The sequence below is a fragment of the Sipha flava genome, unplaced genomic scaffold, assembly GCF_003268045.1.
Source record: "Sipha flava isolate LNK unplaced genomic scaffold, YSA_version1 76_pilon_pilon, whole genome shotgun sequence".
NCBI classification, from domain to species: domain Eukaryota; kingdom Metazoa; phylum Arthropoda; class Insecta; order Hemiptera; family Aphididae; genus Sipha; species Sipha flava.
In genome coordinates this window covers 1,407,860-1,479,948 of record NW_020273616.1, presented here as the reverse complement: position 1 = coordinate 1,479,948, position 72,089 = coordinate 1,407,860, and the positions used below count along the sequence as shown (strand labels likewise).

At 29.0% G+C, this 72,089-nt stretch overlaps 3 protein-coding genes and 1 long non-coding RNA gene across 6 annotated transcripts; 2 read left to right on the top strand and 2 right to left on the bottom strand.

Annotated features, from left to right (window-relative positions):
• Window positions 1-13,764: 13,764 nt before the first annotated feature.
• LOC112692654 (telomerase-binding protein EST1A-like) lies at window positions 13,765-34,559 on the bottom strand. The gene is made up of 23 exons (XM_025567386.1): window positions 34,331-34,559; window positions 31,268-32,340; window positions 31,069-31,190; window positions 30,792-31,010; window positions 30,343-30,723; window positions 30,156-30,275; window positions 29,899-30,091; window positions 29,603-29,817; window positions 28,387-28,576; window positions 28,107-28,331; window positions 24,158-24,219; window positions 23,358-23,503; window positions 23,034-23,221; window positions 22,903-22,976; window positions 22,667-22,773; window positions 22,485-22,591; window positions 22,254-22,409; window positions 21,995-22,189; window positions 21,758-21,923; window positions 21,480-21,655; window positions 21,319-21,409; window positions 21,028-21,247; window positions 13,765-15,109 (listed from the first exon to the last, which is right to left on the bottom strand). Exons 1-22 carry the CDS (start codon window positions 34,368-34,370, stop codon window positions 21,111-21,113), a joined length of 4,383 nt encoding a protein of 1,460 aa, XP_025423171.1. The 5' UTR covers window positions 34,371-34,559; the 3' UTR covers window positions 13,765-15,109; window positions 21,028-21,110.
• Window positions 34,560-37,695: 3,136 nt separating this feature from the next.
• On the top strand, window positions 37,696-58,510 carry LOC112692744 (sialin-like). Of its 3 annotated transcripts, none has more exons than XM_025567519.1 (10): window positions 37,696-37,934; window positions 45,358-45,518; window positions 45,671-45,901; window positions 47,472-47,559; window positions 52,587-52,810; window positions 53,290-53,439; window positions 55,188-55,320; window positions 55,911-56,152; window positions 56,446-56,572; window positions 58,145-58,510. In XM_025567519.1, exons 1-10 carry the CDS (start codon window positions 37,892-37,894, stop codon window positions 58,228-58,230), a joined length of 1,485 nt encoding a protein of 494 aa, XP_025423304.1. In that variant the 5' UTR covers window positions 37,696-37,891; the 3' UTR covers window positions 58,231-58,510. The 3 variants fall into 3 exon arrangements, with proteins under 3 accessions (XP_025423304.1, XP_025423305.1, XP_025423306.1); XM_025567520.1 differs by having other exon boundaries at window positions 37,696-37,985; window positions 58,145-58,509; XM_025567521.1 differs by lacking the exon at window positions 37,696-37,934 and adding an exon at window positions 38,020-38,327 and having other exon boundaries at window positions 58,145-58,509.
• An 881-nt stretch (window positions 58,511-59,391) lies between these two features.
• On the bottom strand, window positions 59,392-64,994 carry LOC112692683 (FACT complex subunit Ssrp1). Its single transcript, XM_025567422.1, has 13 exons — window positions 64,828-64,994; window positions 63,989-64,174; window positions 63,710-63,925; window positions 63,292-63,470; window positions 62,981-63,220; window positions 62,751-62,879; window positions 61,903-62,194; window positions 61,666-61,841; window positions 61,487-61,607; window positions 60,945-61,139; window positions 60,403-60,651; window positions 59,774-59,863; window positions 59,392-59,709 (listed from the first exon to the last, which is right to left on the bottom strand). The coding sequence occupies exons 1-13, from the start codon at window positions 64,873-64,875 to the stop codon at window positions 59,590-59,592; spliced, it is 2,241 nt and encodes a 746-aa protein (XP_025423207.1). The 5' UTR covers window positions 64,876-64,994; the 3' UTR covers window positions 59,392-59,589.
• A 133-nt stretch (window positions 64,995-65,127) lies between these two features.
• Window positions 65,128-68,804, top strand: LOC112692686. The gene is made up of 4 exons (XR_003149427.1): window positions 65,128-65,491; window positions 66,653-66,947; window positions 67,022-67,246; window positions 67,475-68,804. It is a non-coding gene; the product is annotated as an uncharacterized LOC112692686 (long non-coding RNA).
• The last annotated feature ends 3,285 nt before the right edge of the window (window positions 68,805-72,089 follow it).

Sequence of the window (72,089 nt, the reverse complement as noted above, 5' to 3'; positions counted from 1 at the left end):
TTGTCATTACTATAACATCATTGTATTACTATTACCGTGTATACGCACAAAATATTGTTAAGAACTTACGTCCGTTTATATTTAAAAAATAAAATAAAATAAAAAATAAAAATCAGTGACTGAATGACTGAGTGGTATTCGATTTATATATAAATATATAGATTATCAGCTATCGAAAAGATCATAAAAATTGTCATAATTGACACTGTTATTGATGAGCTAATCTAACTGGTTTAATCACTGACCATCGAAATGTTGCTTACTCGCACATTAGGCTTTATAATATTGTGAATATTATTCACAATTTATTTTAAATATTTATTCAGAATAATCTATTTATCCGCAGGTTAAACTATTCAAAATAAAATATTAATCTTTATTCACAAAATAATCAATTGTTCGTACTTATAATTTTTATTCATCATTTTGATTTGTTTACGCCCAACTCTGAATAATAACTTCAATGCTCGTTATTTAGGCTTAATTCTGATTGCGAGCGAAAAAGCAAGCGAATCCTTTTTAATGTATTCAGTATTAACTGAGTAAATATTCCAAACTCAACGTAAAAAACCAAATTACGCCTATATATAAATAACTGTTCCGCATAATTTACGATGAATTATAGGCGTCCGATCGTCACCAGACTCGCCACTGCACTCTCAAAGGTTCATCGAACATCGGCGGTTCATCGTCCAGCCTGATTTTTAGCAATTCGTTATATACTTCAGGAGCAGGGCTTGAAATGTAAATGATGGCAGATAATTAATAATATCGGTTGTCCGTGCGCCACAAGACGAGCGTGTACGTGCACGGATTGGGCGTCAATAAACAACCACGGTCAGATATTTTAATGATACCGTAGGCGCGGACGCGTGTGATAAAGCCGCGGGTCGGCATTTTTCCCGCCTCGCGGTGGTCGATAGACAATTAATAACCCTGTTCGAAATCCGCGCATCCCAGGCCCCAGGGTATGTTTGGTGCGCGCACCGTTGCAAGTAGATGCACGCCTACCGCGGTCCATCAGATATAAATTACAATTATCCCAAGACCGGGCGTTAAAATCACTTCACGCCTGCCCGTAATATTACGATACTAATATGTGGCTTACACGGCTGCTATTTTTATCAATTATTATTGTTATTGTAATGCACGCGCGCGTTCGTCCGACCAACCGTATACGCGTAATAAATACCATAATAAATAAATAATAATAATAATAATAATAATGATAATAAATAATACCATAATACGTAATATAATGTACCTACGGTGTATACGTACAGCACGGGTTGCGGGTCCACAAACTTTTCGATATTGCCCGCGCGCGACTCGAAAAACCGTGAAAATAACGAATATTATTATTGTTACGACGCGTCCGTGTTATTTATGTCCTAGCGGTTTTTCATTCCGTTTATGTAATAAAATTGAATTTTCACTAGCGTGCACCGCCTGTCGAATATTATACATGAACCTTCGTCCGCGCTGCTGCAGCGACCAGCACCGGTGGTAGCACACATCTCGGTAAATTGTTATTAAATGTTCCGTTTATATGTTATAATCATGGCTCGTAAATTCATGCATTTGCATATCAATCTTGCAAAGTTGTATTTAATGCTAGATGACATAGAAATCTATTTTAAAGTACCACAGTTAAATATGTGAAATCTTATTTTGCATGTTTTTGCATTTTTGGCATATTTATGCATATTTCTATTTTATTGGACATATTATACAACATTCTATTAGAATCTATCAAAAATTTAAATGGAAAGTATATATAAAATTAAAAATAGAAATTTTATAATCATTTCTTTTTTTTATCTTCTTGATACTCGTACATTTAACGAATAAATTTGTTTTAAAACTTTCAGATTTAATATGAATTACTGACAAAGACATAGGTACATTATACGCAGTTCATGAAGTCTCAAGAATAGTTTTAAATAGTATTTAAAATCTATTTTTTTTTTTTTTTAATTATGACATAAAGAATAAAATATAGCTATAAAAAATGAATAGATAATTCATGTTGATTCAAAAATTATTTATGATTTTTTTAAAAAAGCATTTTTAAGTGCATAATTTTAGATATTTAGTGCATATAAATGCATATTTTTAACTTTTTAAGTCATATTTCAAAGCATTTTTTGACAATTTTAAGTGCATAAATGCATGCTTATTTAGGCATTTTTAGGGCATGAATTTGCGAACCCCGATTATAATATTATGGTGCAAGGAAACAGTAGAGACGACGAAACAATGCGAATGAGTACAGCTTTCCCGTCGCTTTTCGCCGGTTTCGACTGCAACAAGTGTGCGTGCAACGGGTACACTACATGAGAGCTTCGGCAAAACCGTTGGACGGTATCGACTGGAGTTTCGCGTTCGCGCGCCGAACGTGTTGTATGCCAAAATAACAACCAGTGAACGGCGGGGTCGTCGACATCATCCGTGGTAAATGGTTTTCCACATTTTCCTTCATTCCGTCGTACATCTACAGTGTTTCTTTGTTTGTCCCGAGCGCTTTGTTTTCCTCGTGCACACGCGCGTGCGATAACGAATTGTTAAACCGTCAATAATCCGTCTTTGGCGAGCGAGCGCAAAAAAATAAAAGAAAAATATGGACGTAAAATTATGTCGTGTTCGCCACGGAAGAAAACCGTCGAAAGTGGAAAAACTGTCAAAAACGCGCATGTTGCACCGACTGGCCGCCGATTACCGGTGAGGCACACGGACACGCACTTTCGACCTTCAACGCACGAGTTGCATTATTTTACGTGCACCGGCGACACATTTGTCTAAACGCGCACGAGAAACTCTTCGCTGCACGCGCGTCCAGTGTGCGTACGATTTTTGTAATTTTTTTGTGTTTTCACGTATGTATGTATTTAAACCCATACAACGTGAATGCCACGCTTAGCACAATTAGCGCCCGGTGCTAAGAATCATTTTTAGCACCCCCACCGCCCCTCTTACAAATTCTTTTAAATCTACAGACTATGAAGAGCACAAACGACGGGATTAGAAGCCCAAACCAGTGCAAACGAAGCACAAACGAATGGCATAATTTTGGTTTTGGATTTCTAAAGTGGGAGGAGGGGGGCAGTGACACGGAGCTAAAAATGAACTAGCAACATCACCGATCAGGACAATATTAATGATGTCGATTTAAGCGTCGAGACCATGACGTTGAACGTGTTAAATTGTATGAATTAAATAATATGGTTAACTTTAAATAATATTAATTAGTTTATGCAAAAGCTTTGGTGCCCGGTGCACACGGCCCTGGTGAATGCAGTGATTTTTCGTATTGTTATAATTTTAATATCCGGGTCTCAATGATGCACTCGGTACAATAGATGCAACTAATGCCCCCCCCCCCCGACTTAGCCATCTAAATATTTTATAACACATCTAGATTAAAAATAATAAATCTCAAAATTTTATATTTGAGATGGAAATAAAACTTAATCATCTATATTTATAACCTTAATGCACGATATAACTATTAAGTTTGACAATTCTTGTTATTCAGCGTATTATGGCTTTCGCTTTGCTTAAGAATATACAAACTCGCGTTTTTTCATTTCCTTATCTTCATCTTGCTAAATTTTGAACTGAATCTAAAGTAGTGACAAATTTTTTCGGGGGCATAAATTAGTAGATGGGGTGTTAGGGAATAGTCCCGGTGGATCTGTGTTATCTTGATACTTAGGTGTAGCCTCCCTCACAAATGTAAGATCTAGTTGCGCCTATGCTCGGTACCATGATGCACCGGAAGTGTTCAAATACGTTCATCGGAGTCGTTTAGTTCAAGGTTGTGCGTGAGAACTCACGTGTTTCAGAGGTCCCGGAAAACATTTAAATATTTTTCTAGCAAACGAAATATTTAGTATAACAGCTGCACGCTATCTGGTACACAAAATAATTTACTATATTTTATAAACATTTTCGTTTACTAAACAAGCTACGCTGGCAGGTTATTAGGATTTCAAAACATTAAACAATATATTACTTCGCTTAGGTATGCTTATCTTTTAATCTCATATTTTTCGAATTTTAAATGTTGTCTATTCCGGACGAATCGGAACGTACTTTTACTTCGCTGAATTACACACGAGGCGTGTACATATATTTTTCAACAATTATCTGTAGACAATTTCTGTATAAGGTTTAAAAATGTTTTTAGAGTTAGATTTTTTACCCTTTTGACCATCCACGAAACATCGCATATTGATAATATCAAATGGTTTTGAAATGTAACATATTTTATGATTATTACAATACAATTGGTTACGAGTATTTATCTATTTTATTTTAATTTTTTTTTTTTTTTTTTGTTACGTAGCAGCTACGCGTAAAGGAAACTGTACGTAGTATTTGGAGTGCAACAAATATTTTATTATATTTTATTATTTACACTACGAAATAACAGCCGGTAGATACGTGCACTTTTGTGTGGACCTGCAGCATGTGAGCGTAAACTCTATAACCGTACGTTTGTAATCAGAGTCTAAATCATTGGTATCATCTTGTTAACTAGGTTTTTAAACGACGTACATAATGCGTACTTACGGAGTTGGCGTTGGCGTCGAAAACGTTTACAAGTCTGAAGACATAAAAAAATAATAATAATATACGTTGTAATATTTACCGGCTCCGCGAACTATAATGTTCAGAACGATTCGTTCGGAAAATCTCGAAATATATCTGAAGACTAATGACGCACTGTATACATACGCTCGTCGTCGAGTTTTTATTTTTTATTTTTTACTCTATAGGTGCTATAAACAATATAATATATATTTTCGTTTGCGTTTCCTATGGAAGACGATCACACGAACAACACGGCTGTATACATACATAACGACATGGCTCAACTGTCAGAGCACTGTGCAGCGGAATCATCACATTGTATACATTTTTAATAAACAAAAACTCGTTTTCCGCATAAACATTTGGCATGTACAGTATTTTACGATCGAGCGTGTTTCCGCTCGTCCCATAATTTTAAGTATAAAATGTCTATATAAAAAAAAAAATAATAATAAGAAGAAGAAGAAGAAAACACAACTGCGAACACTCATAACTGCCATTTGCAGTACGGCATGTGATTTAACTGGATTTTTTCGGGTTTATACTGATGTAGGCTATTAAAAAAAAAATCGGCAAAATTATTTTTTATTCTATTTATACAACGCGTCATTATAGTCACCGCGAGACATTGTGCACGATCCGAAATGATACTGTAAAATCGACATTAAAAAAATATAAATGCACGTATTAATAATATGTATTTGTTGCATTCATATTTAATACATTTCGTATAAACTGTACAATAAGAAATACAAATATTATTTTGTGCAATGAGCAGAATTCGCTATCTGAAATATGAATAATTATGATTTCAACCTTGCAATAGGATTTGTTAATCGATAAAAAAGAATTTAAACATTAATAGATTTGACAGTAAAAGTGTTCAGTAAAATACTGAAGTACGATAAAACATAACTGTCACTAGCTTACCATAAAGGGCTGATAAATATATTGCTAAATATGTATTGCATCTAATAACGCCCCTAATCCCTCCCACCAAACGAGAACATTTTGTTTTATACTACCTGTACGAAAACAACATGTAGGCTACTACTAAAACACCGTGTAGGCGCATCTATATATATTTTATAATAACGGCCAAAGAAACAAGGTGGATTTGATTTAGATTTAATCTAAATTAATTAATCATTGATAATATTTTATATGGTTACCTATATATGTACCTATACATTGTTTGAATCAATGATATTTCTGTACGTGATAACTCCGCAGCCTACACGATTGATGCATGTATACATGCTCTTTTTTTTTAAAAAAAAAATAATCCTTCGTGCTGTAAGCTGTATTATAATTGTGTACAATTACACGTTTAAATTTTATTATATCTAAAAGATTGTAAGATATATTTAAAAAAGATCGTAAAAATTGTTGTTACATAAAAAACGTGCACGATCCAGACGTACAGGTTCGATTTTATTGTTTATATTTAATACACATATAATACATTAGTGTGCGTGTTTGTGCTGGTGCGTATACCTAAATATATACTAAATGTTGGAAGACTGATCAAGTTTTTCATAATTTTTTTTTTTTTTACAATCACATTTGGCTGTCATATGATTGTGCCAAATGTACAGTGATCGCAGGCTTTAATTTAAATTCTATAAATTTATGTTTATAAATAGTTTTAATAATGAGTATTGAAAATATATAATTTGTGGGTGTTTAAATACTATACTACTATACTATATGATATATTACTGCGTGTATCGAACATAATACTCTACTCCAGTGCTTCTCAACCTGGGGCCACGGCCCCCTAGGGGGCCCTGGTTATATAATTGGTGGGCCGTGAAATATTTATTAAATTTTAAGCTCTTGAAACCGAATTTAATGAAAAAGAACACTACATTTTGGTTAAGACGACAACAAGAGTATCCTATAATTTCGAAAGCAGCTTTACTTATATTAATACCTTTCACATTAACATATCTTTGTGAAACTACATTTTCACAACTTAAAACCATAAAAAACAAACATAGATCATGCATTTCACAACCGTCTTTAGGAGCAAACTTGCGTATTTCAGTTTCAAATATCACACCTGACATAGCATAAATATGCTATGCGAAAATATGGAAGCCCAACCATCACATTATTAATTATAACATTTTTTTTTTTATAATTAGTATTATTATTAACCTAGCATTTGTTTGAAACCAAATCAACATTATTATTAAATATTTTTGTATTGTTTTATAGTTATTATCAATTATTTTTGGTTTATACATGTTATAAGTTTTATACAATTATAAGATTACATTTAAAAAATATATTAAAAAACATTTATTTTCTTTCCATTTTAATAATTTATTTGTGTGAAATAGTGCATGTTAATTTAGTATATCATTAACAATAAATAATTAATGATTTTAATTGAGGGGGGCCTTGACAGTTTTACATTAAATTTAAAGGACCCTCAACAAAAAATGTTGAAAAGTACTACTCTACTCGATAAAATCTAATTGAAAAATTAAAGTTAGGTTCAAATGAGAATTAGTTGTTTTAGTTTTAGTTCGGCGGAGGAGCACAATCGCTCGAAAAGTTGGGCTAAAATATTGAAAGTTCACTGCAGTTACGATGTGATTAAGCATAATATGCGCGACTTATCGAAGGAGATCGTTATCGCGAAAGATCGAATTCGACGTGAACGGAGATATAAAATTGGCTTAGGCATTTGCTAGCGAATATTATTGATATAATGTTTCCACCACACAAAGATATTTTTACTCATCACGTTCTTCGTCCCATACCATGTTTGTCTGCGAAAACTGTTCAATGATTTAAACATAAAGTAAAACCCGTATAATTCAATATTGCGAACCCGAGTGATTTCCAGTGGACAAAATTGATTTTTTCGGACAGTCCGGTATCAAATTAACCCACACGGTGGATAGGGGGAGGGGTGAATAAATTATTTTTGAAGGACTCAGCCTCCGTAAGCTCTCCCCTCCTCGATCTCTGTCCACGGAATAACGACAAACGCCAAAACGTGGTAACAACACAACAATAATACCGTCGTACACGATTTTCACACGCGGACGGAACGAATTTCTCCCGTTCCGTCCGACATCTGCTGCTGCAGCGTGTACACCACAAAACCACATTCATGGTATCCCCCGTATCATCACCGGTCGTCGTTTTCCGCGCCGTATGCCTGCACACAAGGCGGATTACGGTTTTTTTAGAAATATTTTTAGACCGTAGTTTTTTCGACGCGCTCCCGCACGTAACGCACGGAACATGAAATCCCATTACGACGACCGGGCACGTAATATTATTATGATACTGTGCGCGATGGCTCTCCTCCGCGAACGGTACCTGTCCGTGACCCCAAGACACGCGTCCGTAGAGAGGAGAAGGAAAAAAAAATAATAATAACCAACGTACAACACTATTGCCTGCCACGTCCGCGATAGTAAAACTTATGTAACTTATCGTCCGAATCTCCCCCCCTCCACGTCCTCAACGTCGTCCAGCGGCGGCGGTCGTTCCGAAATCTCTCATCGGCTTCGCCGTAATTGTTCACCCCCGTTTCGTTGTACATGGCGTTATTGTTTTCCTTCGGGTTTTATTGCGCGTGGCCATTGGAACCTATTGCAATAGCTATACATGAACGGTGTAGCCGATCTAGGTAATCGTTTGCCGGAGTGTACGATCCAAACATGTTCCACGGCCCCACGCAGCAGATACGCCGTATAGTTTTGGAAAATTGTATCGGTAAAACGATCAAACGAAACGGCCAACCAAGGTAGGTATCATACGCCCGTGATCATGGGCGTACTTTCAGTCCGAAACTTGGGAGTGTTGAAATTATTCGTCACAAGGTAAACCTCCCTCCCCCAAACAACCTACTTGACATCAAATGTTTTGATTTCAAAACAAAATCATTCGACGCAACATTTAAGAAGCAACAAGATCCGATTTTCAATAAATAATCTTTCGTTATTTAAATTACAACCAACGTGTGGAATAAGAATATGAAATTACTCAGTGGCGTATTTACAAACAATTTTTTTTTTATAAATCAATATAAAAGGGTCAAAATTAAATTACTATCCTTATCTTCTCGTTGAAAAATATAATTGCATTGGTTATAAACTATATGATAAACAAGCTTCTTTCTTTTATTTGCCAATTCGTCAACAAATCCATCGGTAGTAGTATTTAAATCTGGACGAATCGATAACAAGGCAAGGCCATTAAGTCTTTTCTGAAACAAAATGCAATCTTCATCCTACTATCTCCACTATTGATAGACAGCAATTTTCTGCTAACTACAGGCTACAGCAATAGGCGTGTAGAGTATATAAATTGTTGCGACTTGCACGGTAAAAAACAACAATATTATTGTACCGGGGTTTTATTAGTTTTGTACAATTAATTAAATTTTTAAATTTTAAAATTGTTCCTTTATTAGAATTTACAAAATTATCAAACTTCAAAATTTAAGGTCTGGAAATCCTCTGAGGGGGAAACCATCAACATCCCCATAAATACGCCACTGAAATTACTTAACAACAAATTTTTGTTTTTATTAGATATTTTAAAAGTATATATTATTATGATATATTATATTGTATTATATTATATTATATTATATTGCTGCATTACTCGACCTCACCCGGGAGATATTTTACTGGTTTAGATTAGATTAATAACTATATCGATGTAAATTAAAATTTGAGGTCGAAAAAGAGCACAATCTTCGTGTGTTCTACTGATATTTATTTACAAATACCTCAATCGGTAATTATTAAAATCAACACATAAAACAAAACAATATATTTTTCCTGAGTAACCAAAAAGTGAAAAAAATCTCTAACACTCTAACCAATAACGGCCATGCGTGTGTGTACAGTAATGTAATATGCTATATTTTGCTGCTAATGTAATATATACACTGCATCAGGTCAAGGTGAATGCAATTAATGCAATAATGGACAACAAACAATTATAGTGTGTACGCAGACAGTATTTCGTCACGGTTGTATCGTACAAAAATAGTCGTCGCGAATTGTTGGAAATGTTTATTATTTATCTAAACGATCAATGCAATTGCTGCGTTGTAGGCCACTTGCTGGATTGGTAGATAATGCGTGTATGAAGATTGAAAACGGCGATAAATCAAATAAAAAATAAATACAATTTAATTAGATTTTTGTTTGGCAACGGGATTAACCTAAAACGTCTGTATAATAATATGTGTATATAATGCGCTAAGTAAAAACACAATTCATATGACGAATTCGAAAACAGATTTTGTTGTAATATAAAAACTAAAATATGTAAAAAAATAAAAACAACAAAATATGTACTTGATGAAATATTTTTGACATATGGAATTCAAAATTTTTTTTTTTTAATTTTTAGTATTACAGTATTAACTATTAAAACAATGCGACACTACATATGCTTTAAGATTTAAAAATGTAATTTGAACAATTGATGAATATGAACAAGTTGATCGTAAAATGTTTTTGTATTGACTGAACGACCGTTCCACGATGACTGAAATAATAAGAATATAATTCATATTAACTACATTAAACGGTGAAAGTTCAACACCATATATGGTATGGAAAAAAAAATCTAATATACATCATTATTCGTCCACCTAAACGAAAAATATTAAACTTGCTTTCATCACTAAGTATACAGACCTCAAAAAATAATTTCTTTTATCGATGTGTGCATTTGCAAAATCCAAATGTTTATTTTTACTAACTCGACTGATAAAAAGTTTTATCCTAGCTACACAACTTTTATATCCCGCATTTCTAATGACATAGCGTTTACATTATAGTCAGTAGCTCCGTTACCCCAGTACCACCAAATTGTATATACAACTCCAAAATTATCCTATCGATTGTTATTTCATTTGTACAGATTTGTAATCTTCATTTAAACATTTGTACACATCCCAAAACTCGGGAAAATCAATTTTTCCGGGGCGGTACCGGTGTAACCGTTACCTCAGTACCTCAGATTGGTCCAATCGACTACAAACAACATGATACATTCAATACGTACACAAATAAAACAATATCTAATAATGGTGATTAGATACGTGTGTAAAACTAGCTATTCTTATTATGTATGACGTATATAGTGTTTATGCTGGTGTGTAGGTCTAGGTATTTTAGATGGTGGAAAATTTTGATCGTATTTTACAAACTTCATCGGGAAGCCACAGGCTATGTCAATAGCAGCCTCCTGGAATTCTCAAATGCTGTCGGATAATACAGCTTGAATAGAGTTTAATACTATATTTAATAATATAAATAGTTTATGCTAAAAACTGAAATACATTTATAACTGGACTAAGAAAGTGTTGTCATTATACCGTTTCATCAAGAATTGAATGGTTGTAACGTGTATATATTTTTATTGTTTAATAAAATCAAAAGAATTTATAGTTTCTATAGTTTTTATATTTTCCCGAGTTTTAGGAGGTGTACAAATGTTCAAATGACGATTACAAATGTATACAAATGAAATAACAATCGTGTGTACCAGTCCGGAGTCGATAGGACCAATATAAGCCGATGGCGGTACTGGGGTAACGGTTACACCGGTATCGGCACGGAATAGTTGATTTTCCCGAGTTTTGGGAGGTGTACAAGTGTTCAAATGACGATTACAAATCTGTACAAATGAAATAACAATCGATAGGATAATTTTGGAGTTCTATTTACAATTTGGTGGTACTGGGGTAACGGACCTATAGTCAGTGTTATTCATACCAAACCATTTGGGTGCACTAATTTTTGATTTCGTCACGATTATCCTTAGAATGGTATTCTTTTAATGCGATTTTAGTTTTTGAGGATGATTCATGCGTTTTCGATCTTCCTAAGAACCAGTTTCATTGTATCCATTTATAATGCAAATGTTATATTGTACAGTAAAGCTCGATTTATTTATTGTTTGTCCAATATACCTGCATAGATTACCATGTCTCTTATTTGATTTTATTATTTACGAGGAACAATTGGTATCTCCATTGTTCAATGTATGTAAATTAAATAAAACGCGCGTAAGCCTATGACTATAGTCTATAGTTCTCTGATATGTAGAACTTCCGTGCGATTTTTATCCTATTTCAATGCTATTTTTATTTGTTATTCATAAACATCGATAAATGTACGAAGAATTTTTTTTGTATTTTCATACTTCATTTTTTTAACAACGAAATTTGATATATTTTTGAAAAAATTGAAATTATTAAAAATATGGAATTGTACAAATTTTGAATTATTATTTTATTCCATTGAAAAAATCTGACAACAGTGTATGGACTTGTTTGACCCATTATGTTTTCTAAATTATGATACTGACTATACCGAATATAATTAATACACATACCTTGTCTTGCTCCTGTTCTTAATTATTGTAAGTTATAAACCACTTCATTGACTAAATCGATTTACTACTTCATTCCATTGAATTTGAACGATTCATTATTTGTTTCCATTTTTATAAACAACAAATGATGCAACAACCAATGGGCAGAATCGTGAAGGATAAAAATAATTTAATGTGTTTATACAGTTATTACTTAAAAACAATTTTTTTTAAATACTTGTATTTGGGACATGTTCGGTGTTAGCGATCGATAGCAATCGGTCGATTGTGAAAATATAAGAACACGAACAGGTCATTTCATGTCGGATCATTGTACTTTTTAAAACTTTAGCCTGCCGAAAACTGCGACCGATGGGTTGTCAACCACCATGCAAAAGTGCGATAAATGTGATTATATTAAAAATTAATAAATAACTAAGTAAAAAAAAAATATTTTACAAATTATTGAAATCGTCGTACGTTCGTTTTGATTCAAATAACATTAGCCGTTCGGCCCGAAAGTGGCGTGATATTGTTTTTCTTATCGTTAGTGCACTGCGATCCAACAAGGAGATAGAGCGACAAATGTGACACTACTGTTGTAAACAAGTATCGATAAGTAATTATAGTCAACACTCACATTATATACTTATAAGTATATCCAATAGGATCGGAAGTGATTATGGTTACGCGGTTACACTGGTACTGCAAATTACAAGTGAAGTTATAATGTTCCGTTGGTTTTTTATTATTTTATAACGACAACATAATGATCAGCCATGGTGCAGGCAAAAGGATGCATGCACTATCTACGGCATTATTATATAACATGCTAATATAATTTGTACACATTTACCTAGAACGGAGTTTCCACTGTGTTTATTTTCGTTCATTAAATCGAACAACACGATTGGAGGTAACCAAGAAAATAACGTTTCAAGTGATCCTCAGAGAAAAAATAATAATAATAAGATGTACATACGTACTCAAAGGATACGCTTTTATTAATACAAATAGGAAATAGAAGGACCGAGCGAACTCTTCACATTTCAAGTTCGGTACACTTGGAGCAATCGAGGTGACAAAGTAGATTAATCTTCGAATGGCTTTTGAGCGCGACAACGAGTAAAAATAGGTTTAGGTAAAACATAACAATAAATTAAAAACCATACGAAGCGTGTTGCTTAGAATAAAGAGCTTTTTCTTTTATTACAGATAATTTAAAATGAACCACACGGCGAGTAACAACGGTCGCTGACAAATCGATACAATACAATATTTAACTCTTGTGAAAATAATAATATATACCTAGTATGTAAGTATACACGGTAAAACAAAAATGTCGGAAATAACCGAACGTACAAATTAATTAATGCATGTTTTTGTTTAAATAAAATATAATGTAAATGATTACCACTATCGATCAGAGTTCACCTGGACTATGACTGGTGCTTTAATTAACATAAACAGGCTCCGGTTCCTTGCGGGTGGCTCGTCGTAAACTATAAGTATATAACGTTACATTGTTTTATCATTATTATTACAATATTCAGTTCTTTTTTTCTGTTTTATGTTGCTTGTTTGTACAGAGCTATATAATCGATTCACTAAATTAATATTCCCAAGAGGAAAACAGTATTAATAATAAATTAACAACTATATAAAATAAACTAACTATATCGAAAGACTAAAAATAAAAATACATTATACATATATAATTTATGAATAAAAATATTTTTAAAATTTTACACGTCGAATTATATATAATATTCGTGTATTATAAACAAGACGGATAAAAAAGAAATATTACAAAAAAACCGTCAAATATCTAAAATAGTACAAATATACTTTAATTTTAATAAAATAAGAATACGAACCATGGTACAATGACTACAATTTAATAGTAATTATATGCTGTAAATATATATGTATATATAAATATATAGTCTCCTATTACGGCGCGGCGGGCGAGAGGTAAATAATGATATGCGTGCGCTAAAAAAAAGAAAAACTAAACTAAACCGAAAAAAATGAGGATGAAACGTATTACCGTACAATAATCGAGATATTATAAATTAACTACCGTTACTATTATACTTCGCTAATCATTCGGAGGTATTTCGCGTTTTGTGACGTTCACCGTGAGAAATGTAAATATTGCAAAATCAAAGTGAATTTCAGTGCTGCGTTGTGTACACCGTATTATAAATAATGAAGATATTACGTACACAATATGACTCTAAGCTAGATACTACAATACGTCGTATACATCGTAGAGAAGGTGGCGTGGTAATGTGTTTAACGATATATCCGTAACATTTATGAATTGTCGGAGGGTTAAGATATTTTTGGTGCTAGTTGTTGTTAGGAGTTCGACAGCATTTCGACTCAATTATTGTAGCGTGGTTGTTACTAATTTGAACTCTCGGTGAAACTACGAAAAACACTGAACATACAGCAAAGTTCGAGAGTTGATGAAACGATGAGTGAGTATGAGCTGACGGAATGAATTAAGACTCATTGTGATGGGTCGTCGTACGGGAAGAATCATACTCTCGTGCTTGCGATGTGCACGTGGTACAGGATACGAAATAATATTATTGCAATTGTCTACGACAGTTTAAGAAAACGAGCGAATCAAGAAACACGTTGAACGAGAAGTAAAACCGTAAACGATAAGATAAAATAATAAAACTAAGCTAAAACAAAATATTATCATTACATGCGGTCTTCAAGAAACGTCGAGACACAGAAACGCATAAACACAACACACGAGCGAAGCTCGCAGATTTCAAAATAATGATTTCATGCAAATTCTGTTCTGTATGACTTGTCGCCAGCGTTTTTTTTTCGTCGTGACCCTTGGTGTACAAATGTGTGTGTGAATCTTCTATTTTTTCTTCGTTTACGTTACAAATATATACACGTATACATACACAATATATATATATAAATAAATATAATATATATATATAAGGTACTTTATGTACACGGCAATCATTTACAGCATTAAAATATTTGAACATTATCATCACTTAGTCGGAAAATTAAAATTAAAAACGTTGATCAGACTGTATGTATTGTTAACGTTTGAAATGCGTGGAGTATCGCAAGATAGATAGTAGATAGAGAGTTAAGTAAGCACCTGTGAACAAAAACAAAAACACAAGTCGTTACTACACAGAACATTTTACAATAACGCAATAGCCAATAATGTTATATGTGTATGTACTATTACTGCATCAAACGTTAGTTTCATATCACCAACACGTACTAAAAATATATGAATTAGGTGTTGCTTTCTATTCGCTACACAGAACGATACATTCCGAATTTCGACGGAGAAAAATCCTTTGGATTTACACGATGTATTATACCCGTTTTATTATGGTAAGCAGAACACAAGGTGGTAGTACTGAAGAGGTAGTAACATAACCGGAAACGGTTTGTAAGCACTTACTACCGGCACGGTGCCCCGGTAAAAACATTTTGTGGTGCGTTTTGGTTAAATAAATTAAAATTTAATCGCTATATGATGAGTACATTTATGAACATACTTGGTGATACATAATTAACGTTTAAGCAGTTACAATGTAAACCGAACGAAACCAAAACAATTTTTTCGGGGTAGATGAATGGTTTAAATTAATCTGCCCCGGTAAGATGTAAAAAATGTTCAAACCGCCTCCGAGTAGTACCACAGAATATTACATGGCAATACATCGAATGACGATAATCCGTATTATATAATGAATTCGATAACATTATTCAGTGTGTTCTATTTATAATATTAGTGCATTATTATGCTTCGTTTCGGATTAAACTGGTAAAAATATGAACCCGTCGAGATGGCCCGGGTAAAACACGCCGAGTGCGTAGCTACCCGAGATTAATATACACTCGTATTGTAAACAGTAAGTATCCGGTGCATACACGATTATACAAATAAGTGACAACGCACGGGTGGTAAAAAGCGGTCGAAAATATCACTCGATAATTGTACATGTACGCCGTTGTCCGCATACCAGCTAATAACGTATACAGAGGCGAGATGAGGTTGACGAAAAAAACAAAATTATGTTCCCACGCTAACGTTTTCCCGTCTTATGTACGAGAAAAGTCCCGGATAAATCGTCAAATACAATATTAAAATAAATTTATAAATTTTTTTGGCCCAGTCCGTTATTTATACGCGCATAAAATAAAGGATTCTAACCACTGTCCTCGGAACAACGCAATTAGTACTGCGCGAATTCACGATATCGTGTCGTTATTATTGAAAATCCATAAAAGAAAAGAAAAAAAAACGGTTTTAAATTTTTTTTTTTTTTCTTTTAATATCACTATACTATCAACTAACACTAATACTATTGAATGCACTCATGTGTGTCATCAAGAGCGGAACAAACTCGTATTATAATATATTACATCGTGCTCGTGAGAGAAAACGATCAAACGAATTCCGCTTAATGGTTGATTCACGTAATTTACTACACTATACGAGTTGATAGAATTAATAAAATAGTTATTTAAAAACGAAAATCATTTGCGTATAAATATAGTATTATGTACAAGGTTTCGTTAAAAATTCGCACGAAATCGAAAGAAAAAAAAACACCGAAAATAAAATATTTAAATTTACATACATATTTAATCGGTTAAAACGAGAGAAAAAAAAGATAAACCCGCCACTATACAGCTACCGTTATGTTTTTATATTTTATTATCAGTCGTTCATTAAAAATGAACAACGACTACTAATAAACATTTATTTTTATTTTTATATCACCGCAGCCGTGCGTTCCCGAGTGTCCCACTCGATGTTACAGAATCACAGGAGTTGATATATCGTTTTATGCCACGAACACATTCTACTCGTATATAAATTGATATTAGTAACATTAATTCATTAAGTACTTTTTTTCGTTCCGATGATAACAGCGCGTATAACGGTATACAATATAATCGACGAGAATATTTTTTGCCGTCTGGCGTACCGCAGGTCCACAAGGATGATGCACCTAGCAGGGGATTGAAATCCGGATCTACTTGCAAGACATGGCACAATGATATTTTTTTATAATAATAATTTAACAAATGGCGTAACACGCGTCACACCACGCGATATGATATTACTAAGTGTACCAGGGACTGCTTTAGTTTTTTACATTTCAATTTTTACGATTATTCATTATTCGTTATTCTACATAATTATATTTAACTCGAATGTTTCGCACATGACTATAAAATACAACTTATAGAAATCGACGTGTTCCGTATTTATAATATTGATCGTAACAAGAAATTAAAATTGCAAGTTATTTTTCTCAACCGATTAAGAGATAAAATATAAAAATTAGATACATTTAATGGAACCCAATTCTATTAAACTGTACTATAATCAAAGTTTCCAAAAATATTAACAGCAACGGAGATATTTCCACCAGGATCTCACGGTGGGTCACCCTGCATCGTACAATATAACCGTACACATTTGTCACATGATTATAAACGTGTGCGATCGTATAAGGTTAACGTACAAGACGTACCAAAAACGCAGAAAAATAAGGGTTGGCGCTTCAGAGTTAAATTAAAATCAGTTTTATTTTGTACAAAATAAGAGCCAAAACATAATTAGCCATACGCGCCACGGAGGGTAATTACGGCACTATACGACTTGGAATTTTTTCGGTTCAATAGCGATTATTGCGTACACTTGGACAATGTGTTTTTTTTTTACATATATGTTTTTTATAAGTATATTTAATAATGTGTATTATAATAATAGGTAAAACGTCTTATTCGCGATCTTATTCGCATTATCCGATTGAACTACATACGATAAAATACGACACGCGACGCGCCCGAATTATAATAATACACGTGTGTGCGTGTGTGACTGCAACAACGAGAACGAGTGCGTGCACACAATGAGTACGTAATATTATGTGTGTTAATCAAAATCCGTATTGTTGTTGATCAGTGCATTTTTGGTCCCAATTACATTACGCTCGCACGGTAAAGATATATATGTTAAATGTATACAAATGACGCGTCCGTGGTTAGTTGTAATAACGAGACGCGATCTAATAACACGCGACAATGAGGTAGAGGCGGTGATTTTTTCAAACGAACCCATTATAATACAGGTTGAAAACAGATAACCGTGTTAACGCACGGCCGCGTGTTCAGCGAGAAATAATGGTCAAGGACTTGTTGTTGGTTCTTTCCCGGGATAGAGTCGCCGTTATACAATATGATATTATACAGACACGCGGTTCCGGGATTCGAGAGCAAACAGGCGTGCTAGGGTCGCAAATCTTCGATTGCCGATCGCGGTACAAAAAGTTGGTTCATCGAAAAATAACAAACAAACAATCAACAAAGGAATGTTAAAAATCATCCATTTACCTAGGGACAGACAACGTTTATGGAAAACATTTTTTTTTTTCAAACATTTATTCATCGCTTTTTCGAAACGAAAAAAAAACTGGTAAGATACCGCGATGTCAGTACATTTTAAACTATCCGTAATGATACTTCAAATCATAAAAATGTGATAAAAATCTTACGCATTTTTTAACAACCAACATCGAGTAAATTTGTCTCCCATTCCCGACCACTTGAGTTTTACTTTACGAGATTTTATGTATAAATTAGAATAAACAGACGAAAAAATGTTGACAGTAAAAAAGTAAAGCAAACGACAAAATCAGTACACTCGCTTCGTTTGAAATCAAAATCTGTTTTTGAAAATTACAGTTAAAATTCTAAATCATATCGTACAAATCATAATACGAAAAATATGAACGCAATGAAACGTAAATTTACGTTACATACTACATCATACTATTCACAATCACGGAATTGTAAACCAGTTACGTTTTATATTTGTTTTTTTTCTTTTTTTTTTTTTGTAGTGGTAGTATCTATGCTAACTACTGTATTTCATAACTCACGACGCACGCACGAAGCGACTGACTGTTGGATTGGTTTGAATAATACATTCTTACCGATCGAGAAGAACAACAAGAAAAAAAATGATAAAACAATCCACACGGCGTGCGGATGACCAGCAGCAATATTAAATCGTTTTAAAAGTATTACGCGCGCATGATTTCAAATTGAACACAAAAAAGTCAATAACACATACGTACACGTATTCGGATTTAGTGCCGCCGCCGGTATATTTACTTTTCGTGAAATTTTCATTAGGTATTAGGTATACATTAAAAAGTGAGTAACAAAATAATTTTCATTAATATGGGACATAATAATAATACCATTTAAAATGTAATATTATTATCAGTGGCGTAGATACAATTTTTTTTGGGAAGGGGGGGGGTGTTTAAGAGTAAATTTTTAAATGTTCTTAGTATATCTTAAAACGAGGTCATATATAATAATATTACATTCAAAATGGTATTATTATTATGTCCTGTATTTAATGAAAATTATTTTGTCACTCAATTTTTAATATATACCTAATCATAGTAAAATCAAAATATTTTACTATAATATGTAAATATTAATAAATAATAATCAAATATTATTAAGAAGAAATCTGTGGGGGGAAACCTCTTACACCCTCCCCGCAACTACGCCACTGATTATTACATAAGACCTCGTATTAAGATGTACTAATATTATGAATTGACTCTTAAACAAACCCCCCCCCCCCCCGGAAAAAATGTTATCTACGCCACTAGTCCTATGAAATTAACATACTTCGAAACTCGTAAATAATACCACATTCTGCATTAATAACATGTACCAGGACGATTGTGCCTACTAAATAAATAATAATAATCATAACGCAGGCACACTGTTTTTAACGCCAAGATATAAATTATCAACTGTTTGTTTTCATTCTTGTTTATTTTCTGAACAAATGTTATGGCATCAAGATCTGCACTTATTAGTGTGTAAAATATTTATTATAATAACCGAAGATTATTCGCACATACACATCGGTTGAACATTTAAATTTCTCCATTATGTGAGTTTTAAATATTTCTTTAAAATTATTAACAACTTTTAAATCCAGTTTAGAATAATATGTTTTATTGAATTTTTATAAAATAATTAATAATACATGTCAATATAATATATTGTAAAGCTATATGGTTTATTGTAAGATAGGCCATTTGATTAAACACTATAAATTTATTTATTATTTTTAGGTTTACTTGGTTTGAAAAAACAATCTTTATTTTTTTTTAACTAAACTGTACGGTTAAAAAAATATTGATTTACTGAAGAAATTACAGAACAATTTTAACTCAACCAACTTATTAACAAATTATTAAAAATATGTATCAATTATTTTGCCTTTTATTAAGTATTAATAACGAAAAATATATCTTGATTTTTCAATTAATCCAATCAACTCCCTAGTGGTATCAAAACGTCTTTTTACCAATATGATCATATTTAGCAGTACTCACTGTACTGACTCACTGAGATCACATTCAAATATTTTACAATAGGAAATTGTTAGAACAGATGTAGTCCAAAAAAAATGTTATAATTATATTCTTAAGTTAAAGTGTCAAATAATTTGATTAATAAAGAACAAATAAACCATAAAATAAATACTTATAGAATCAACAGAATTTTTAGTTAAAAATATAATACCAAATTCTTACAATGAGATGAATGATGAGTCAATAGTTTAACTATTTTAATTTATTTTCATATTCTACTTTTTATTACAAACTCATTTGAATGTTAAATTAAAATTATAATTATACACAAATATAGTACATTATACTTAATATATATGAATAATATTCACTTATTTTTTACTTAATTTAATGTATGTGGAAATTTCATTGAAATTAAACTAACTTAAAACTACCTATTGTTAGTTTTATTGAATAAAAAACATAATAGTATAACAAATGTATACATTTTAAACTAAAAAACTTTCAAAATACCTTGTTCTCTTTAATCTCATTATTTTAATTTTTCACTAACAATAATTGTTTAATTTCTTAAAATAAATATTTATAACATAAAATAATAATTAGATAAAATGGATGATTATTTATAAACACTCACCATAAGCAATGGTTTTATAAATGTCAGTTCAAGTCTTTATATTTAGGAACAAAATGGCATTCCTACTAATGTATTTGATTTGATTAACTACTGTTGAAGTTCAACCAGTTTATGAAATCCATTACTGCCCTGACAGGCATATCTGACGATAGAGCTTTTACTCTTAAATTACGATCTTCGGTCAGCAGTACAACATCTCGGTATATTTTTTTTGGTTCGCCTACAAAAATAAATTTTAGTAAAATAAAAAAACACTTTTTTTTAGTCAAATCATTGAAGTTACAAATTTACCTTCTGCTTGTGTACTGTCTACAGATGATTGTGAATTATTTTTACAAAGACTTAGACAAGTTGTTAATATTTTATCATCATTATTGCCAACCTAAAATAAACAATAATTAAAATAACAACATAGAAATTATTGTTAATTTTTAATAGTTATCAAAGCATACAAAATTAGTTTCTTCTTCAAAAAATATGGTAGATTTATAACTCGATCCTTTGGTTGTGACAAACTTAACAGCAGCAGTATCAATATTTTTTAATATTTTTAATGCTTGTTTAGCTGCCTCACACACTGAATCTCTGACCCATCCACCTTTGGCTAATCCCTCCAATTCAATCAATACTAAAAATAAAAATAAATTATGTATTAGTGTTTTATTTATTTTTTAATATACATACATAAAATAATAACTATATTTATATAACTTATTATATTTTAACTTACCAACAGTAGGAACCATTAGAGTACATATGTGTTCTTGGGCATGTGAGAATGAATACATTAATTTTTCTAGTTGTGGCAAATAGTCAATAAAACAGTTAGTGTCGGGTACTACGTAATGTGGTTTGATTTCAATCTCAACACAGTAAGAAGCTTGTTTCAGTATTTCCTATGAAATAATTGTAACTAGTATTAAAACAATTTACTTTAGTTTCTTTAGTATTTCAATAAATTTCATACCTGGACACGTTTTTGCCTTAATTCTTCATTACGTTGTTTTTGTTCCAATTCCTCTTTTCTACTCAGTAGCCTCTGTATTTCATTTGAAAGCGGCTTAGCATTAAATTCAGATATAGATTTATCTTCAGATTGTTTTGACTTAGAATCATTTTCTTCATCAATCCAACTCTCAAAACACATATCTTCGTCTTCGCTCTATCACATAATATAATGAATAAAACATTTAATATTACACTATATATTATATAATGAAACTTACATCATCTTTAGGACTGGCTGTTTCAACAACTGAAATGTATTCACTTGCTCCAGTATCTGTTTTATGCAATTTAAACACGGGTGGTTCAGTACCACACAAAAATTCTGTGCCAAAGAACAATATACAATTCACTCTGTGGGCTAATTCAGATAGATCCTAAAAATATACATATATTATAAAAATTGTTAAATACACTTTAAAAAATTAAAAAGTTAACAACAAAATATTTACTCTATCAGAAGTGGTCTTAATAAATATTGGTTTCAATTCATAACCAATTATCGGTGTGAATCCACTAAACATAGAATCTTCGGGCAGCTTAAGTTGTTGAGTTAAATCTATAAAGTATAAACCGTATATTATTTATAAGTTCTTAAAAAATAATGTTTAATAAAAGAAGATTGTGTTTTTACTTGGATCATTTTCATCAGGTTCATTCAAAAACAGTTTATAATGTTCTTGGAACTTTTCTAAGTTGTTTACTAGTGAAGCTAATCGATTCCAACAATCACCTGTCCCACTGAAAAAAACCCATAGTAAACATACAACTTACAAAAAATAAATAATAAAAATCACTATAATGTAAATCTATAATCAAGCTAAAATTAAATGTAATTCTTAAAAATGTAACAAAAACTAAAAATCTTACGAGAGTTTATAATCTGAACATGATGGTGGTGGATTCCACACTTTAGAATTGCACAACAACCAATCACACCAAATCTAAAATTACATTTTATATTAATTGTAGTAATTTTAATTTTAATTCAATTATTTTACCTTAATAGCAGGTAACAGAAAATCTATGTCACTACCGATCAAGTGCTTAGCTGAAGAACCATCATCTTTGGACAAAATGTCTTTTAAAAGTTGATTACACCTATCAACAATTAAACTGAACATTTGCAATGACATAACCAATGCACACTCGTGTACTGTAGACCAATACCCCTGTACTACATGTGTTTCTAAATTAAAATAATATATAGAATTATATGAATATAAAATGTAATATACATAACAAATATTAAATAGTAAATATACAATACCAATATATAATTTCATTAAGTAATATAACGTTTAAATTGTATTTAAATTAATTACCTTTTGGACGACTGTTTTCAATTGCAAACATGTTTAATGCTAAATATTGCAGAAACCTTGTGGTTATAATTGGTATTGGTGTATTTGATAATAATTTACGGAACTCTCTTAGCATTTGTAACGCGGTATCTTGAAAACTCTCCATACTAAAAAAACAATTTTAATTCATGGACTAGCAATAATACACATTTTATAATAAACAAATCAATGTATTTATATTTTTAAACAAACTTAAAAATATTTTCAAATTAGAATAATATGAGAAGTTAAAAAAAAGAATATCAATGAAATTAATTAACAATGAATGTTAAAAGTAATATTATAAGTACTAAATTTCATATTAAAATAACTCAATGTTTATAAATAAAATAAAAATGTTATTTTATTTAATTGCTTATACAATAAAAAAAGTTGTTTGAAAGTATTGTTAAGTTTAAGTAAATACTTTGGAAAAATTAATTCAATATTTGGTATTTTTACTTTGAATATATAATTTAAAATACCACACTTGCACAATTTAGTATTTAAAATTAAAAATGATAGCTTTTTTGTGAAAAAAAGACATGGCCATTAAACCAAATATATATATCTATATATATGTATATCAAATAACTGCTAAACTGTTGTATTTTATTAATTTAAACTTAAAATACAGATAACAGGGATGATGTTAAAAATCATACAAATACTGAAAAAACATAATTTATTATGGTTTAAGAAATAATAATTATAAAATTTATAATTATTATTTCTTTCTACTATTTAATAATAGTTGATTAATGTAAAAGATTGAACCTTACCCAACTTTAGTAAATAGTTTTCCGTGAACATGAAGAAAACTGACAATGAATCTTTTATTTACCTGGAATAAAATTGTAGAAAAAAATAAATATTTAAATGTAAAAATGAATTTATATCAATTGCGCCGAAAATCGCAAGTCAAGAAAGAAAAATTATGGGATGAAAAAAGGTCATCTATTGATCTACATCTATTGCGCCGGTATAAAAAGGGTATTATTTATAGGTATACATCTATTGCACAGATCGATATTCGAGTTAATACATTTTGCAATTACCTCATTGATACATATGTTATTTAAAATGCAACTTTTCCCCCATAAATTTGATCATTGTGTAACATATCAGGCGAAAGAACAACAAATACCTGTGAGGCATTTCACTTAGCGTTTGGGAAATATTTTTATTCACCCCACCTAAATATTTTTGTTTTTTATGAAGTTTTAAAAATAATATAACGCAACAATCATAATATGTGTTCTCTTAGTTATCACAAATAGACCAAACTCTAAATTTATGACAAAAAAATAAATAGTAAAATAGACAGTTAATTTTAATATTAAACCTAAAAACTTTTCAAAATGTGTAGGATTAGTGTAAATACCAAGTATGTAGAATGATAAGTTTGATTTTTGTTTTTAGACATTATGATTTTTACTTGAATTGTATTAGTTGTTATACCGGCGCAATAGATGTATACCTTTTAAATATACTCTTTTAAACAGGGGCAATAGATGTATACCTTTTTAATATACCCTTTTTATACCGGCGCAATAGATGTACACTATATAGGTAGTGTCCCAAAATTGGCGCAATTGACGAATACCAGTAAAAAGATCAGTGAATGTGAAATAAATAATCAATCAAATTATTCTATTACACAAGGAAGGATCTCTTTAACTTTCTGGTATATATCAGTAAATAATTATATATATATATATATATAAATTATACACTTCTAGAAAGGATCCCTTACCTGTTGAACCCCTGAGTTAAATGTTACATCAATTTATTTTAAACATACAAATATTATATAATGTAATTAGAATAAAAAAAAAAATAATTCAGCATGAATAATCACATAGAACATGTACGTTCCATTTTTTCTTAAGTTAAACTAATCTTCGATATTATTAAGGGATTTTAATCTAATTCATTTCAAATTTGATAAAATAATACAATCAAATTACTCTAGTACCAGCAATTTAAACTATATATTTAATATAAGTATAGTTAATTATTATTATTTTTAAAATATCATTATCTATCCATCATTCTCAGACACCATTATTAGATTATTACAGTGATTTTTAGACTTTAGATTATTCAACTGCACCATGTAAGCTCCTTAATAAAAACAAACAGCCCAAAATGGTACAACCAATTAACATAATTAATGGTCAAATAATAAGTAAAGACTCTACATCATATCTCAAAAAAACCTTCAACACATCCTTTCCTTTTAACTGGTTACTCTGGTCAACAATCAAGAGAAAAAATCAAAATTATTTTCCATATAATTTTCAAGAACCCAATATTTCTGATAATGATGTCACTAACCAAAGCGAATTTGAACACACAAACTCCAAAATAAAAAAATTAAAATCAATAGCCATCAATATATGTAAAAGGAACAATCAACTTTATTAATATTCTTGCAATCACCGATTTAATCGAACAAGAAGGCTCATGTCTGCAAATTAACTACAATGTATATAAAAATACAAATAGATACCCTTGATAAATATAGAACTCTCATACATTTTTAAACAAATGAAAAAATAGAATACCAGATATTGGATTTCTTATAAGAATACTTTAAATTACGAAGTTACCAGAATAAAGTTTGAAATATCTTGGAACTTAAGCAAGAACCTCGACGAACTTGAAGGGGCAATGTGTTATCTAGTGATGCTAAATTTTATGGAAAGAATAATCACCTATAGGGCTAGTAGGGAGGGTCATATGCCCGATATTGTTTTTCACTGTTAAACCTTAACTTCTCCTGATGAGAACGATATATTTGTTGTTTTTTTTTTTTTTAAAGAAATAAATTTAATTTATAGCAGATTTAAATCCTGCGTTTTTTTTTGAAACATACTATATACTATACTGTGAGGTTGTGAGTTTCCGTAATAATACCCTAGTTTTAACGGATTTATAGGAAAAAATAATAAGAGAATAATCTTTTGATGTACGCGTGAACCCACCATTAATGTTGTGGGAAAATAAAAAAAATCGAATAGATACGAGTATTCTTTACACTACACACTGTGATGATTACATTACAAATCAAAAGCTAATTACAATTTTATGTATTAGTGCATTTGTGCATTTTATAACACTATTATTTATACTTCGACGTTTACGATTAAAAAATTCTCTAGATATGATTTAATGAACAAATAATATAATTGATTTTTAACTCTGGCGTTATTGCAGTAGTACATCATAAATTATTATTATTATTAAATGTAATAACGGCACATCGCCATATTTATTCTAAATATGCATTATAATATACGAACAATTTATTTGTACGAAATGATACGGTCACATCGATACTAATAATAATAATAAGACAAAAATCTATTAAATCTGTCACCATACATAATAAATGAATTATGAATGCGAGTTATTGTTAATTGTTCGATAAACTGTTGTCCATATAAAAACGTAATCTTTATACCAAAAACCAAAAAAAGTTCTCAACCGCTCCCTATTTTAAATTTTAATACCACACCGTGATCTTCGATTGTTCTTCATTAGCTCTCGTGTGTTCCGAGAACATTACCGTTTGGTCTATACCAATTGTTGTCTAATCTAAATACTAGTAATTATCATTAGAACGTTTTATATACATAATATTTGTAATGAACAAAATACTCCGAGAAAAACGTTGATAACGCGAGCTGGCGAATTTCAAAACCTTGAAGGATGTGACTTTTGATTTTCACTTTGCCGATCTATGCAAATCACCAGAAATGTTTTGATATTTCGAATTTCCAGTGAACCATGGGAAGCCTATTTATCATTTTTTCTTATGATAAGAGTGACCGCGGTGCAAAAGATATTACGAAATAAATTACTGATCACCTATGGAACTCAATAGTAAACAATGCAAGTGCTGTACCCTTATACATTAGTGATTGGAAAAATCCGGATTTTTAAAGTTCGAAATCCGAAATCCGGATTTTACTGTAAACCCGGGTTTGCATTGAATCATTTTTTCGGATTTGAAAACATTGAAATAGTATAATCCAACAATTCACTCAGAGAAGTTTTAACTACTACTCATACTCTCATTGCTGTGTTAAATATGGTATGAACTATTCAACTAAAATTTGCATCAAATCACTTGACTCGCTAGTAAAATGTGCTCTCAGCAATGGTAGTCATACTTGCAAATGAAAAAATATGCTAGCCTACCAAATAACTCAAGACATAAAAATCAACAGCAATAACCACAAATAACCAATTTTAAAACTTCACAATCAATGGCATAAATCTCAGGAACTCTGTCAAATTAATCAAACACAGAAGTAATAGCTGCTACAAGTAACCACCACCAATACCTAATAAGCATTCAGCGTAGGAAATAATGAACTCAATTTTTTAAAGAATTTAAATGTATAACTAACCCACTCTCTCATCTCTCTAACTCTCTATCTAACTTTTCCATCTCTTACTTTATAAGAGTCAATCCAATGTTTTAAATATCAAACACAACATATTTATACACCAACAGCTTTTTCCCAATAGTATCCATTATTATAAATATATTTATACTCCCTTTCTTAAGTAATTATAATTACTAAGTTCATGTAAAAATTCCATTGATGGAAGGATTCTTCATAACATCAATCATATCATTTTTTTTATATTCCTCTTTCATCATATTCACTTATTATTTTACTAAAAATTTTAATCCAGAAAAAAAATTATAATTACCTCAGACTGAGAAAGTTTAGATAGTTCTTCTTCATCAATATCTTGAGAAGGTTCAGTGGTTGACGTTGTCCTATGAGAACGTTTATTACCATCAGGATGAATCCATATTTCCTTTCTTCTTTTACTGTATTTTTCTTTAGAAGACATAGAACTTTCTTTTTCCATAGCTTTTTCACGTTCACGTTTTTCCCTATCTTCTTGGCGCTTTCTATCAGTCATTTCATACTGTAACAAACATCTAGTTAGTTAATAATTAAATTAACTTAAAACATTGATTTACCTTTCTTCTATACTCTTCAAATAAAGACAATAAGCTATCTTTTGCTGATTGAAAGGGATTTGAAGCCATCAAACTTCTCATATAATAATAAACAGCATCGAGCTTTCGTTTTTCGTACACAGCTAGTAAAGCCAACTGATTGTAGGGTCTACCATTTTTTGGGTTTATTTGATTAGCTTTGGTATACCATCTATAAATTATAATAAAATTATTAGAACTATAATTATTATAATTATAAGTAGGACTAAGATTTGTATGCAATTAAAAATTGTATAATATGCATTTTGTATACCAAAATATGCAAAAATATGCAAAAACTAATTTTTATTATTAAACATAACTTGTTATTATTACATTAAATATTATTTTATACTAATGAAATTTATAAGTCATACTAATAAAATGAAATACTTCTGTACTGTCTCACAATATTAGTATTAGAAACTTGCATGGGCCAGGCCCTTAAAATTTAAATCCAGGCCGAGCCTGACTTTAATTAAATGAACCATGGACACAGCCAGTCTTTTAAATTTATAAAAACTATTACAGTCCTGGTTGGGTTTTTTAAGAATGTAAAAAACGTGTACAAAAATTCAGTTTTAGTGATAAAACATTCATAAGGGCCAAGCCGGGCTTTGAAAATTATCTTTAAGGCTTTAAGCACCTTTCACAGCCAAATGTTCATACATGTCATATTAATAATGTAATTCGAAAACATCGTGAACAATATGCACAGCTGTAAAACAGGCCTTATTCGTTGGCAGAAAATCCAAACCAGCCCGGAGCCTAACATTTTTGGTCCGTGCAGACCACTAATAAGTGTGTCGTTAAATAATGTGTGGATAATTATATTAGTCGTTCGACTAAGATAAGATTATATAACATATTATGTAATATATTTACAACAATATGAAAAATAAACGTTCATTAAATAAATACCATTTACAATTAATAATGTTATAAAAACTTGAATTTTCAGTTTAAAAATTAACAAAATTATTTTCGAAAATCAACAAATGTACAATTATATTTATTATGTTCAAAATAAATACAAAAAAAAAAAATAAAAATGATTTTATTTAATTGACAATAAGCCATATTATGGACATACTGAACACCAATCAACTTGGACTTAAGGAAATAAACATGCGAATGCTTATAAATCTTAGCCTTAATTATAAATATAGAGGATAATTGGGTTTAAATTTATACTTACTGTTTGGCAATAACATAATTGGTGCTATGATTTAAGACATCCTTGTATCTTGCCAAGTCTCCTAACGATATGTATAACTTTTGTGATGATATTAAAGCAAGACCAATGTTTCCAAGTTTTTTTGTAGACAGACATGTCAGTGAAACATAATCATCCAAGTTGAAATTATAATGCTTTTCCAGTAATTTTAAAAGATCAGTGAAATACTTCATACCCTATAAGTATTTAACAGAGTAGTTTTATTTTTAAACTAACTAAATTAACCAATGTTAAATATATTGTTTGGAATTACATACTTCTTCGATCAAATTCATAAGTAATGTAGTATGTTCCTTGACTAGTTCTGGTGAATCTTCAGTAATAATTTTTTTTAATTGTTCAATAATATTATGATATAGAATTTTCCAAAAATGAGTTTCTATATTTTCTCGCTGACAAAACTTCATATCAGATTTTAATAGCTCTTTCAATGAATCTTTTAAAAATTCCCTTTAAATATTCATGTGATAGTTGTTTAAATAATATAATTAAAACATTAGAAAATAATATATACCTGCATGAATTAATAATTGGCCAATTCTGAAGCATATTTGTATCAAAAATCAATTCTCCTATAATTGAATCAGCTCTCCTGATATCCAAAAGTAAAACTGGATGAAGTGATGAACGGTAACTAAAAAAATAAATACATATTTATGCTAATTCTAATGTATAGTAAGCATTATATAATAATATAGTACCTTTCTGAGTATGGATCATACCAAGCAGGCGGTGAATTACCAAAATGTGCGCCAGAATATTGTTGAGTACTTGTAGAATTTATATTGTTGATTGGAAAATGATCTTTGGCATAATGTGATTCTACATTAGTGGGAGTATAACCTGCTCTAGAATTTTTTTGTTTCGACGATATCACTATAGGTTTGTTAGGGTTATTAGGATTGAACAGTTGTTTGGCTGGATATGGAGATGGTGAAGCTGTTGCCACAACAGTTTTATTTAAATAACCACTGAGGCTAAGTGACATACTGTCAGTAGAATTAACATTTACATTAGGTGGTAATTTTATAATACCACCAATGTTTTCAGATTTACGAGAAGCTGATTTTTCACTGTTATGTCTAAATAAAAAAAACAAAAAAAAAAAACTCATAGATAAAAAAAGAGTGCTATTTCTTGAAAAACCAACCTGTGTCTACGATTTTGGGAACGATTTCTCGACCGATCATTACTACGATTTCTATTTGATTTAGATTTTTCTTTTCTCCAACTACCACCATTACTATTCAAGCTTTCAGAATTATCATTACTCTGATTACTCTGAGAATGCCAATTAGAATGAGTACTGCTAGATGGTTGGTCATGCAATGGTAATGTATTTATACAATTTCTATCCTTACTGACACTCCTAAGTGGAATTTGTTAGTAAAATTAAAAACTTTATACCTAACATTTTTATTACTTACTTTTTTCGCTTTTTATCCCTAGTAGAACGTTTTTCAGTATTTTCTAATCTCTCAACTTCTTTTTTTGTATCTTCAGCAACTTTAGACATATTTTCAGCTCGTTCCACTTCCTCAGCCCAATTCTATACATTTTTAACAAGTAAATTATTACATTCAAAATTATGCATTATCATAAATATTAAATATAAATTAAACTTACAATTGTACCACTAGGGAAAAAGACAGCACTTTCTAAAGACGGCTTTATAATACTGTCCTCAGAATTATCCCTAGAGTTAGATTCTGCTGATTTTGAATCCTGATGACTACTTTCTTTTTTAGTGGGCAGGTCAAAATCAACAACTTGTCTACTTGATTCAGTTGCACTATTAGCAGTAGATTGAACTCTTCTTATTTCAGTCTTTGGTGGATGTTGATTAGGGTTAGACCTATGAAATACTTGTTCTTGTCTAGGTGGTTCATTAAATCGACCTTTGCTACTTCTTGGAGGTAATGTTTGACTTCTTGATTGATACGAGCTTTGTTGTTTATTATGATCATTTTGAAATGGCAACACATTTTTTAGATATAATTCAACATCTTCCATAGTTATATTATTGTCATCACGGAATTTTTTTTGGAACCGAGGTGGCCAATTCTCATACCCTATTATATTAGGAGTTATTAATTTACTAACCGGTTTCTTTTCTTCGCGTTTTCGACTACCATGACCCGGTACTTTTTCTGGAATATTTTTTAAAAGTGATGTACTCTCAACAGGTGTTATAATTTTTTCTGGAACAGGTTTTTCTTCAATTCTTTTTGCTGTTTTAACATTCACAGTTTTTGGTGCTTTATGTGCTCTCCAATTGTCATCATCATCATCCTTAGAGTCATCAGGATTAACAAAATTCACTCTAGGTCGATCTGATCGTTTATCACAACTCCATTCATTTGGTGGCTCATAAAATGTTTGCGTTTTCTTTTGCTGTTTACGTCTTAGATTGAAAGTACTATAGTTATCAGCAGCAAAACCATTTACCTTAGATTGTCCTCTTGGAAAATTTTCTTTTTTCCTACTTGGATTTTCAAAATGTTTATTAGGTATAAAATCACTCTTTTTTGATGAATCAAGTTCACGACTGTATCCAGTAAATACGGACCGCTTTTCATCATCATCACCATCTTGACGAGAACTACCACTTCGTCTTAAGGGTCCACTGCCAGGCCGATAGATTTCTAATTCCCTTTGAAACTTGTCTTTCCTTCCAAATTTATTATTTGAATCATCACCTAGATTAACATAATAAAATTGAAAAATATAGTTTCATTTATAAGAACAAATATGAATTTTAATATGACAGTACAAATTCTTTTAGATAACCTAAATAAAATATTAAATTACATGTAACTATAAAAATATAAGAAAAATTTTCAATCTCATAAGAATATAAACATTCAATTAAATACTGAATAATTAGATTTAATTATAATACTTATAATATAAATACTTATTTTAAAATGTTCTGAGTTACTAACATAGATATTTTCAATATTAAAGAAAAGTGATTTTTTTAGTAGTTTTTAATTTTAATTAAAATTTATGATATAACTGTTCATTTAAGTTTTATATAATAATTTTAAACAGAAATTATAAAATAGGAAGTTTATTATATTATAACAATTATCTATAAATTAGTCTTAATAACAAATTAAAAAAAATATTTTAGTAAAAAAATATACAAAATGATATTATATTTAATAATTACTGCAAGATGAAAATAATAATAAGCAAACAAAGGTAAACTAAAAAAAAAAAAATAAATAAATAAATCAAGATTAATATTCAATAGAAAAACATGCATCCACTTATTATAAGCTACCTCAAAACAAATAAATGCAATCAAATATATTTTGTTGTAACATTGAAATATTAAAAAATTGTTTTAGATAATATTTGAGTACAGAAATTATAAGCAATAATTAATCAAAAATTTGGCAAAGTTACAATACAAATAATTATCACTCGATAATCAATTTACAGAAATCATTATATCTAAAATAAAAGAGAATGCATAATACATTTTAAGAAACTATAGTCAAATTAATTATAATTGATAGTACCAGGCAACAGATCTTAACAAAATCAGGAACGAACCAAATATAATTTGATTGTCAGTGTTTAACATTAAATTATATCTTTTTTGTTAAAAATAAAAAATCAGTTATACAAATTTGAACATAAAAACAATTAGTAATATCATTGATTATATAATATTATATAATAAATGATAACATTTACAAATAACAACTATATTGTAGACATTTTATTTTATCTTTTGTTGTAATTTATTTATAATAATTCTAAATAATAATAAAAAAAAAACATATCTACTAAACATTGAAAATTAATTTTAATAAATCAATATTTATACATATGTGATCATCAAATTTGGTAGAAAAATTAAAATTAAAGAATATTTTATAAAATTGTAAAAAATTTTATGATCTAATAAGTATTAAAATTAAATTATATTATACATAATAAAAATAATTTATAGTATAATAATTCAAATTAAACAATCAAAACCCATTCACAAACATTTATTATCTTTTTAATTATTAAAAATTGAATTATATTAATATTTGATCTAATTTAATTGTAAAGTCAACATAGTACTGAACCAAGATATGTTCTATTATAATCTACAACATAGATTTAACTAGTTTGAACAATTGAAAAAGCCAAATTTTAAATAAAATTCAAAGTAACTAAATTTAGTTTAACTTATTATCGGGTAATGTTAAAAAAACTCTTACCCAACCAAATCAACAGTTAGTAGTTTAAATTTAAATTGAAAACTATTGTTGATTAATTAAAGAAAACTCATGAACCTAAGTTTTGAAAATAAGTATGACTCATCGTAAAGTTTGGAAGAACAAATATTAAAGTTCAATTTGAGTAAAAAAAATTTAAAAATAAAAAACGAAAAACAATCGGCTAATAAGACACATGACACGAGTTGAACTGCAATTATTCCGGTTGACAGTGAGCAAAATAATGTTTTTTTCCCCGGTTGCATTCAAAAAACCAGAGAGCAAATAATACAAACACGTAACAGACAGTCTTGGTGGAGAGACGGCACGCGGTTTGCTTAAAGTAAAAGCCGACTTTGCGTGACCGACAGTTTCCTAAGACGGCGACGGCATACGACGTAGATTTGTCTGCACGCCAATAGATGAGTTTTTTGCAAGGCAAATGCGCCGCCAGTTTTCTACGTACCTATGGAAAGACGCGACAGATCTTCATCGAGATTCGCCATAATTAAATGGGATCACTTCATAACTTCTGCGTGACAAATCGTCGAGAAAAATGCGTCCGCGTGTGTCGATGGCAGAAAATACTAATTATTTATTGGCGAGCTGAGAAAATAAAGAAAAAAAAAAAGCGTAATGTAAAATTGTTGTCTACTCGTTGTTTGCGCATAAACAAAAACAAATGAACATGTCTTATCAAACGCGTAACGCAACTGTTATCAACAACCGTGGAAAAGCGTAACGGACACAGTGTGACCCAATAAGAAGACCGTTCGGTGGTCGTCGACTGACGTCACTGACGCCATCGCATTCGCGCCTTTTTTAAATATAACAATGATCTACTGGACTACCGTGATAAAACGTGAATGCTTTGTGAAAATATTCGTAATTGTAAAAACAGTTTTTTTCGCTTTAGTCAATGACGCTGAAATTTTAATAAATTTAGTCGGACCAAAAAATTTTTAAGACTTTCTGATTTTATTTGTTCTCCAATAAGTCCTCGGCATTTTACGAGTAATGTAATAAACATGCTTAGCTATATTATGATTTGTATTATTATTCATTTCGTCTATAAATTCTATTCTACTTGTATGTTATTATTGGTATATACGATTCTTAAGTATAATCCCTGGGGTTGGGGATCGGAATACCCTCTCGGTTGTCCATGGCTATCGTATGAGGCGACTAAAATGGACCTAGAAAAGACAGCAGCTCTTCTAGTATCAAGCATACACTAACTACAATATTTTTTTTACAAATGTCGACGTATATAATATAATGCGTAATTTCTTGTGGTTATTTTTGTAAATTTTAGGAAAAATGACAGTAAAACATAAATTCCATATTTCTATATATTTGTATACAAGTTACATTTTTATAAATATTAATGTTTTTTTTAAATTTTGTTCTAATTCACAACATTTTAATTTATTGATTTTTCTATATGTTCGCTTAGGTAGTGAACCAAACAATCCAACAATTCAAAATCTTACAACTTTTATTTAAAGACGCACGTATAATGTTTTGCGACGAATAAATAAGTTGTTTACATTTTAAAGTTGAAATCAATGTAATGTGACATATTCTCAGAAGTTCCTGTTTTGAACATTTTATATCAAATATTTTTATTTTGTGCTGGTACTCATTTCAAAATTAATACTATATTTTATTTTTATTTAATATTATACACTGTGTAATTAAATTATTTTTAAGATATTTATTTTTTTTTAATGGAAAATAAAAAATAACTTGCAATTTTTTTTATTTTTGTGTTTATAAATATGTGCATACTCAAAAATATTTATATATAGAAATCTGGAACTTACTTATAACCATTTAAATTAATATTAATGTATCAGGTTATTTTATATTATTATTTTTTTCATAAAGATTTTTTTATTATTTTTTTTTTTTTTAATTAAGCATGTAGTATACCAAGAACTTAGTTAAATAAGTATTATAATACTAATTATTTATATATTAATAAATTGATTTCATGTTATCATAACACTAAAATATATAAAGTAAAGATTAATAAAAATATACCTACTATTAGTACCAGGGCCCCCACACGGGGGGGGAGAGCTGATGGACCTTGAGTACAGGGGCCCGGCTATTTTAAGGGCCTACGGGCCCATTGAAATTTATTTGTTATTTTTGAAATTTTAGTAGAAATACTTATTTTACATTAAATAATATTATATATATATATATATATATATATATATATATATATTTGATTCTTTTGATAGTTCAAAATGCTGATTAACCAATGATTACCTAGAAATGAATGGATTGTCTTCGACAATCAATTTTGACGATGTCATTACTGAGTTCGCTGTGCTCAAAGCTCGCAAAATAAAATTTTAACTTAAAAAAAAATATATTAAAATATACTTGTTTTTTCTTTTTAATTTAAATAATATTGTAATAAAAAAATAAAATAGACATCAGTGGCGTACATTCAATCTTTCTCTTGGGGGGGGGGGGGGAACAAAAATAATCGTTATCTTTTTTTTTTCTTCCAAATTTAATATGTATTATATAACAGTATATTATAAATTAATAGAATTATTTCTATAATTCTACATTAGAATCAGTGGTGCATTTAGAATATATGAGCCCCAAACATCTTAATGTTTAAACAGTATATCATTTTAAACTGTATTGTTTTTGTTTAATTCCAATTTTTTTTTTACCTACGCGAGTAAATAGGTAAAAAATTATATTTTATTGGAAATACGTCCAACTTAAAAAGAACACTAACTAATGCTGATGATAAAAACTGAGTCCCTCAGAACTTTCTAAAACCACTCTAGGTGGTCTTATTATTAATTACCTTGAAAATGTATAAATAGTATAGGTCTAATACTTTGATAATTATTATGGTTGGCAATATATATATACGTATACATTTACATTTCAATACAATTTGGTTTTACAATGTTATCTAATCAATTAACAGTTATAATTTATAGTAGCTATTATCTACATGTTATAATGTAGAAACAATATTGAAGAATGAAGATGGTATTGAAAAAAAAAATATATGTTACAAAATGTGTAGACAGTTTTTTCGTTTATAAACATATGAGCTTTTTGTTTTTATTCCATTCGCACTGCCTGTAGTTTTGTTCAAATAACTATTAAAACATGTTTTAAGGATAATTCAAGAGTAGAATTACACAAAAATTGATTTAAAATTATGTTGTAAATACTAATGTTCAACTAAAAAACTATGGCAACGGAAATAATGTACTGCCATGGTCCAGTAGCCCATGAATTCAAAAATATTATACCCCAATATAAACACAAAGTACTCAAAGTTAATGTTGTGTCGCTCTCCATGCTGCGTACTGCGTACGTAGTATAGTAACAAAGTAATTATGGTGTTTTGTGCGTTATCTCATAGTTGTTCCACACGCACGTCGCATGCACACCGCACTTGTGTCACAACCTTTACTTAACGAAACTAATATATTATTATTATTTTATACGTATTTCGTGCGATTAAAACCAGTTTTTTAAACGAAAATAATTGCATTACTATTCGATTTTATCTGTTGAAAAATCCTTCAAGTTCATTGAAACAGACGTTCGACTGCCTATGGTTTTACGAGTGTATAACAATTGCGTTGAACACACCGCGCGGATCAAAGTCGACGGGAAGTCGCGAGAAGGCGCGACAGAACGTTCGCGCGCGTGAGCTTCGGACCAACAGCTGCGATGATGACGAGGTTGTGGCGCGGGTGCGCACCGTACACCACCACTACCGTACGTTTTTCAAGTCATAACGATAATAGTGACTACGATGATAACGCGCAACATATGGAACGTTAAAACTTAGTTCGTACGGGTACGTTACCGTGTATGGTCGCTCTTTCATTTCACGATCTCCGGTAACAGTCGCTCGTTCGTTCCGCGTGTTATTTCGACATCTATTAGCGTGAAGATACCATTATAGACGCCGCGCGTACGTCCGCCGATCGTTTTTCCCGCGAGCGCAAGCTCACCCCGGCCCGTCGTCATGCAATCCAAGACGCATCTTCTGAACGAGGCGTTCGCCGAACGTAAGTGCCCGTTGCCGTAACTCGTATGAATTGAACCGGGTGCGCGTTACAGTGAGTATAAGAATTCGTGATGGGAACGCCAGTGTAAGCTGAAGTTCGAGTCAGCAACGTCCTTGGCGGTTTACCCCATTTTGCGTTTGGTTATCTTGTGCAGTTTTCGTGTCAATTGACCAATTAACCGTGGCTTTCGAATGCATGTCTCTCCGTAGGCAGTAGTAATTTTCACTCCGTTGTTCGTGTAGTGTTCTACTCATCGATCATTTGTACCGTATGGAATCTAGATTTCAAAACGTCTGCAGCTGAATGAGTCGTAAACCCGATATGGGTACGAATATTAAGTGTCGACTGCATAGGGGCATACGTCGTACCCCGATCAAGCGCACCTGATTATCGGTAACCTAAAAATTCTTGTTCCATCTCATTTTTATAATAAAATCGCGAACGTTTCACCCTTCCATTATTTTTATCTGCATCGGCTGAATCTATGATTTTTATGTACTTTTGTCGGAATATTTGTAAGCAATATTAAAGGATTAAAGAAAAGTAGGACAAGAAGCTTTAAAGGAAAAATAAACGTTCAAGATGGAAAAATTATTATCGTTTTAAGGCGGCCACACACTACGGTTTTATTTGTCCGTGTACAGTGTACGGTGTAGATGGCACATTTTTAGTTCGTACACCGATGAACGACACACACTATCCATTTTGTATAGTTGTACGGTGTTCGAACAACACGGACCATATTTTAAAAATAAATACCGAAAACCGAAGTCGACCCCACACACTACATAATTTTTATTAGTTTAGATTTAGTTTTTTTACGTTGTCGACATATTTGTCTATTTAATCGTATATTATGGCTCCTGTTTCGCACACTGTAAATTTAGTTTTAGCAGCTACTGCCGTGGCATTAGTTCTTAAAATTAAAGGTAAAAACAAAAGAGAAAATGGACTTATTTTTTATTATACCATTAATTAATATAATTTCTGTATCTTTGATACGTATATTGATACGGCACTCGTGTTGTGCGCTCCCGTCGTTTGGTGTTTCGTTATTTTATTAATATAATACGACGGTTTTAGTTCGTACAGAGGATATGAACACACACCTTCAGTTTTCTTCATTTCGAACACCGAACACGGACAAAAATCAAACTCCTCAGTTTTTATTCCGTGTACGGTGTTTTTCGTCCGTTTTATTGTCCACACACTATCGGTGTACGTTGTTCGAACTACACCGTACACCGTACACGGACAAATAAAACCGTAGTGTGTGGCCGCCTTTATAGTATAATTTTAGGACGTGATGGTGGGTTTTCCTGTAGGTACCTTCGTACAATTTTTGGTTTTCACAGAAAGAATAATTTTTTCTATTTACAACTGTTATTACAAAATTATTGACATTAGGTATAATCCAGATTTGCAAAGATATGCTTTATATCTTTCACATAATTTCGTCCTTAGGATGATTATATTGATCTCTAATTTTAATAGCATTATATTGTCTTCTGCTACTTAGTATTATACATAATATGTTTATCAGTACAATTATAGAACATATGTGGTGATTTAGAAATTTTTAAATTTTATTATGGCTCTTGTATACTTCGTTATTTTATGTGTATTAGTTAGTTATGAATTGCAATCACCGCCAATTCGCTATTTCCGTAATAATTCTTGTAAGTGATAATACTACTATGATAATAATGATCGATTCTGCAACTAACATTTTAAATTGATTTTATACAATTTAAGACTTTACACGGGCAAAGTTCTTATTTATTTATTTAATTCATTTAACTTGAAATATTACTTTAATCAAAACTATTTCGTGTACTCATTAATCATTGACCATTGTACTTTTGTTTGTAAAATATAGTTTAACAATATTTACACACGCTGTATAATCTAAAGTGTAATTATTATTTTATTATTAGTAATTAGTTATTTATGCGTGTCAAAAACTATAATATATAAATATATAGGTACCTAATCATTTCATTTTATATATATATATATATATATATATATATTCCCAGTTACTAATTATTTACTAGATTTATTTTTGATTAATTCAGCTAAATGAGCCGCATGAAGCCAAAACAGTCTAACCCACAAAAATAAAATTCTGTTTTATGTGGTAAAACGTTTCGGATTGATATAATATTTGTAATCCACTATGGCTTATTCCACAAAAAAAAAAAAAATGATTCGCCAAATAGCAGCATGTAATAGTTTTTGACTCTGTGATTATCAGAGTGATTATGAAGTATAATTTCAGAACCATAAAAGCCCAACCCCTATGGCAGTGGATTTTGATGAAAGTGAGGAAGATTTAATCTAAATTTTAGTAAGATATACAGATAAAAGTTATTTTTATATTTTTATTTTGTTAGGTTTAGTAACAATCATATTGTTTATTAATATTATTCAATACTGAAAACTGTATTATGTAATTATAATATTATAAATGTTTAAATATCAAATTTTCATGTTAATCAAATTTATTAAAAGTAAAATATTATAAACAGAACTATTATTATACACTATTAAAAGTTGATTTTGTTTTTGTTTTTTAATACTTAGTAAAGTTTATTAACAATATTAATAATCATCCTATACTGAAAACTACTATTATGTTATTATAATGTTATTTTTTATTTATTTTATTAAGTTTAGTAACAATCTCACTGTTAATAATCATTCTATACTAAAAATTAACTACAATTTTATTTAAAAAAAATTACAAATAAACTAATACTAATAATTATTTACATAGTGATTTCATGTTGTGTGAATTAAAGTGAATAACAAATTTCCAATAAGTTGGCTTAACCCACATTAAAACTTCACCAACTTTAAATTGACTAGTACTTTATTGATGGTTTAAAAGGCAAGTATTTATACATATCAATAAGTTATTGTTATTTTCCTTGGAGTGGATTTAATAAAAATAAAAAATAAAATTTTAAAAATAGTCAAAACTTTAAATGTCCGTTCTGCGCAATCATACTTTTGTGCGTCAGGCTGTTTTGGCTCTATGCGCTTCATATATAAAATTATGCCCTACAAATTATATAAAAATATAATGATAAATGGCAATGCTGCATTCAAAATCGTATAGAATCATATTATTAAAAATTAAATACGATTTACAAAATGTTAGAATCATGTAGTTGCTATTAATTTATTTTAATAAGACTATTATATCAATGGTTGTGTGTAACCTTGTTTTATCGTGTAAAAACGATGAAATCTTAAAATTATAATTTTATAATTATACTGAATTAATCAAATTGGTGGCGAATATGAATCATGTTTTACCATCTGTACTGTGTATTGAATAATTGTCGACCAAATGTTTTAGAGTAATGAATATACTGGATGATACAGATTTGACTTTTTCTGTATTTTTTAATTTTGCATGTTTATTAGTATAATAAATTATTATACTTTTAACGGGTGCAACCGATGATAACTGTTGTTTGTTTTGCTGAAACTGTACTTAGATACCTATAGTGAAAAAACAACATTAAAATTTACCCGTCAAAAGTGTTCAACGTTTGCAAATTAGCACATGTTTTTTTACCGCAATTTGTCAATTCGTAATCAATAATTTAAAAATAATATTCTGATAACTTAATTTTTCTTGTTCATTAACAGTATTACAATGAGTTATTTTATAATAATTACTGCCTTAAATTTTGCCTTGTAATACTTTGTAAAACAATTTTACTGCATTCTTCGGCTTAATTTTTATTTTAATGTTAGCTTCGAAATATGTACTTGTGCATTTCTGACTGGTGATCACAAAAAACAAATATTACTCCTATTATTCAAATATTATCCAAATATTCCTATTTAAATTACGACATTACTAATACCACTGAGCCTAATTTTTTCCGTATGTTTAAACGCTTAGTAATTGGATAATTGTATACTATCGGTATTAGTGTCAACATGAAATAGTATCATGTTTAAACTTGTGTTAAAACGAATAGCCAATAGTTAAAGATTAAAATCCAAAAGAAAATTGTTTTCATATACCTAGGTTGAAATCAATTGATAGAATTCAAATAATTGTTATGAGTTAACAGTATAATCAGTGGCGTATTTATACTCGTATGCAGGCACACTATAGGCACGTGCTATAATGACAAATTTGAAGAATTTATTTTGTTATTAATTATTAATAAAAGTGTTTTAAATCTTAAGAAATTACATACTTATCTAATTAACATGTATTTTATAGTAGGTAATTAAATGATAACTCAGTTAATGTAATATATTGTAACTATTATTTTAGTTATTTAGAGCGGCAATTTTCCATAAGCATATAGATACACGGGAAACATGTAAACATACCCCTGAGTATAATCATTAATATTTTGTGTTTTTAGAATATTATATGATGACAACATCATTGTATGATGTAACTGCTTAGTATATGAATATAAAAAAAACTATTCGATATGTATTTGAAACGAGAATAAAAATACATAATAAACAATAATGCATCGACAGGATCGTGTGAGGGGGGGGGGGGTCAAAGGGGCAATTGCCCCCGGGCGCCGTAGTTTTGTAAAAGAAAGTGAGCGCCCTTATCTGCACTTAATATGCTACCAATGGCCCCGAAGAAAAATTTTTCCCTGGGGTACTGCAATGTTTGACACGGCTCTGAGTATCGACAACATAAAAAAGGTATGAACTAGTTTTGTATTTAACAAAAATAAATAAGTGTATATAAACATTCAATCCTGTTCATTAACTGTAGTTAATGAACAGGATTGAATATTTATAAACTCATGAGTTGGAGCATTGGCTTGATCTGTCATAATAAATGATAAAATTATTATATATCCATTTATGAATATTAATTAAATTTTTATTAATTAAAAATAAATAATGATGGATAATGGATAGTTCCATTTTCATTATGAATTTATATATATGTAATTGGGTATTTTTGGTAAAAATATTTTTCCTTTTATAGCACATTCTGACAAAATATCCTTCAATTTCATTTTTTGTAAGATAAGCCATTGCATAACTTTAGTGAATTCTAATGTCTTAATTATATAATTGAAAGCTAACCAACCTTTAATGATATTTTATATAGAAGCGTACTAGGTATATGGTATCAGATCAATTATTTTTCATTGCTAAAATGGGACGTTCGCCTAACCGTACGCTACTTTGATTTTTAATTTTTTTTGTATTTAAATTCGCATTGTGTATGATTTGTATGATTCGTCGATACAACTAATTTTATAATTGTAATATATCTATCCTTTTAATTTTAAGTTCCGCTGCCAATTTATATGAGTAATTTAGAAAATTCTCCCGCGTATATACCTCTCGCTAATAGTATTTGTAAAGTAGGAGAAAAGCTGTGACTTGACAAAATTGTAGAAAATTTTAGATTTGCATTTACCATTTACTTGATCAGATCATGTTAGTTCTAGATCAAATTTGCAATGTTCGTCTAAAATCTCGCCGAAAACGCGTAAAATTGAAATACAATATATGCCTTACCTCCATTTCTGTGACCAAAAATGAAAATTTGCGACGTGGTGACACTTGGGAGAATATTTAAAACAATTCTGTGACATAAAAAATACCAATATATTTAAAGGGATATACGATGTACTCATATTAGAGATATTATATGTAGATATTGGTGTGACAAAATTTTCTACACCGAAACATTGTGATTTTGCCTATATAAAATAGTGATGATAAAACGAAATGTGAATTTGATTTGTACTTAGTTTCTTTGACTTTAGGGTTACATATCTACATGCGGAAAATAAAAATTTAATTTAAACGGAAATTATATTACTGCAAGTACGAATTTTTTTTACAATGTAGAAAATATAAAATATAATTAAATGTAAGGTGTTTACTGTTACTTACTATAAAAACAATTTACATTTCAAAATAAATTCTTATAAATTGACTTGAATTAAATACAAAAACCGGTATCAGTATCAAAATTTTTGTGATTGATGTGATTTATATTTATGTTTATGGTATATTTTATTATATTGTTCAGTTAAGATTTTCGGTTGAGCGAAAATACCAGAATGAAAATTTAATAAGTTAAACATAATTGTTATAAAAATGTAATAAGTGCACATACTTTTTACTAATAAAATGTGTTAAACAGTTATTTTTTAGCTTACCACATTTTTATCGTATACTTCCGATTAATAAAATAAATATTTAACAATGTTTTTAATTAAGTCGCATTTCATTATTGTTATTTAAATTCTAAATAAAAAAAAAAGAGGTGTTAAACTGATAACTCTAAAAATAACGTATAAAACAAAGTTAAGCAAAACAAATCAGTCAGATATTGTTATTATAATATATGCAACCACACAATAAACCCTCGTGGCCAAATAGTATTTTATTAAACAAACCTAAACTAAAATGTTATTACTTCTAACACAATGCGCATTCATATCAATTGATTAAGTATGAAAAATATGAGATAAATTGTATTAAATAATCCATAATGATTGATTTTAGATTTGGTTCTTTGTAACATCAAATACTAGGTTTATGATGATTTACTTGGGACAAAAAAAAAATTAAATCACAATCATATAAGATAATATATAATAATAGTAAATTTTTTGTTATTCGTATTTTTAATAAATATAAATATTGTCATTGAATTGATTATAAAAATACCCGTATGCATAGTTTAGAATAAAAACTTAATTATCCACTACTTCTGATAAACAACTTGTTTACTTAATAACTCATCCATTTTCCCCTCGAAATTTACCGTACTGTTACATTATAGATACAAAAAATATTTGTAATCATTTAGCGAATGGTTATTGTTGTTATTATTACTATTATTGTCTTTTAATGTCAAAATGGAAATTTAATTGAAAATCCGATAAATATACGGGTGTGTCTTAAAACAATAATAACTTGATCACTTTTAGTAGGTCAAAAAATTATAATCAAATTACTAATTATTGAGCAATTATTTGCTGTATAATTTTTATTTTAACATTTATTATAATTGTTATTAAATGTAATATATTAAGTCGTATTTGTATAGTATATATTGTAAAGTAATATTTTTGGTTGTATAAAATTACGTCATACGTTAAAATAATGTACACACCTAATAGCTTATTGGTCGTATCTTTGTATGGTAATTTACCTTTGTGGTCATATATATGGAATATATTAAAGATCTGAATGTAATAATCACCCCCTCCATATCTAAATCTATGCAATAGTTGTACTTAAAGAGTATCAATATATAATTATTGTAGCTAAAGCTATGAATTCTATAGGTACATGAGTTTTGATTTCAATCATAAGATTTTAATATTATTATTAATTATTATAAATTATTTCTAATAATATTGTTATCATTATCATTATTGCATTTTAGGAGGAAAAATTCAGGGCGTTCGGTACTTGCAGAGTTTTCTGTTATTCCTATGCCTTTTCGCAGCTTACCTGCTACGGGTGAGCATATCCGTTGCAATCGTGGCTATGACACCGGACAAAAACTCTTCAGACTTCTTAGTCGAATTGCACTATCACATTCCTGTTAGTAATAGTAAATTGTGTTAAGATTTGACATAATCTATATTTACATTGTTATGGTTGGCCTTATATTTATCGTTCTACTCTTTTGTTGAATTCAGTTTAATTGTTATTCGTTTTTATTATGTTTTATGTGCAAACGTGGACTAAAATAGGTGTTCAATTGGACACAATACACGAAAAGTTTGATCCTGAGCGCATTCTTTTGGGGCTACCTCATCATGAACCTGCCCGCTGCCATGATTGGTCGTCGATACAATAATCAAATGCTATTGGCCATGAGCATGACATTGACCGTAGCTCTCAGTCTAATCACCCCGGCATTAGTGGTGGCTTTCGATTGGCCGGTGCTTGTGCTTATAAGGTTTTTACAGGGAATCACTCAAGTACGATAATCAATTATTTACGTAATTATTCTAAAATATAAAATTGTATAAGTAATTATAAATATTAAATACTGTTCTGATTAATTATTATAAAAAAATCTGAATTCGACCTAGGATATTTTTTATTATTTTATTATATAATAGATATAATACACTGAGATGGATATCAAATAACAGAATATGTTATTTAAAATTCGTGGTAATTTTTACGGATAAACTAATTTTATGAATAGTATACATACACAGTGTATATAAAAAAAAATAAAAAAAACAAGACTCGTGATCCACGAAACCTCTATATCTTGTATATACTATACTAATATCTAAACTATATAGATTGATTACTAGAGCTAGGATTTTAATGACCCAAAAAACCTAAAAAAAATTACATTAAAATAACCTAAAAATGACCCAAAAAAATTACATTAAAATAACTTAAAAATGACTTTAAAAAATGCCCAAAAGGTAAAAAATGATTTTAAAATATTATAAAAATGCATTACAATTATTAATTATTATTTATTAATTAATATTTCAACATTATTAAAATTATTAAAAAATAGCAACAAAAAAAAATAATGTTAATTTAGGATTTTCTTGGTATGAATACTAAAGTTTAAAGTTTGGACTTATCATGCAATGGCCAAATTTTCTGAATTAAACAACAAAAAATACTATATATTAAAAAATATATACGTATATTTTTTTTATTTTGAAAATTACGTTTGTGTTAAAGAAGTCGTTTGCTCGTTTCGTTTTTGACTAATACGTAAATGTTTATCGTGTGAAATATGTTGCTGAATTGTATATTTTTTATCTGCTGCAACTTTAACTTCATAGAATTTACAATATAACACCAAACCATCGGTAGAAAATACTTTGGCTTCAAATCCCGAAACATAAAGCCACATACGACTCGATTGCGATGATTTTTGTTTCGGTATATTTCGGTACAAGCACAATACGCAATCCCAAAAGACACTAACTAAATAGGTATTTAACAAAACTATACGTAGGTACACTTCACACCACTGTCATCTAATTTAACGATTAAGATAACTCGTGGTATCGAAGTTTAATGTTGTAATATATAAGTGGTTTTATTATCGATAGCGAGTATTAACACACTATCTCTATAATTAAAATTATTATTATTATATCATATTATTATTATTATCATATTCATGATATTATTTTTGTAACAAATTCAAAACTTTTATCGAGAACATCTAGTGTAAATGAAAATGTATAATAATATTACCTAGATTTCAAAAAAGTATAAAAAATGCTCGTAAAATTAAAAAATGACCTAAAAATTGTACAAAATGACACTAAATCCATAAAAGTGCAAAAAATGCAAAAAAAAAGCAAAATAAAAACTATATATTTGGACTCGTTTATGACCAAATCACATTTTGTACTTGAAAAGCTATGTCCTGTAAATCTTAAAAAAAAAAAACAAAATTCTATACTATCCTAGCCCTAATAATTACTATAACTCTATAACCTAAACGTACACATTATTTAATCTATACTGTTTATTATATTTATGTATATTATATATTTACAGGCGTTTACTATGCCAATGATACACGGTATTAGCGCCAAGTGGGCACCACCGAATGAACGCGGTCGTCTCGTGGGATTTGTATTAGGAGGTAGGTAACCATCTTTCGAAAACTTTCGCACGAGTCCTCTTAAGAAGTAAAAATCTATTTGAAAACTGTTTTTTTGGCAATTATTCTAATTATTCTCGATGATGATAATGATACATGTATCCTCAAAATTAAATTATATACATACTCAAAGACGCAAATTTGTAACTAACATTATACCATTGATAAATTTTTTGTGCGGTGCACTATTTAATGCGATTAACCGAGAAGTTAATTTAAAAAAATTTTATACATTGAATAATAGGTAACAATTTATGAATGTATAAGCTAGCATAAACGATTAATATTATTCTATTATTGTTATAAATACAAAAGAAGACTTATTTACAACCACATAACATTAATTATTGTTTTTTTCTCTGTACGTTTGTAGAAAGTAATTTATAACTTTTGAACCCTTTTTTTCTTCTGGGGGGAAGGTTGAAACCTGGAAGCCCTCCCCCACCCCGAAAATGCGCCACTGATCCAGGTGCTAAGCTTTTATTTATTTATTTATTTATTAATTTACGAATATTAAACATGTATTCATTTTTAATTTTTATTTATTTTTTTTTATATATTCTTGTGTAAAAATATATTTGTCTTGAATAATCTGTACATTTCGTTAAAACATTAAATGATACAAATTCAATAAATACCAGCTGCACTATGGGCAACAGGTACATAGTACTGTAAATTATTATTTATTCCAATCAACGCTATTTTATATAATCCTCTTTTAAGTAGTTTATATAGAATTTAATTAATTATATGTTAACCTGCTTTAGGATGATAATAATTTTAGTATCACAACACATTATTTTAATCCATTTAACATCTTGTATTCTTGATACACATATTGTTGAATTATATACAGCCCTTGAAAAATATTATATCTATACCTATAAAATATGCATTAAAATATAAGTATCATTAAGTAAAAATAATTTTAATCCAATGAGATTTTATATGTGATTATGAAATAATACCTTTGATTAAAACTTATGGTTTAATATTAATATTTTAATAGCATTTATTATTACAATTGTATTAATAAATATCAGTGAGGTATTTACCCATGAGTTGAGTGGGTTATTATATTTAAGTATTGAACTTATTTTTTCGATTTTGGCTGTTTAGGATTTTAACCGATTTGCAATAATATAGGTACATTTTTATAAAATGAAAAATATAGTTTGCTTGTATATTTATTTTAAGTTCATACTCCGTAATGTTCACAAATAATTATAATTTAGAGTGGAGCGAGAACATTTTTAATCGTAACAAAAAAATTTCTAAGTATGTCGCTGTTAAATATTATAAAAATATATTTACTGGAAAAGAGTATGTATGTATATTATTATACAGTAATCCCTCGTTATCCGCGAAGGTTACGTTCCAACAAACCTGCACGGATAACGAATCCGCGGATAACGAAACCATAAATCAATGTAAAAAATGAAGTTATGTTTAATTTTTTTTTAATTCCTACAACTAATTTATTTACTATCCATCGTATTGTTTCTTCATTTTTACGTATTTCTCAAACACTAGACTCATTTATATTGTACGTTCTAGCAAGTGGCGTTCAGTATCACCATTTTTTAATTTGTCCAAAATTTCAATTTTTTGAACGATTAATAAAAAAACATTTCTTCTCCTTTTATTGACCTTTTACATTGAGAAGCCATTTAAAAATATTTTCACTACTAAATTTATTAAACACTGCTGTACATGCGTCACGCACAAATATCACCTTACAAATGAGCAATTGACGATTATTAATCGTGCATGTGTAGGTAACTTTTTGTGGTTTATCTGCAATAAGTATAAGTATGTATAATGTATATGTGTTATACCTATAGTGATATAACATCAATTATCATCTACAATTATTGTCAAAAATAAATTTCTACAGTGTTCGTGTAATAACGGTAAAACGTTATCGCAATCGCAATCACATTAATAATATGTTATCGTGGACCCAACCGCGGAAAAAAAAATGCGGATAACGAGGGATTACTTTAATAGAATAACTTAAATATGTAAATATATGTTAATTACAATTTAGTATTTAGTCACATCGTTATAAAACAAATTTGAAGGTCACTCTAAGTCTTTTGATGATTTACCTCGAATATGTAAAATTTTAAAGTAATAAATTATATAAAATATTAAAATAACGTGGTTCATTATAATATTTCTGAAATGTTGTAAATAAAAATAATTATTTTAATAAATAAATAAATCTATCTTATTCTATCTAAAAACGTATTGATATTTTTTTTTATTGATCTTAATTACATCGGCTACTAAGCCATTAGTTATTAGTTAACATTTTATAATAATGTTATCTTTTCTGTTATAGCCAGGGTTTCGTTATATGTTGATATTGTTTTTTATTGTATTTTATTTGGTGTTTTGTCCCATCCAGTGACACCCATTTGAGGTGTAGAAACTTCTGGATATTTTTCTTTATACTAGCGCAGGTGATTGGGTTTAAAGTCGGGGTGTCAGTAGAGAGGGCTGCTCTAGATGCTTCTTGATCTGTTATTTCGTTATAATATATTCTACTGTGTCCGGGTATCCATGGATAGCCTATGTATGCGTCGGGACCGGGGTATTTTATTTTTACGTCTACTAAGAGCTGTTTTCATTTTTTTTAAGGGTATTGGATCATTTAAAATGATGAGGGCAGATTAGATTGATGGATATTATGATATGATAGATATTATGGGTATGTTTTCTATTGTTGTTGTATCGTCTAATCATTTTTACTTGTAAATGTTTTTGCTTAAGTTATCCATGAAGGTATCGAATTTATGAGCTACCTCGTCTGATTCGAATGCATTTCCTGATCTAGATTTAGTCCTTTTAGTGATTTCATTTTGTTTCAGATTAAGAACGGGTTCTCCTTACTGTTTATTGTATTAGTACATTTTATCATCGATTCATTTTAATAAGAAACTTAGATTTGGCTCTTAATTTTTTAATTTGAATAGTTTTCTTGAGATTTATTTTTTTGTATGCGTTCAATACATCTTTTTTACTTTTTATAGCTAATTTTACCTGGTCATTCCACCAAGATTAAACTTATTGCTTGTGTGGCTTTTAGTTAGTTTTTTCTGCTATTAGAGTTTTTATCGTTGTGAATGATTCGACTTCCTCATTGATATTTAGTTGGATAATTTAATAATAGTCATCTACCATTTCATTAAAAAGTGATCAGTAAAGATTTTTTAAGTTCCATCTTTGTTTTTATTTGTGTCACTTTCTTAGAATGAAATTAATTTTAGTAGGTATATGATTACTACTGAATGTATCGGGTAGTACTTTCCATTAAATTCTATGTGCAAATGAGGGAGTACAGAAAGTAAGGTGAGTTTTTAAGTATTATGGTGTCATTTTCCATTTTCATTTCCATTCCTTTTTTCCATTAGTTTTTCAATTTCTTTAACTTTGGGATCTATTTTACTGGAACTCTAAATCGGACTTTGAGCGTTAAAATCGTCTATTATGATTTACTAGGATTTAGGGAATTATAGAACGACGTGTTCTATGTCCGACATGTTGAATTTTTCGGGTTGGGGAGGTATAGGTATGTTGCATATTATGAGTTTTTCTTTCATTCCAGTTGTACCGCTAAAACTTCTAGTTCACTATGAATGTTTATGATTTGGCTAGGAATGAATGATTGAATATATACCTATAGCCGGTTAGTTCAAAATGTATTAAAATGAATTCAGCATTTTGACAATAACATCGGAATAAATATATAATTGTTATCGGAAGTTCTCTGTATGTATGGATATATTCGTCATTAGCGAAAACGGCTTTCGTGAATATTATTGGTAATAATATTTTAACTGACAGATTGGTAATTAGTGGAAATTATGCCATGAATCGGTTGAACGCTATATATGATTATGTGTTTGATTGGCTTTATAGAGCGTGAAAAACTATTTTCGTATTATTTATGACAATGAATGATTTGATCAACAATATTTTTGTTTGCAAAATAAATGCAAAATCGGTTTTTCGATTTACGTGAGGGAAATTAAATATTGTTTAGAGACATTAATTTACTTAATGCTTTTGTATATTCGATTGTACTGAATACTATGGCTTAATCTTTTTTTTAGATATTGCACATTTGCAGCTGTTTCTATAAAAGTTTTTATGTAATGGGTTGTGAGACTATAGATGTATAATTATGAAAGTTAGAACCAAGATCGGCTTTCGTTAAAGATGGGGACGAATGTTGTTTTTATTTTTTTTTTTTTTAACCTAACCAAGAGGCCGTAATTTAAAAACATACCATAACGGTTGTGCTGTTTTGTATTACTCCTACCAGAAGTATAAAATGTGATTTGCCAAGTCCTGAAACACGTGTGAATCGGTGCAATAAAGATATTTTTATATGGTATCCAATAATTGTTAAATACTTGGATATTTATTTCATAAGAAAGTTTGTCAAATATACAATTTATACATATGTGTATTATTTATATACTATTATTATTTATTTTAAATTCTATACAAATCAATTGAGATTCATCTATTGTTTAAATATGAACTATCTATAAATAGTGCTTTGTAATTTTTGCCTTCAAAAATGTTTAATTATAGAGGAAAACAGTAATTTGTGCAGAAAGTTCCCCTTCAACCATTAAATTCTTATCTTCTGGCCAAAATGTCAAAAGCTGACTATTTTTTAAATTTTTTTTGTAAATTCTGATTTTTATTAACGTTTATAAACAATTTCCAATAAAACAATTTAATAAAAACCTATTTTAATTCAGTATATTATTATGTATTATAAAATTATATAGTTTTACCCATAAATTACTTATGATAAATAACTATTAATAATTGTGATATTTATTTTTTTAAATGTATTAAAATTGTAGTTTATTCGAAACTTAACAAAGAAAAAAATAAAAGATGTTTATCGAGGTCCCTCTTATGATCAACTATAATAATAATAGTATTTTTAATATATATTAATAATAATATCCTGTGTCTTATAGGTCTTCAGTTTGGCACAGTGGTTACATTAGTTGGTTCAGGGATATTAGCAAGTACCCGTTCAGGTTGGCCGTCTATTTATTATGTAAGCGGTGTATTTGGAATTATTTGGGTGGTACTATGGCTATCGCTAGGGTCAGAAAGTCCAGAAACACATAGACTAATCACACAATACGAGAAAAACTACATCAAGTCGTCGTTGACTCAAACTGTTTCGGATAAAAAGGTAAACGAATTTACGAATGAAATTGTTCGTCAATATCAATTTGAAATTAATTATTTTTGTATAAGCAACAAAATATACTTCCAAAAACTGTCTGACTACTACAAATATTATTATTTTATTTTTTAAATATCAAAAATTGTTTATACTCGTATATCGACTATTGACGATTGTGGAATATAAAATCGTTACTACAAAAATGTGAATTTTTCAAAACTTCACATTAAGTAAACTTTAATCTAATAGAGACTTAATTAATAATTAAGTCAAATATTTAAAAATTATAATAATTATAATATTTAAATATTTAATTGTAACCATTTTTAATTGTAACTATACAGGTTATTGATAAGTAACCAAAATTTCGAGTCGCGCGTCTACAGTCGCGTCCTAAGGAATAACACCTTTAGCCCTGTTAATTCTATAACTTTATGCACTCGTTAAGCTAAAACCATGTCTTATGAAAATATTTTTAATCGTAGAACTTGATAACTCCTTGGAAAAAGATATTTACCTCAATGCCAGTATGGGCTGTTACAATATCACATGCTGGTCACAACTGTGGGTTTTGGCTGCTGCTCAGTGAAATGCCAACGTTCATAAGTTCCGTGCTCAAGTTTGACATTAAATCGGTAAGGAATACTATTTTTTTCACTCTGTTTCTAAACTTCATAAACATAACTTAGGAGTAAAGATCGGATTTATATGCATTTTAAATTGTAAAATATGCACTAAAAAGTCAAAATATGCAAGAAAAAAAGACAAAACATGCATAGTAAAATTTCAATTTTTATAAACAAAATAAAATAGTTAGGTATGATAGGATAGCAAATGTTGTTGTTGTTACATAATAGGATAAAAGTATGAAAAATTTAATGTAATAGGTATGGTAATTATATTTATATTAATTCGTCAACACTAATTATTGGTGCATATTTAAAATTGACTAATTATCTGGTGAATAATTTGGAACAGACAAATCGTTGAAAGTAGCATTGTCGCCATGAAGTATTTTCGAAATTATTTTAAAACCAATAGTCCAGTATTAACATTTTAAAATGTTGTTTTACTTTAAGGGCTACGGATAAAAACGATAATAGTCAATATTTCTAAACGGTTAAGTATTGAACTTTTAAAATTTCAAAAAATTCAAAAAACTAAGAGATAAAGTACGAAATAATTCAAAAAACTAAGAGATAAAGTACGAAATAATTCAAAAAAATTTATTATGGTAATACAAACCATTGTTGATAAAATGAATAAAAAAAAAATTAATTTAGTTTTTAAAGCAAATTACAAGATGATAAAATAATTAGATTTTTTTCTTTCTTTTTTACTATTATTATTTTCCCCGTATTGTGCAATTATTCAATTTTTGTACTATTTGCGCTTGTAGAAAATTCATTGATGCTTTCAACGATACATAAATAATTTACTTTGATGTAAGCAAAATCACATTTCACACTATTTATTTAAAACTGTTTTACGATTAATTAAAAATACTTGAAAACTACATAATTCGTACTTACAGATGTAATAGTATTAAATGTAGCAGTGGTTGTAATAACGTACCTATATGTAAATATTGTTTTGTACATTTTATCCACAAGATTAGATAAAATAGGTAAAGCCATGTCTCCACTATGAAATTCTTACAACCAATCAGTGGAAGTTTATAGTCGTTTAGTGACCTATTTTAGCATCCGAATATGCTTTGAAACGTTGAGTAATTTAATAAATACATTAAATGAACCAATAATCTTTTTGTTTTTACTCAATACTTTTTAGACCATGAGACAGGCTCGACGAGAAGAGGGGCAGCTGGGACCACAGCCCAGAGGCCTGACCAAGTTCACTACTCTTGGTCATGGTGTCGAGCTATTTATCACCAACATGAATCGTGCTAATAACCTACCCAAATAATTATAGCGTATCCTATATAGTTATAACGAGTCTACAATAAAGTGAACACTACTATTGATCTAAAACATAGACAAATAACATTTTCAAGAAAGACCTATAGGCTATAATTATTTTATATAAAAATACTATATGTAATGTGAATCTTAACTATAATAATTATTTTTAGGTTTTAATTGATACAAATATTTTTGAATTAATAAACTTCTCTCGTTGCAAATAACATTTTATTTTTTTGCAATTATCCTAATCATATTTATAAATCTTTACAAATTTATATTCTGGCCATGCTCCTGAGTTGAAGAATTATGAGAACCGTCAATATGAACTGTATTATTTGCTAAAATCGTTTATTCAGATAAGATGACTGCAGATGCAGATGACTAAACATGATTGCTCACAAAAACAAAAAAAATTATTAATAAACTGAAATAATGTAAAATATGGAAAACGTTTTCAGGATGGATTTGTATCTGCATTACCGTACTTGGCCATGTGGCTGTGTCAATTTCCAGTTACATATTTTGCCGACTATATGAACAAGAAAAATGTGACTTCTCTCACTTTTTCACGTAAATTTTGGAATACTTTAGGTAATATTGATATTAAATATGTATAAATTCATATAAATACGCTTCATATTGTAGATATTATATAGTAACCAGTATTAGATGTCCCGTTCAACTTGTTACTTTTATTTTATTAGACAAATATAGAATTATAATTTTATAGATGCAAGTTTTAAAGTAAACCTTAATTTTTTAACTTTTTTAACTACTCACGCTACAGCCAAGTATATAAACTCTTAAAATTTGGAAAACCTTTGTAAATTTAGGAATTGGTAAAAATTTAAAAATCGACGACCATATAATCCGCTCGAAATTATTAAAATTATGATTGATTTGTATATGCTTCTACATACGTATATTGGACATACACGGGTGCATATAGATATTTTAAAATTTTTATCACACAAAAATGAACAACATGATTTTAGTATTTTAATTATTTCTTTTGATTGCACACTGTCATGTTGTATATTCTACACGTATACAGACTAGTGATTTTAATACATGTGTTCTTAATTATGTGTTTTGTAATATCACAAAATGTAACTATCGATAAAAACATAAAATAAGATAATAATAGACGCGTATTATATGATCGTGATGGTTTCTTGTAGGAATGGGCGGCGGAGCATTGGGTCTCGTTGTCCTGGGGTACATGGGCGAGAACGCGAATGCGGCCATTTGTCTATACGTGTTTGTGGTGGCCATTGGCTGCTGCACAAATGTCGGGTTCAACATAAATCACTTGGATTTGGCACCCAATTACGCGGGGATCTTGATGGGCTTCACAAACGCGGTGGCGTCTTTGGGAGGTGTGCTGGCCCCGACGGTTTGCGGATTAATCGTACACGATCAGGTGAGTAACAATGTACACGTGAATCGTCGATAATGGGAAATGTTGGACAATTCGAATGAAAACGGATTCACATCTTAGAATAATATTCCTTGAAAATCACAAATCAACGACAGTTATATTACCGATGATAAACCAAAAGCTCGACCTCGATTCGGGTTATAATTCATGGGACTACAAAAAAAAATTGAAAGTAGTAGATATTATGTATTGTACAGATATAATCGAATTCATTTGTCCCTCAGCATGATTGTATATTATATATCGACATTTTAATTGGGTGTTTTTATTTTCAGACGGCGGTGGATGAATGGAGGATCGTATTCACTTTAGGAGCTGCCATACTGTTCTTCTCCAGCATTTTCTACATCATTTTCGGATCTGCAGAGGTACAACCGTGGAATGATCCAAAAATCGAAAATGGTAAACCACCAAAATTATTAATTACACTATAGCATTATTATAGTATAACTTGTTCACTGTTATCTGTTTTCATGATTCACTAATATTATAAACGTATATTTAAAGACACCACCCTTGACAATGGAAATGACCAATCCCTGATATTATGATCATTTTCTAAATAAGCTGCTTGAGGTTTTCAACGTTTCAGTTTTTAACAAACGATTTTAATTACTTATTGATTGTCACTTAATCTAACACAGTGTATCGAAAATAAATTACATACATTTACATCGATCATACAATACATAATTATTTAAACCAGATTTTTTTCAATGGAGTTTTTTGTACATCTTGGTTTTCAACTCATTCGAATTTTCAGGAAGGATTCGATGTAGGGATCATTGCTCTTAAAAAAAGGCGACTCGTACACATATTTGCATGCATACCAATGACAATCATTACGCAAGGAGAGTGCCGGGTGTGCCCATGGACATAACCAGTGGCGTATTTGAGGGAGGGGGAGAGAGCAATCCCCCCCTCCGAGAATTTTTAAACCAAGACAATTTTTATATAAATAATGGGTATTTTATTAAGAAACAAAAATTATGATTTATTTTATAGTATTACTACATTTGAAAAGCAAAACGCTAAATTTTTCATAACATTTTAATTGTCAATAACGGTAAACGGAAAAATTTTTAAACGTTTAAATTTATATAACATTTAAACGCTTAAATTGAATAACGTTTAAATTATTTATAGCGTTAAACGCTCAATTCCTTATAACTTTTATATGTCCCATAACGATAAATAATATATATTATTTTGATTGAAGACCCAGTCCATACTTAGTGAAAAATTAGATAAAATACAAGCGAAACTTTCAAAACACAGATAGGTGTTAAAAAAGAACTACACAAAAGACCATTCTAAGTGGATCCGGCATAATATTAAAAAAAAAAAAAAGCACAAATATTAAGGATTCACCTGATATGAATATTACCAAAAATTTTGCTTTTAAATTTTGAGCCTGAATTAAAGAAAAAATATGAGTCGCTCCCCCCCTAAAAGTAAGTCTAAATACGCCCTTGGACCTAACCCTCTGAAATTTTGTAAATGGGGACCTAGTATTTTAAGTCTAAGAGAAAAGGACCTATATTTTAACTGATGTTGCTCAAATTAAATGTAATTTATTCTAAAATTTTGAGTAAAAAATAATTTACGTTTCATAATAAAAAAAAATAAAACCAAATTTTCTAAATTTTCGTGCAAAATCTTATTATGATTATATAATAGCTACAATCGATTATAAAAATATAAATCATAAGTAATTGAAGCCATCAGAGAAAAATATACATACGAGGTTCAAGGAAAAAATTCATTGGATCTAATTTATCACAATATTAGATAAACAATTTGTGTTAGGTATGTTTAATTATTTATACATTATCATTTATTAAATATAGGAGTACCTACACGTTTTGTTAAGATAGGGCCCAAAAGTATTGTAGGCACCCCCTGAAATACAGGTGTACGCATATAATAATTTAATGTAACTAAACAGTAACATTTATTTCATATTTTTTTCAGTTAGCGTTCGGAGTTTCATACAGATGAAGACGGATTACGGCACTTCCGCGGGATTCATTTCACCGGCGTTTGGTAAATTATCGTGAATGTTTTTTTTTTTATATATATATACATTCCCGACGGCAAGAAATCAAAAACCGTATTATTTTTTTACCCACAGTCAAAGCTACGCCAAAGTACATCTTGTTTGTACGACAGTAACGCGTGTTTATTATTTAACACGGATATCGCCGCTTGTATTTTTTTTTTTTTTTTTTTTTTTTTTTACTGAGCGAAACCGGCCGTCCGCAACATTACTTTTTATACGTTTTCGTTGCGTTATGTTTTGTTTATTTTTAGAATTTATATTTTGTTACGTGTATAGTATTACATATATGTATATTATATCACATCCATTATAATATGTGTAGTTTTTCATTCATTTTCCCATTTATTCACATGAAACATGTATTTCTGCCATATCAATACAATAACATGTATCAACATAACATTATTTTTGAGCTTCAGTTCTTATGTCTACATTTTGCCGGAAACGCGGTAACAATGCAATTTCATAGTATATTATTGCATTTTTCGTTTTCAATCGGGGACTATGGCATACGTTGGAAACACTGCATCCAAAATGTATATGGTTCGAGCACAACAAAAATGAAATAACATTTAACAATAAATTTAAAAAATATAATGATAGATATGGAGACGAATTGAACCACTATACATTTTTCCTATGAACAGTAAACATTTATGTTTTTCAGTTTTCTGTCTTAAAAATCGATATATTTAAATTCTTATTTACGTTTAAATATATTTTGATTTAAAACATCAAAAATTATTACATGAATTAACTTTAAAAATGTATGTATATACAACTTATAAATAACTAATAACAAACAATATGTATTATGTCATTATATAGTAAGAATAAAATGGCTAAACTTTTTTTTATATTCATTAAAATTAAATACTAATTCAAAAATTCAAAAATAACCAACCGACTTAAACTGTCATAACTTGCTTCAGTAAATGATTGTTATTTATATTTTTTTTTATCAAAATACAATTTATAAAACTTAATTTTTCATTGGTAAATATATCAGTCAAAATATTTAAAGGAACTATTTTGGATGAGATATCAAAAATTCATAAATAACCTTCTAAGTGTTTTTGTAGAACTATTCATTTAAAGGGTGTACATAATATTAATCAATAAATAATCATATGTTATATTATTATAACTCTACATTTTATGAACTACAAAGATAAAATATGTACTAAATTAAGTAAGACACCAAATATATTGATGGAGTCTAATAAATAAAATAATATTTTAATTTAATTATAAGTACAAATAAGGTTTACAAAAAAATTAACCAACTAATTAAATATTTGTGAGTTGACAATAAGGTACACAATTACACAATTACACAATTAATTAACCATAACACTTAATCGGAATCACTAGGATCTGGTGAGCTTTCACTACTCTTTTCATCATCATCAGATTCTTCTGAATCACTCTTACTTTTTTTAGCTCTATCTCCATCGCTGGATTCATCAGACGACTCCTATATTTACAGCAAACATCAGTTAATTATTAAAAATGCATTAAGAATTATTAAACAAAAATACCTTTTTTCTTTTCGATTTAGATTCAACAACAGTCATTTTAGATTGTTTGGGTTTAGATTGTTTATCATCACTTGAGTCATCTGAAGATTTCTAAAAAAAAAAAACAATTAAACTAAAGACAATACATTATAAAGCAAAATATTAAAACTAATAATTTAATCTATACTATTCTACCTTGTAAAAGCTTGTGTATAAAATATGTTGTTTCTGAGTAATTTATATACAGCATATTATTTAAATAGCTACAATTTAATATTTTGTAATTTAAAATTAACTGCATTTAAAAATAAGTGAATTTAATGATAATTATGATGAGATTGGCGGATAGGAAAACTTCGAGTGAAGGACCTCTTTTTTTTTTTTTTGAATGTTAAAAATAAATAAATAAATCTTTTTAAAGGAGCTTAATAACATGATCATGCTTTTTTAAAAAAAGAATCATGGTTTTTCTAACATTAAAAGAAGAACTGAAGTAATCATACAACTGAACTGTCTATTGGTCTATTAATTAGAATTATTTTTATATGCACATTTTATAGGTCACAATAATGTTAATATTTTATGATATATTTTGATACATATATACACATGTATTTTAAGTATAATAAAATGTATATGAATTAACTTACGGTTTCAATTTTAGATTTAACTTTGCTTTTATCATCATCACTTGACGAGTCATCAGATTCAATAAATTCTTTTGAAATAAATGATCCACTTTTAACAGGTGTTGCAACTTTTTTCGGAGTAGACGATTTTGTTGAGGATGATTTTTTTGATGATTCCTTGGGAGCTTTTGCACCTCCACCAGATTCTTTAAATTCTTTCATAGCTTTATTATATTCTTCTTTTAATTTTGATGCTTTTTCTTCATATTCCTAAATAAATTATGTAAGCATAGGTTATATTACATGTTCTGATATAAAAATAAATAATGATTAGAAATTTTGTTATTGACACTTAACACTGAATTAAATTTTATGTTATTTTATATATTCAATTAACATAATACTAAAGAAAATAATTTTTTGATTTGTATATTTAGTTAATAAATTAAACCAATTAGGAATTTAAAATATATTATACAGAAATTAAAACATAAAATACACCAAATTGTTTAAAATTATAATTCATTAATAGCTACAACCAGAAATAAATCTAAATAAATTACCGCTTTATCACTGGATGACATTTTCTTCCAAATTTCACCTCCTTTTTTACCAATATCACCAAATGAGATTCCTGGGTTATTAGCTTTAATACTATCACGTGCACTATTAAACCATATCATGTAAGCTGAAGCTGCTCTTTTGGGTTTACCATCATCTGGTTTTTTGGTTTTTTTGGGTTTTCGTGGCTTTTCAGACTAAATTAAATAAATAAGACTTTGATTAATATGACTAATAATAACTGATATTTTTATTAATTCAACTGACAGCATAAAGAAGTTAAAAAAAATATAAACATTAATCATTTTTAGTTCTGTTATAATTGTATTACATTTATTTTTAAGAATTAATTTGCTTTTAACAAAATTATTTAATAAATATAGCCAATGATTATATAGGTATAAAAAAAAAATAGAAATACTTTTTGATATTAATAAAATATTATGTTTTATATTAAACATTATATTTTCAGTAATAATACAGAAATTAATATATTTACCATTATTAAATTATGCATACTAAAATATTAATATTTTATACATACTATAGTTTTAGCAGTTTTAGGTTTTTTATCTTTTTTTTTCTTTTCTTTCTTATCCCCGCTTCCACTAACACCTCCTTCATTTTCAGATTCTGAATCTGTTGTTGATGGATTGCTATCAAATCTATAGAAGATTCAATTTTATTAAAAGTTCAAGAATTTAAACATTAAATTATACATACTCTTCTGCAACATCACTTTCTTGTCCTTCAGGGTTAAAGTCTTCATCTGTACTCTCTTCTGAATCATCATCCTCATCACGTTCTTGTCCTTCACGTTTAACTCGAGCCAAATAAGCATCAGGTTCTGCTTCATTATCTGAATCCCCATAGTCATCTCCAGTATAAGCTGGTTTATCCTAGTATTTAAATATAATAAATAATTAATACTGCATAATATAAAAAAAATAACATAATTACCGATTTTCCTGTATTCTTTACTCTCAACTTTTTGGCATTAATGAAATCATACAGACTTCCATATTCTTCTTTTTCTATACTGCTAAATGTATGTATAACCCCATTTTTTAGCTCAATTTCAAAATCAAAAGACCTAGTACTACCACCACCTCTTGCAAAATTCACACTGGAAATTTCTTCGAATCTAATGTGAAGAGGTGGTTTGTGTATGTAAATGAAGCCTCTTTCAAGTGGGTAAATATAACCAGCAGCAGCTTTATAAGAACAACCAATAGCTGATGTACCGGAATGACTAAAAATCAATAAATAATAAATAAATTCTGGCTGACATAATTTAAATAATATTTAATAATAAAATTGCATTGGATAATATGGACTATTGTTTATAAATTAAAATTATTTAATATACAAAAATGTAAATTTAAATTATTAAAAGTAGTGTTATTATTGTTTATCAAATCTATAACACTAATAAGGATTTTATCACATTATATATAATTTCATTTTTTTTGTATATTATTAAATACATATTCCCTTATAGAACAAGATGTAATAATTGTTGATAAAAAATTAAAGAATGTATTTTATTTTGAATAAATATCATATTATATTATTAAAATAATATAAAAACAAAATAACTATATATTTTATATGATTTAAGTATTAAAATTTTTATTAAATCAATAAAATATAATAATATAGAGAAAATGATTAAGTATAAAACATTATTTAAATGAAAAAACATGCATTACTATTAAAGTACAAATATTTTATTTTTAAAAATATAAAATTAACGATCTTGTTCTAATTGGAATTTATAATTCAGTAGTCATTTTTTTAATAATTACCCTTTAAAACTGGCTGGTGTTGTGATTTTTCTATTGACAATAGCTTTCATAACTTGAGCAAGAACTTCATATGTGGGACCAGAAAGTTCTTTAGTTAGTTTTCCAGCATATTTGGATTCAATTTCTTCACTAGAATCAAATGAAAATATATTTAATTTCTCTCTTTTAGTAATTAAGAAAAAAATCCTATAGTTTAGATTGAAAATAATTAATTTAAATGTTTAACTTACTCAGTAAATGGAAGTTCCATTGATGTTTCATCTTCCATATTGAATAATAATACTAGATAATGATATCTGGTTTGACCTTGTTTAATGGGTGGATCTAAACTGACTACAAAGAATATTTGACGGCCATCTTTGTGTGGTAATATGAATAGTCGAAGAACAGTAGTCATTGGTATTTTGTAATCGAATGTCTTACCATGAAGTTGGAAGAAAGTTTGAAAAACTTTTATGTCATAACGACCACTAAAATAATATTCAATATAAATAAAATAAATAAACATTCTTTAGTTTATAATAGTTTTAGTAATAATTACCGAGGAGTTAAACATTGCATTTCTCTGAATATTGCAATTGCGTCTCCGGATATGGATATAACACTAGCTTGTTTCATTACTTGATCGTGGAAAGCTTCTACTGAATCTTGTTCACCTGCAAGTTCAGCCGATGGAATGTGGAATCTCATTTCACAAAGACTGACAGGTGCTTCATCATTCTATAATCAATACTATTAATTTACACTAATCATTTAAGTATTAATATTTGCTAATACAAATGATGCAATGGCAAAGATTGGATTTTTAAACGAGATAATGATGGTTGTCAAGTATAATTTTGTTTTAAAAATATAGAACTTAGAAGGTATAAAAATGTATAGGAGTACTTATTTTTTTATTTAACATTTGAAATCATATTTGTATTACTGCACAATATATTTAATTAAAAAAAAGAAACCTGATGAAATTCCAATGTCACTTCATTCTTGCCAGTTGTACATTGGGAAACATTGTTTAAAGGTATTTCAAATGCAGTTAGGTTACCAACATCAAAACTTAATATCGATCCATTAAATTTAGCACTACCCCAATTCCAGCCTTTAATAGCCAATTCTTTTTCTAGCATATCCAAGTGATAAGTGTTTTTAAAATACTTAGCAATTTTTTCTTGATCCTATGAAAAAAATAAATATTTTTTTTACTAAGCCTTTATTTAAATAATTAAAGGACAACTTACAGATTCATTAAAGCCACTATAACGATGGAGGTTACCATTTTTTAAAAATATTCTGACACCACATGTACCAACTAGTTTTTGCCAATTAACAAATTCTATATCAGAAGATGTTAATTGATCTACTTTTCCAGTTTTCACATTTTTAAACACAATATTGTTCTCAGTTAACTTAAGTCGTCCAGTGCACTGAAAGAAATATATAAGAATATAATATTAATATGTACAATAATAAATTGATAATATATAGTATAAGTAAATAGCATAGTTAATAAACAGAACTAACAAAATATAAGACATTTTTTTTTTTTAGGAATCAAAAATTTGATAAAAAAAACATCAAAATACTACTAAAATATTTTGACATTTAAAAAATATTAAAAATATCCAACTAGAATTTAATAAACAGGTAAATTTTTTAGCTTAATTTTTCGAACACTAATTTATTGAATTATAAGCAAATCAGTTACTATTGGCATTTTGATTTTTGATTATTTAACATTAAAGATTATTTATAAAAGCATTCAACTCTTTACTTTATAAGAGACAAAGATAACGAGATTAATATAGTTTTGCACTTTATACAATTTTAACTATTCCAATTGAGTTAGACAAGCATTTTATTTTAAGACTCAAGTTCAGATTGCCTAACAAAAAATAGTGGAGTTATTTTGAGTTCAATCAACATTTTAATTAAATAAAACTTTATCCGCATTTAATTACAAATATATTTAGTAAGAAGTGAAATTAGTCTAATTATTGACGGATTGTTATATCAATACGACAATTGCATCTGTAATACAAATTCTGTACATCACGATATTATTGTAAAAAATACTCACCAAAAGTCCCTTCACTTCGGCACGGATGTCTTGGAATTCCATATCCATATCAAAGTAATTTCACCAGACCGTCGAACGAATATTATATTAGGCAGCAGCAATTGAACGGAACAAAATTAAACGGTGAAAAACCAAAAAATGTGAATGTCCGATAAATGATGAACCGAACATAAACACACGACGCGGGAAAATGATAGCAGCCGTGATAACAAGCAACTGGTTCAAAAATGGACGCATTTGTCCGTTACGGTTCAGAATGTCTTTGGTGGTAACCACTGGCATGCAGTGATGTTATCGTACAGTACAATGGGTCTGCTCCATAGAGTAATACACAATGTATTACTATAAGGTTAGTTAATACCGCTATAATATAAATGGCGAATTTGTAGAACAATTTATTTACAATAATATTCTTGTATTGTTGAGTTAAATATTATCGAATACGAATCAGGGACCAAAACCTTGAAGAATTGTACGGTTCCAGTTCCGGTTCGGTTCCTAGTAATAAGTAAACCTACTGTTCTCGAGTAATTTTTAGTAGTTTTGACAAATCAAGTTAAACAATCGAAGAATTGTTAATTTATATTGTTCCTTCATCTTCTCACGTTGTGTCGAAAAAGACGAATTCATACACGATACTTGGAGCCGATGAATATAACTAGAGGTCGGATTTTTATAATTTTACATATTTGTTTATAGTCTATGCTATTAAATAGGAGTGAGATATCTTTACGATTCAATAACAGAATTCACAGAAAAAATTTATTTTGCATAAAAAAGCATATTTTATGGGTTAGGAAATGTAATGATGTGCATCATTCGATTATAAAAGACGGCACAAATATTTTATTATAAGTATAATAATGTATACTATTTATATGTACGTGGTTTTTAAACCATTTCAAATAAATAAATAATGGTATCTTCGATACCCACGCGAACAACACGGGTCGAACAATAAATACTATTGACATCCCTACATTCAAAGGAAAGGTCCAAGGTCCATGCCACCAGATGTCCCTATATAACAGGGACATACAACCCTCCCAGAGCTCTTGATTTTAGGTCGTCAGTGCATGCGCACCGATCATAAGATTAACGTGCGATTTATTTTGACTTGTAATTTTAATCCGTTCGACTTGCGTTCTTCGTACGAGCGTTGAAGAGTATCCGGTTCCAGTGCAATTTGTCTTTTTATTTCAACCTCGCATCGATATCTGAAGGTCTTCGGTAAAACAAGTAAGTGCTGCTTTATTTAGCTTGACAAACTGTATAATTGCGCAGATCGGCTCTCGAATCTTCACAACCCTGAGAGCCCTCCCTTACACAAGGAGGAAGGTAACAACTCTTTAATACATTAATATCTCACCGCCATATACATATATACCACCATCTCCCCACTTTATTTTATTTTTGTATTTTGGGTTATTATAGAAATATTTAATAGGTACGTTAGAGAATATTTAAGAATATTTTAATATTTAATAAATATTTTTATTTCTGTAAATGATTTTTTCGAAGAAAATAATTTATATTACCTATTATTTTTCTACACATCCATACGCATATTATGTACGTCAGCATTTTGATAATATCGATCAATAAATACAATATTCACAATGTGAGTTATTTTTATATCCTTCTAGGTTATTATAAAAATGAATCACTAGATATTAGGCATAATCTACGTACAGTTAAAATTTGTATTAAAACCGATTTTTTCTTTTTAAAAATGTTATCGAATGTAAATCGAATTAATAATAACATTTAGTAATTGATAAATTTAAACCAAGTAATTAAAATAATTTTATTTTTATTTTTACAGAATTTTGGAAGAATATTTGTATTTTTAAAGACAAACCATCATACATATGGTATTTATAACGAATATTTAGAGAATATATTGCCTTTTTTGAACGATATGAAAACATCATATGTTAAGGATTTTAAGAGAATATTAATCCTACCTCTAGATATAACCGAACGGTCCCACAACATCTTGTGGTCTCAGTGTTCTGCGGTGTTCTTTTGCAGAAAAACAACGTAAGGAAGCCTTTTCACCGGGAGACTACGAGTGCTAGCAGTTTATTCAGCATCATCAATACACCGTCGTTTCTCAGGTAATAATTACACTACTCATACGTTATTAGAACGTCCATATTATACATATACACATTTATAATTATTATTAAAGGTATAAGTTATAAGTATTCATACGCGGCGCTGTATAACAAATATTCTGAGTCGCGTCAGCATTCTTCGAGATACGTGACGAGATGTCTCACGTTCATATGAAAAAAAAAAAGAAAAAAGATGATAGAATGGAAATGCTGAAAAGAGTTATTTGAATACAAACGTGGAGGCGCTTGAAAATTCTGACGAGCACAACACACACATCAGTTGTCCGGCGCCATTAGAGGTGATATATAATGAAATATATTCAATGTTTACAAGAGATCTACTGTATTTTTTGCTGAAATCTCATAAATTCATTGAAAAATAGTTATATATATATATATATATATATATATATACATATACTATCCTGAGCAAACAGTATATCAAAACGTACATATAACATTCGTATACCATTTGTTTTTTCTTTTAACAAAAACAGAAAAAAACCACTGTAGTTTTTTTATACAAGGTATTTGTTCTTCGCGTCAGCAGTTTCGGAGCTAAGAATGTTAACATTACGTGAAGACGTCGTGGGATTCATTTCTGACCCAGTATCTAGGACGAGTATCTAGTAAAATGAATTTATTATTATTAGTTTAGATATAATTATAGCTTATGTACGATGTGTCAAATACTGTAAGGGACTTAACCATATTAGATTAAAACAATTGTGCTTGTAATACCCCACTCATTATAGGACCTGTAAAGAGGCTCGTAACACGCAAGTAAGAATGTTCTTTTGCAATCCCTACCTCCGCATCCTCTGCCGTTGCCACCGAGCCACCATTTACCCCCCCCCCCCCCCAACTTACATCACCCAAGCCTGTTTTTGACAATAACTATGATTAAACTTTTTATTTAATCACAAACTAGTACGTATGTATAACTACTATGTAGTAGTTCGTGTACTCAACAATGTTTTGATTTGATAATACATACGATAACGCATTTGAAAAATAACGAATAATAATATTTATAATTATTGTTCCTGCAAAGAACCATTCATGAAATAACCGATATGATTTGTGATAGTACTAAATGCATGTGATCACACTTTTTATCCGCAGACACCCATTCATCCCGCACCACTTAAACTTTTGATGCTCCAATGTTAATCGTGAACATTTCTTTCCAACCATTTATTAACATTTCGAATTTTCGCATCTTATGTTTCTAATTGTTCGTCTTCGTGGTCGCTAATATTGAACATAATCACGCAACGTTTAATGGTCACTAGTGTCTGTTTTCACACTTTTATGCCATCATCATATCGACCTTTCAAGGTCATAATAAGAAATCTGCACCACACAACACTTATATCTGATATATCTGATGCACTTTCGGAGTTGGGTCACTCTATCAGATGTGTGACCATTGTTATTAAAAAAGGCCTTCCGTGGCTGCTATTTCTCATAGAGTTACTGTAACGTGATCGGGGTGACTAATTAGATATAAGATTTTCAGGCAAGGTTTTCAGGTCCTTTTGAATATGTTTTACCGTAGCTTGGAAGCATAGATGTTATTTGAGATACAAATATTACAAATAAATGGAGATTGGTTTAATAGTAACTATTGCATAAAGGTTTATTGATACTTACAAAATATAAATATGGAGTTGTCCAGGAGTTCCTATGCATGATGGTAGTCGTCGCGAACTCCCGACCCCCCCGTTATTAGTATTTGGCCGTAGCCTTACTATATTTAATATAGTAAAGCAGGGGGGGAACGTAATTTCTTGTAAGCATATGTAACAATTGTTACATTACCCCCCCCCCCATTTTTAAATTAACATATTTTTATAACACATTTTAAAATATATAAATTTTTATTTTTTTTATTTTATTTATTTATTTCAGCCAAAAAAAAATTAATTACAATTACATGATAACAATAAGTAAATTATTACATTAAGAATAAATTAACAATAGCTGATTACCAACATGATCAACTGAGCTAAGCTCGTATCTGCTATACGGAGTTCTTATAAATTATAATTCTTATTGTAGTAAGATTATTTAATATAATAATATAATTGAAGATAAGACTTAATTAATTAATATTTTACAGTAAACACAAATTTCATAGAACATGTTTTAGTAGCATATTTAACATATACACATTCAATAAGATCTTACAATTAAACATATTGACTTTTTAAAATTTCATTAATACACATTCTCATCTAGACCATTAACTATTTTATTTATAGCCTTTTTCATTTGATTTTTATTAACTATATCATTGGTATTATTAGATTGGTTTTCACATAAGCTTTTTATTAGACTCTTCACATCATTACTTAAATTGTTGAATATAGTTTTTCTCATGTGATTGGAGAAGTTCCTTGAGTTTATTAAAAACGTATATGATGGTTTAATGTATTTACCTGTTCTTCTCTCTATTATTTCTGTAGCGTTTAGTGTATAGTTTTGTATGTATTTTATTAAAATTTATCTAATTTATAATTTATAGATAGATAGTATATTTGTATGGTTGAATAATTCCCCTGATGGGTATTTTAATGGTAATAATTACGCTATTATTATTATCATTTTTTGGGTTATATATAATGTATTTATGTTTGTTCTATTAGAGCCTCCCCAACATGTTATACCGTATAGTGGTATTGAATTACATAATGCCATATAAATTTGTTTTATAATAGATTTATTAAGAAATTGAATTTTATAGAATAAAGCAGTTAAGCTCCTTATTTTATTTTTAATATTTTGTATATGTTCTGTCCATTTTAAATTAAAATCTATTGTTATTCCTAAATATTTGAATGATAGAACCATTCTAATTGGCTTACAATTACAATTTGTCGTACTAGTTCTACAATTATGTATTATAAAACTGTATCCAACAGGAAGCTGTGTATGAGTTGTAACTATTGGCATGCAGACCGATTTATTTATGTTAAGTGATAATCAATTTTTTTTTTAGTCAGTCATACATATGTATAACGTAAATCTATTTCGACAGTTTGTTTTAATTTTTCCCAAGTATCTTCGAAATTAACTAGTGCTATATCATCAGCAAACATGAATAATTTTTAATTTTCCTTTTAATAATGATGCAGGTACAGAGTTAATAAGTTAATGTATAATAAAAACAATATGGAGCCTAATGATGTACCTTGAGTAACTCCATAATTTTTGACATAGCAATAATTACTGTGGTGAGGTCCAACGGTGGTTATTTGTTGTCTATTACTCACATAACTAGTAAACCAATTTAATGTATTTTCATCAAAGCCTAATTCTTTTAACTTGATGAGTAATACTTTTCTTCTAATTGAGTCGAAAGCTTTTTCCAAGTCCAAGAACGTAATTAGAATTTTTTTTTTAATATCCCTTTTATTATGTAAAAAGTTATTTATGTCAATTAAAGCGTCTTCTATTCCTAATTTTTTTCCAAACCCATATTGTCCATGATATATTATTTTATTTTTTTCCAAGAACTCTAATAGTTGATTTTTAATTATTTTTTCAAGGATTTTAGCTAAAATTCCTACTGTTGAGATAGGTCTATAATTAATGAAATCTTTTTTATTTCCTTTTTCAGTTCTGGATAAAAATTTGTAAAAATTGTTTTATTTTCTTTTTTGATTGGTGTTAGTATGGTAAACGGTGTATATATAATACAATTCACTGGTTTATTTAAAATACCTGTTCCGTGAAGTTGATGGAACGTTGTTAAAGTTGGACACACTAGAGTTATTTGTATTTTATTGGCTATCCAATAAATAAATGAGTTATTACTTTGTAATTTTTCAAAATGAACATTGTCATGATGACCATGGCGTACCTCCCAGTAATCGGGTAATTTGGTAAGGTTAACTGAATCAAAAAGTTGAATATCACACATCGAATAATTCTTTAAAAATACAACATTTTTTTAGCAATAAGTATTTTGTAACAGCTAGTGAGTTGCAAATGGCATAATCAGTTTCTGTTAAAGAAATTAATTTTTATTTATCTTGTAAAATAGCTAGGTACGGATTACTAGGTTGTATAAATAAAAATTGAAATGTAATTATTTCGATCGGCATGGGCCATAATCGATATAGTATATAATCTTCTGTGTTACAAATGGGAAAATTTAAAATAAATAATAACTGAAAATTTGAAAATTTAGTGTTAAATTTGATAGTTTTAAAAATTCTTCGATTGTAGATAGCCATCGGTATTGATCGGAAGAGTTTGTGTTGAAGTTAAAGAATTTTTTATTTTTTCTAAATGAACTAATTACATTAAATACATTTGTACTGTTATGTACGAGTATATTTAATAAAATATCTTTATTTATGAACATTTTTGCGTTAAAAAAAATTAAGTGCATTAAGTTCCGAGCCCTATATATTATATTAATATTAATAATATAATAGATACTGTCTACTATATAATTTAATATTCATCAGTTATTATTTATTGAAACTTATGAAAATATTTCATATCTAATAAAAAAAACTGTGAAAATATGTAACCAAAATTTGATAACATCATCATTAGATATATATTGGTATCACACCAAATATTTATTTTCAAAGCACACGGTCTGGTAAAATACACGTGACGGTGTAATGTGAACCCAGCTTAAATTAAAATTTAAAATATACCAATATTATAACCTAGGTTGTTCGTTTTACTATTTACTAATGATAGATGAAGTGATACCAAATTGTCAACACTAAATATATTCTAGAAAATATTATCATTAAAAATAACTAATTTTTTTTTTTTTTTCATTATTTGAGGAATGGAAATTTTCTTTCCCGTTCCTCGTTCCTATATTTTAAATAGAACGCGTTCCTTCCCAACACTATAATATTTTGATTTATTTTTTTTTTTTTAATAATATTTCATAATAAATTGATGTGTCCACATATTAGCATTAAGTTAAAATCTGACATTGCAAAACAAGTTGCATGATGTAGGGAAAAAAAGGTAAAGAGAAAAAATAAAATAAAAATACCTGTTAATATATTAATATGTTAATCACTTTTGAAATGGAATTATTATTTATGCCTTATATATAAAAGTTTTAATACTAATACTATGTTTATTGTACTTTTTATACTC

Excerpts from the sequence above, each read along its gene's own strand:
- LOC112692654 (XM_025567386.1), bottom strand. The coding sequence starts at position 34,370 with ATGGCGAATCTCGATGAAGATCTGTCGCGTCTTTCCATAG. Across the intron at positions 30,724-30,791 it reads TCCCAAAATCGTAGACACAG|ACATAACAGTGAAAAATCAG; the intron begins GTTGGTTTTTCA and ends TTTTTTATTTAG. Across the intron at positions 22,977-23,033 it reads TTCTGTTACCTGCTATTAAG|ATTTGGTGTGATTGGTTGTT; the intron begins GTAAAATAATTG and ends ATGTAATTTTAG.
- LOC112692744 (XM_025567519.1), top strand. The coding sequence starts at position 37,892 with ATGCAATCCAAGACGCATCTTCTGAACGAGGCGTTCGCCGAAC. Across the intron at positions 55,321-55,910 it reads TAAATTTTGGAATACTTTAG|GAATGGGCGGCGGAGCATTG; the intron begins GTAATATTGATA and ends GGTTTCTTGTAG. Across the intron at positions 56,573-58,144 it reads TGATCCAAAAATCGAAAATG|TTAGCGTTCGGAGTTTCATA; the intron begins GTAAACCACCAA and ends TATTTTTTTCAG.
- LOC112692683 (XM_025567422.1), bottom strand. The coding sequence starts at position 64,875 with ATGGATATGGAATTCCAAGACATCCGTGCCGAAGTGAAGGGACTTTTG. Across the intron at positions 64,175-64,827 it reads CCGAAGTGAAGGGACTTTTG|TGCACTGGACGACTTAAGTT; the intron begins GTGAGTATTTTT and ends TATTTCTTTCAG. Across the intron at positions 62,195-62,750 it reads ACACCAGCCAGTTTTAAAGG|TCATTCCGGTACATCAGCTA; the intron begins GTAATTATTAAA and ends ATTGATTTTTAG.